The sequence below is a fragment of the Drosophila persimilis genome, unplaced genomic scaffold, assembly GCF_003286085.1.
Source record: "Drosophila persimilis strain 14011-0111.01,24,50 unplaced genomic scaffold, DperRS2 tig00000000-arrow-pilon, whole genome shotgun sequence".
NCBI classification, from domain to species: Eukaryota; Metazoa; Arthropoda; class Insecta; order Diptera; family Drosophilidae; genus Drosophila; species Drosophila persimilis.
The window spans coordinates 8,615,242-8,676,189 of NW_020825288.1; the positions used below are offsets into that span (position 1 = coordinate 8,615,242).

Sequence of the window (60,948 nt, forward strand, 5' to 3'; positions counted from 1 at the left end):
GAGTATACATTGGCAATAAGAGTGTGTACGGGGGGGGCGGGGGTTTCAATGTTTTGGGTGAGGTTGAAACATTTTTGTGTCTGCTTATGTGGGGCGGCTGCTTTATTTTACATACATATCTCTCATGAAGCTTGTTGAAAAAAAGGCAAAACTTAAATCATTATCAAATTAAATTCAAATTTCAAACAAATTAAACGCTTAGCTGCTGTAGCTGCTGAAGCCTTATGAAGGGTAAACAACAAAAAAATTATATAGAGAGAGAGAGAGATACAAGTTTGTTTCTGGATTTTTGTGGCTGGACTGTCCTGGATTGGGTGGTTGCGTTTGGATTGCGTTTGGATTTCGTTTTCCTATTCCTCTCTAATGCCTTCTTCATATTTCATAGTTAGTCAGATACTTTCAGCTGCGAGTGCTTGTGTGTGTGCGTCTTTTGTGTCTGTGTGCGTGTGTAGACCTTATAGGAACCTGTCTTTCAATTGCTGATCAATCACAAATCAAAGTGCGATAGTTCTATAGGAAAATGGTAGCCGGACATGACAAGGATTGGCCAATTCGATTGCGATTGGCATACTAGTACGAACAAGTACATATACGAGTATTGGCAGTTGTCTCTAAGCGTGTGTGTGTGTGTGTGTGTGTGGGCTGCTGCAGTGCTGCGTTTAGTAAAATATTCACCTCATCTATCATAGTTATAGGCACTAGTGCTATGTGTGTCTTTGTTTTTGTGTGTGTCTGTATGCTGCTGCTAGGCTAAAACCAAACTGGGTTCAAAAGTAGGCAAAATACTCGTACAATATGGTCTGGTCTGGGGTTTGTCACGGTTTCGAAAGGGGTTTAAGAAACTGAGGTGGGATGACGGTCTGGCTGGCAGGATTTTTGTTTGCCCACTTACACACACACCCACACACGCAGCCACACACAAATAAATATTTACATGCGGCAGTGTGTGCGTGTGTGTGCGCGTAATTAATTTTAACGCATTTTTAATTATGTTTATTTTAATTTAATGTCGCGCTGCCCTGCCTGATTTGTATGTGTGTGGATATTTGTTTTAGTGTGCGCCAGACGCATTGAGTGTGTGTGTATGTGTGATTTAGGCACAGAATACAACCACACGCTCAGTTTATGCTTTCCGTCAAACCGATCCATTTTATTTACGAGTATGTGCGACATTTTTGCATGTAATTCTTCTTGCTTTGTCCCTCAATTAATTATTGTTGTTTTTTATACGCGGCATGCTCCAACACATTTACATAAAGCATTAAATTATGTTTGCATAATGTCATGGGGTGTATCTGTGTGTGTATGTGTGTTCGAGTGGAAGCAACTAGGGTTAAAAATATTTTCGATTTTCTTTGCTTTTTGCATATACATATGTAATAATTGTTTGCCTTGGCTGCCCGTTTTACAGATATTTGTATGCTCTATTTTTGATGTATATATGTATATATATATATATTTATAGGTATATGTATAATTATTATGTATGTATGTTTGGGTGTGTGTTTGTGTGTTGCATTTAGCTTTAGCATAGATTTTTCTGGGGCGGGGTGCAGCTGTCTAAGATCGCCATCAATGGGTTTCGCAATTTTTGGGTTCTGCGCTTCGCATTTTATTTACAGCTCAGTTTGGTTTTGGTTTTGGTTTTGTTTCTGTTTCAGAATAGCAGCTGTACTAGAAAAATTTGGTATGGTATTTTTTGGCTTTTAACTGGCTTATTCGTGTTTTGGTTTTGCGCTTACTGTGCCTGCAAGAGTAAAGGATAAACCTTAAAAAATAATATGGGTGTTAGTCAAAATTGGAAAAAAGTAGTAGTCGGAAAAAAATTAATTGTAATGCAGGAAAAAAACACGGTGTATGCAGAATTCGATTACAGAAACAAACAATACGACATTTGATATGCAATAATAAATTGTGTTCACACTGTTTGCTTTCCAGAGAGAACGCTTTCGAATTATGCTAGAGCACGGGATTAGCAAATAAACGCACAAACAGACTGGCAAATGAGTGTTACGTATACGTATCTGGCGATACCGAGCACTTTAAGGATTATTCGAGTATGAGTATGCATATGGAAATCGAAATCGAAAGCAGATCCATATGCAGTTCATGCGGATTTACCCACAACGAAAAAAGCCAACACAAATGGGCTGAATTATATTCATTTACTACATTTTAAAATACAACTTAAAACCCAATGAACCCGAACCTTTTCAGAATATTGCGTAAATACCTTTTATATTAGAGTAAGTTGTATTCGAAACACATTCATTGATTCGATAGCATGCATTTACAACATTTCAATCTACATTCGATACCCAAATGCGGAACAATAATATAAGCGAAAATACCTAAATAATTTGAATATTTTGATTGTAACTGAAAAATTAATAAATAATTCAAAGAATAAAAAGTCGAACAATGCATTCAAAAGTTTCAACAAACGTACGAGAAATGTACCAGAAATGTACGAAAAATGTTTCAATGTTCTCGGGCAGCGTTCATGTACGAGTGTATGGTGTGTACGGAGTATCTGAGTGTTGGCTGGTACATACCTGTGGGCTCACTTGGAACTGCTGTATCGGGTAGGCGACCACACCGGCGGCCTGCGGTATGGCAGTCCCGGCCACGCCCGTTGCCATTTGCTGTGCAGGAGAGATCTGGGCCTGGGTGACGCCTTGCCAGGTGGCCGGTATCTGCACTCCCATGCTGCAACGACAAAGAGAACGAAACACACACACACATAAGCCCAGAGTTGAGTTGGTGGAACGGAAATGGGGGCGGTAGCGGGAGCGGGAATGGGAAAGCACATTTACTGATCTGCCTGTACAAAAATGTTGGTCCCTGGAGCGCGTGGTGTGCGCCACAATTATCACAGCCAGACGACAGATGACAAGGAATGGAAATGCGAATGGGTATGGGAATGGGAATGAGAGCAGGGAAAACAAATTTACGCGACTGCGATGCAAATAGCACGTTATGTTGACAGCCCGACACACACGGAAATGCATTTCATACGGCCGCAGACCGACGCGTCGCGATGGTGCAAATGAAAAAGTTTCGCAATTAGCAAATGAATTCAGTCATCCGTCATGCTGTCGTTCCCCTTGTCGCGGCTGCCCTTGCAGTCGATCCCCGGTGGCGGTTCAATTACTTCACAAAGAACAGACCAAAGTGGGTGGATGGGGATTCCTACACACCACACATCATTCGGACGGGATATTATGGACACTCGGAACGGAACATTCGGGACGCACAGGCAAATCAGCTAATAAAATTATTGCGCCCAGATCCAATGACAATGACAATGACAATATCTGACGAGCCTGTTGAGAGTCGAGTCTCTTACCCCATATATCCCTGCTGATAGCCGCCGTACTGGCCAAAGTGGTAGCCCTGGATGCCCTGCAGGAATTGGTTCTGCACAGCAGCGGCACTGGCCGCCGCCGGGGTCACAGCTGTGGCCGTGGCCGAGGAGGCCTGGTATGTGGGTGTGGGTGAGTACCAGCAGCCGGTGGCCGCCAGCTGCTGGCCGTAAGCGGCGGCAGCAGTGGCCCCTAAGCCGTATGGGAACCCGGCGGCGGCAGCGGCGGCGCTATTGAGTGCCTGGGTGGCGATGGTCTGGGCATTGTTCGGATCGCCGCTCTCCTTGCCCCACGAGCACTTGACGGGCTGTGCGTTGAGTTCTGTGTTGTGTACCCCGACGATGGCATGGGTGGCGGCCTCCTTGGTGGAGAAGCTGCAAAGAAAACAGTTGTACAGGATAAGTAAATCAGACGTAGGGTAATGAAGGATCCATAGCTCTACTTACCGCACGAAGGCATAGCCCTTGTCCTTGAAGACCCGAATCTCTTGTATCGCTCCATAGGGCGCGAATGTCTTCTGGAGCACCTCCTCGCTGAGGGCGGTGAGGGCGCTGTTAACGCCACCCACATAAACGGTGCAATTGGAGGGACTGCTCTGATTGTAGACCTCGTCGAAGGTCAACGGCTTGATGTTCTCTGCGAGAAAAAAAAAACAGAAAAAACAGACGAAAATGGGTGAGACCAAGTGTTACGCAGTGGTGGATTTTAATGTGTCCATCTCAAAAAGATATTTATGGGCAGAACTTTTTTGTGACTGTACAGTGTACAGTGTACTCCATCCACACCCTACACTGTTTTTTGTACAGCAACTGCATGATTAATATGCAAATTAATTAACGGATTTACCCGCAATGGCGACGGCAACGAGAGCTACATAAATGTGCCTCCGCCTCGGCAGCTCTGCTGGCAACGTTTTGGTAATTAAAATAACCGCATGCACTTAGTCAATATGCTCGAGTGTGAGTATGCATCTGTGCCTGTGTGTGTGTGTGTGTGTGTGGTTGGTTCCTCTGCGCGTGTGTGTGTGTCAGAGAGTGGGTGGTGCTGGTGGTGGTGGCACGATACCATGTACCTCTCTCCGCCATTGTTGTTGCATATTTAAAATTGTTGCGGTTGTTATTGCATTTTTTATTATACGTATTTTGCGGATATATACATATTTCGTATGCCGTTTTATTGTCGGGGTATACTGGGCTGCCGTGCTGTGCTTTTTGCACTCACTGTACGAGAACGAGAACGAGACCCTGATTGCTGTTGATGTTGGCTCCTGCTCGGATCGTACGAGTATACGAGTATTTGGTATGTATGCACGTATTTGTATGCAAAAGTTACACTAATTACTTCCTTTGAGGTTAAAACTAAATTTGCACTTTTAAAAATAATGTCAGCTTTGCGTGTTTATGTCTTTGTTTAGCTCTGAAACATTTCTGCGGCCCATTGTGAGGCGACTCCACGCTCACCTACCACGGTGCACGATTCCCATTGTATCCCTCACTAATGACTCAGATTGTGGTGGATCGATTAGGTGAACGTGTGAAGGGAAGTGCCAGGATGTGCATCCGTACTTAACAGATTCCAATAGTAACTTCAATTCAAAAGCTCACTAGTTTTTGGTGACCCCGATGTACGATTCGATTAGATCAATTTGAAATGGAAGTACAGAGATGAATCTTCAGATTAGTTCTAAGATCTTGCGTCAGCCTATCTCTACCTTTTGCGGAACTGATTCAACATGGCGTCAACAGCCTACTTAACATGGCCTTCTCTTGCAGCCCTACTTCCCACTTATCCTGCTCCACCCCATCCCCTGGAGCAAGCCCATCAAAATGCCATTGCAGAGCTGCCTGCCTGCCGCTGGTTGCCGGGATTGGTTTTGTTTTGGGCTGTGCAGCGAACATGCCAAACAAAACACAAAAATATGGCCCAATGACATGCAACAGGATTGCTGTAGACCGCTGTTGCACACTCACACTGACACCGAGGTAAAATCACTCACACACACGCACTGGGGTACATAACCAGAGGCAGGCTTCCTGGCGAGGGTGCACCGAAAAACTAACAAGCTCGCAAATACTTTTGAAAGCTTTCGCCACAAATGTATGCGCTTTGGCCACGCACACACAGACACACTCACACTCACCACGCTCTCTCCCATTTATACACTTTGCCACACGCAAACGGCATTGCATAGTTTTGAGCGCCATGTTTCACTAATTTGCACTTTGCTTTGTGTTTGTGTTGCCCTCGCTTTATTCTGAAATACCCTTTCTGAAGGTATTACTATTCTCCCTAAATGCTACAAGTGAAGACTAATGATCCTGATATGTAGTTCTTAATCAATATCAATCGATAGAGAGAAGTCGATAGAGTGTCAATAAGTGGTTCTGTGTATGTCAGATCATCAATAGTGCCGATAAATCGGTAAGGGTATCTTTCTTATCGGCCACACGCAAGATGGCCTTTCCCTTTTTTTATATTTTCTGTTCTCTAATTTCTTTTTTACGCTTTTGAATACGTGTAATTAAATTTGGAAACTGCAGTCAGCAAGCAGCAAGCGGCCCTCCCCCCTTCACATATTCCTGTACGTGCTCAGCCTTGAGGCGTCCATTTACAGAGTGAGTGCTTGCTGGTGGACAGTCCCTAGCCCCAGATCTTATCCCGAACCCCATCCCGTGTCCCGTACCTGCTCGCTTCGTTTCATTTCATGTCCGCCGCAAATTAAAACACTCGGCCCCCCATTTAAGTGTGGGAGCGTGGCCATAATTATCGCATATTTTTGTCTACGACAAACTACAGCGAGTGCATTCCACTCCATTCTCTGCCGTTTCTGTTTCTGGCCTGGACTGACACAGCCGAACCCACAAATAATTTGAGTCCACCAGCCAGGAGCCAGGAGCCATTACATTACCAAATACGAGTACCTGTAAGGCCGACCAGTAGGCCAGTAGGGGAGGGGACAGCTGCTTTGAGTGCTCCCTTTTCCTAACGATTTGAAATTTTAATGAGCAATTATAGGCATGTAAAACTAAATCATGAAATAATCACCAAATCATTAACATAAATAATTCACATTTTTACACGGAGTCGCAAAAACAACAACGCCTAGGGGCGGACGGGAACTGGGCCGGGGCCGGCACTTGAGAAAATTCAAAAGTAATTAATATGCAAGGAATGTTCGCTCTCTCGGTGACTGGGGGGGTCCGGGGTCTGGTTTTTAGGAGGGCGTCTCGCATGGGCGTTGCTATGTGCTAATTTTGACGCGTGTTGGCAACCAAAATATATAGAAATACTCCCAAGTCACATAGAATTTATTGTTTAGCAGGAGAAGAATATTGAAACGCAGACATATTTGTTTCACAAAATGATTGCGACTGAAACTATAAAAGGAAAATAGATCTCAGATCTAAATTAAAACAGACCCAATCAAAGCAAAAGATCTTCAAGCTCCCAGGACGTTATCATCTCTCATATCCTTTTCTGCTCAGCCTCAGTTATTTTTCTCGTTTTCCGTGCTCACTCATTGACTCTTTCTGCTACTCGTAGTTTACTATAGCCGCCCCCCGCCAGGCCGGAATGCATTCAGGCTTATAAACTTGTACTTAATTGTGCTCGACTCTGCATAAAATTTTGATTTATTGCTTCGGCTGGTGACTACCAGGTAACGAGGCCACATAGCTTCAGTCTCACTCCGCCCAAAAATGATTCAACCAAATTGCCCCCACGAACACACACACATACAGAGCACACCTCCGGCTCCACCTCCTTCTCCTGATGAAGCATTCTGCAGTCAAAAGTCAAATAGTTTTGGCAAAGAAATTTGTCATACAACATTCGCCGTCTTTGTTGTCTTTGTTCGCCGCTGTCGTCGGCATATTGTTTCTGGTTAATTAAGTTATTACCATAATGAGCTTGTTGGTATTTTTGGCCCTTATTTATGGCCATGCATTGCCGTGGAGAGTGGAGATGGAGGCTAGAATCTCAGGTAATCGGTTAACAAAGGTAAAACTTTTTAAAAACTTTCGCCACGGGCTCTCAGCCTTTGAAATGCGTTCGTTATAAGACCCGAAAATAGAAAAGAAGAAGGGAAAAACTTTTAGCCAGGCACGAAATTGCAAAGCGACGCCAAAATTGTCACAACTGTAAAATGCGCAATTGCGTCGGATCGTAAATCTCTTTCAACAAAGGGGCAGCACACACACACACACACACACATACAGAGAGGGAGAGAGGGGTGGCACATGAGTGGCTCACTAAACGCGAACGAAGGGCGAAGGATGGCAGACGGTGGACTGATTGCCGGGAGCATAAAATGTGCAGCCTGCTTAAAACATAAAAATGCCAGTCCAACTCCAGCTCCAACTCGGTGCTGGATTGCCAAAGAATCGAGCAAAGTGGCTGCGTAAAACATGAAGTAATGCGAATGCCGGAATGCCAAATGCGAAATGAGTTGAGTGCTACAAATCGTAAAGTTCGCCAGCAGCCAGCATCCAACAATCCCCCCTTCACATCAGCAGCAGCAACAACTAGGCAGGCCATAAAACCAAAATCCCTATCCCATATAGGGATACATATGTATCGTATGTACCGTACATATGCGAGCGGGCACATAAAAACCCTTCACCGAATGGGACATAACCACATCTTCGATTTTGGGCCGCTGCCGACTCAGCAGCACTTGAGGCGATCAAAAAATCAAAATTATTTCGCTGTCAAATTGCTAATAATAACTTGTATTACAGGATCCAGAACTACCGCCCACCCGGAATCCGATCCTGCTCCACTCTCTAGCCAATCCTCGACGAAAAATGGAACGGAACCGAGCAGACAAAACCGTGACATAGTCCAATAAACAATGAGACCAATAAAAATACGCTTAAGCTTTCATAGGCGTTTTTTATGACAACAATATAAATGCAAAGGGGAAAATATTATGCGAGTACACTACGGTCTCCTGTCCTGGCAGGGGTTCTTCTCTAGCCCCGAAATGCGAACCCTTCAACAATTTCAGGCCTTTGCACGATAAATTCCACCTTGGCTCCAACTATAGTTTCTGTGTATGTGTGTGTGTGTGTGCCTTTGAGGGTGTATCCTTGTGTATCTTTGTGTGAATATTTGTATCTGTGTGTGTGTAGCTTAAAGAATGCCGAATGTTTGTTGTATAACCATGAAATTTTCCCCTATGTGTATGTGCCTTTTATGATAATAGTTTCGTGTTGGCAAAATTTATTTATCTGATTTACCCTCTCTCCCAAAGCCACCCACTTAGGGGTGTGTGTGTGTGTGTGTCTAACAAATAAAAATTATGTTAAAACATGCAAATATGCGTTAAGTTTTGATTTATGAAAGACTAACGACAGGACAGAACAGAACAGACGAACGAACGGTGGCGGCTTCACGGGTTCCGTTCCTCCATTCCTCCGTTCGTCGAGCATGTTTGTACGCTGTTAATAATGATTACGCCGGGTTACAGTTGGGTGGATATATATGCGGTTGACAACGTGCCCGTCATAAATTGGGGGGCGTGTGCCGCTGGGACGAAAAAATAAATGAAAATTGATTCGCTGGGATCCCTAATTGAATGCCGCTCTAGTCGCCTCTTTCTATGTATTTTTGGGTCTCGTCCCGTGTCCCTGACTCGCAGCGACTAATTGAAAAAGTTTAAACCAAATTGGGTACAGCCCATTACGGAAATTAAGCGCGTGCGGTTTTTCATTTTTACAGGGAGCGAAAGGACAAATATTAAGAAAACATAATCTGGCAGAAAATTGTGTGCGGCGTTTATAAATAGCAAACGGTTGTCGGTTCCTGGCTACCGGCTCCCGGCTTCGGGGTCCTTCAATGACGCCCCGAATCCTCCCCGAAATACACACGAGCTCTGCCCTGTCCTGGCCTTCCCCTGTCGGGCTACCTTTGGCATTCATTGCCATAATTTCCTGTAATAAGAACGACGCGTCGACTCCCAGCAAAAGCAACAGCAACAGCAACAATGCCGCTTGATATGTCTGGCCGTGGCCGTGAGTCCGGGCTGTACGCACACCGGAAGCTTCCTCGGCCTGAGGGCGAGGGAGGGAGACACACTGGGGGCAGGTGACACTCATGATTTCCTTACCTTTACTCGCCGGCGGTTTCCGTGTGGCCCAATTCGTGCGAATTGAACGGGAGCCAAGCCACTGGCCATTCATGGCCGTAATGGCGCTTTCAGCTTCCTGTGGGGCGATAATGAAGACAGAGAGACACAGTCAGAATCCGAATCAGAATCAGAGCAAGATTTCGGGGCAAAGAAATGCCACAAAGGGAACGAGGAAAGTGACTGCATAAATATGCACTTAAATATGCTAATGCAGCTGATAGTACTTACCGATTTCTTGATGAAGGACACGAAGCCGTAGCCCTTCGACTTCAAGGTTTGTGGATCGCGCACCACACGACAGTCGCTGAAAAGAGAACAAGATAGAATGAGGACATTAAAGACATTCTTTAATATTTTTCCACCCTCTGCGGAAACAAAGAAAAAACTTGACAAAACTTTAAAATTTATGCAAATTCCTAATAAAGACATCTCCCCAGGCTCTGCGTCGGTGGGCGTGGGTCTGGCCGACGTGTTCAAATATTTCCGTTCGAGTACAAAATACAAATATATTTTGTGTGCACTCTGGTCTGGTCTGGTCTGGTCGGATCTCTGGTTTCTCTGCTCTATCCCCCGCCCCCTGTTGTCTGTGTTTGCGGAGTGGGCGTGGCCTCGTGGTCTCTTGTAATTCGGAAATTAGAAATCTGACCTCATGCTGAAAACTTTTTATTTATCTTACGGTTTGCTTGGCCGCACGAGAGAACGAAAGCGGCTGATGAAGATTTCAGATGCCAAGAAGGCACGCGTCCTGAACAAGTCATCGGAGCTTTAAGGATGAAGAGCATGGCATTTTGGGCAGTGTGATTCATGAGATTGAAGTTTTTTGCTTTCATTTAAATAATTTCGGTCGTAAACCTTCTCGTCCAACGCAAATCGAACTACAATCATAACTATAAAAGATTCCGCTCATTTTGGTCACTTACGGCCGGCCACTCCGCGCAATTGCCAGACTTCCGACTCCCAAATTGATTTCCCACAGCAATTCTACGACATCTCATTTCGGCAATGGGTGCCCCGACACTAGGGTCGCGGCCCAGAACCAGAACTAAGCCAGGAGCTGCCAGGAAACTTTGGCAATTACCCCCAGTCCTGCAGTTTACTTTTCATTTATGAAACATAAACCACAGCGGCGGCGGCAGAGATGGCGACGACGCTGGCCGGCTACTTTTTTTTTGTTCTTTCTTTTTATGATTATTATAAGTAAAATGCCGAGGGATCCCGGGCCTGGCCTGGCCTTTGGGGTGGTGTGGGATTTGGGTGGTGTGTTGGGGGGTGAAGGGAGGGCAAAAGCCGGGCGACTTATTAAATATTCACACGCGCCGCGCATTTAACAAAACGAAACAAAAATGCGCCCTGGCCCCAAACATAATGCCAAAACCAGGCAACAACAACAGGCCTCTATGGGGAAAAAGGGCAAACAACGCGCAGCGCACGCATAAAAGTTTTTGACAAGAAAGTCGGACGACGGGTCCTGATCCCTGGGAGCCGCACGACCGAGTCCGGGCCTCCTTCGACTTTTGTGCGTTAAGCGTTTTGACATGTCGGCAACCAGATCGACTCACGCAAAAGAAAAACCAAAGAAAAATAAAGTTCTTTAAGCCAGCAACAACTGGCGGAGTCTCTCTGCCTCCGCCTGTCCCTGTGTTCCCTCCCGAGTCTGTCTCTGTCTCTGAGATAATCAGGACGCAACGTGGCTCTTGGAGTCGTTTCCCCAGGCATGGGCCTGTTTCGATGTGCGACATGTACTAGTATCGGTGATAATGATGTCAGCGATATGTATCAGAAAGGTGCCAATCGATTGCTCAATAATGCTGAAATGCGTAGCCATCGATACGGCTGTCAATTGGGAATGGAATGCCTTCATATTGGCAGAGACAAGGATGGGACAGGGACAGCCCCTCTGCTCATTAGGAGATCTGAATGAGCACAAGACCAAAAATCCTTTAACCGAATCAGGGTCATAATCATTAGAATGATTTTCAAATTATTAAAATTTAAATTCAGCCTCGGCTCCCTCTAGAGAGAGGGGTTACAGCAGTTTGGATGAGCAGATTGCCTGATTGACTGGCTGACTGAATCTCGAAGCGAATCCAAACAAGCGAGAAATCCAAAAATCAAATACTTTAGCGTAATTTTTGATAAGCCGCCTCCGGGCTGGAAGCAGTCCCAAGAGGCAGACTAACATTTTGACTCGAAACTTTGCGATTAAACAGAAGTTAATTAAGCCAAGTTTTTGATGCTGCTGCCATTGCCGGTTGCCTGCCTCTGCTACGGGCTATGGTACGGCTATGGTGGTTCTGTTTCTGATGGTGGACCCAGTCTTTTCATGCCGAAAATAGCAACTTAAATATTTGAATGACCAGCCTGCGCCTGGACCTGGGCCTGCGACGGGACTGGGTCCGGACGGTCTATCTTTTTTCTGGTGGCAGCCCGCAAAACCGAGACGAGGCCGCTTCGTTTCGAGGCGACAATTTCTGTGTACTTTCGAGCGCACAGTGGCAGCGAAAAGAGTTCGCCAAAAGTGAAATTTGCATAAATTCATTTTTCCCCCGCTCGGTTATGAATTTTTTATGCTCCCCGGCAAGCGGCTTACGGAACAGCCTCCTTCTCACGCGCCTGCCAATAATCAGGGAATGTGTGACAGGAAAATTGTCAAAAAAAAGGAGAAGAAAAATAGCAGAAAAGAATGACAAAATGAAAGTGGTACTGGAAAGGGAAAAGGAAAAGGAAAAGGGGAGTAGTACGACTGTGTATAAAGGCAATTCCAAGTTAACTGGCAAATGGAAAATTTGCATTTTAATACTTACGAGATTTCGCCGAATGGTGTGAATGCCTCGCGCAATTGCTGAGTTTCAATTTCTGAGCTCAAGTCACCGACAAAGATGTGGAATTGTTCTGCAAAAAAATAAAGAGAGAGAATGGGAAATCAGAGAAAGTATCAAAGTGCTGTTTTCTGTGTGCTGTGTGGAAAGAGTTGACGTTGCCGTTGCCGTTGCCCCTGGCGGCACATCGTGAGTCTCCAAAAATATGCGCCTGATAAAAACTCAAATCAGAAAGGAATCTCAAGTCATGCGCTTTTATATCGCAATTTATTGCCCCTCCGCTCTCTTACGCTTCTTCTGCTTTAATGCATATTTTCACAAAAAAAAAAAAAAAGAAGGGGAAAGAAAAGTTTTTCATATATATAATTTTATGCTGCATAAGCAGAGATAAGTTAATTGAAATCACAAAGAAGCCTCGCAGGATTGATGAGACTTGGCTGATGACGGGCTCAAAAAACTTGACAAGAGCCTGGCTGGCCCCGTGGATGGTTTAGTTTTCGCAAGAAGCGAATGGAAAATGAGAGAGCTTTGCCCAACTCATTCATGTCATCATATCATATCATGTCACATCTTCCGAATGCGGCCTGTCCTTTGTGTTGGTTCACTTTCCTTCTGAAGAACCTGCCATTAATACTAATTAACCCATTCATCTAAGTAAACTTTTGCACGCTCGAATCTCTGGCTTCGTCGAGCCAAACATCGTGTGTATATTGTGTATCCATTCTGTACGTGTATATGTATATACACGAGTATATGCCACATGCGGCGAGTGCACAAACTCAAAGCCTCTCGCTGTCATGCAGGCTGCACAAACACAAGTGCAGCGGGTGAGGGTTGTCTCTCACATGCAAAGCAAACAGACACATACATACACAGGGACACACGGACATACACACACACTTACACAAATTGCAATCATTTATTATTATTTTTGTGTGCTTTGTCTCTTTGGCACAGAAAAAGTCGCGACTGTCGTCGTCGTCGTCGTCATCGTCGTCCTCGTCGCTGTCGGTTGCCATTGTCCTTCGTGCGCTCTTGTGTCAGTTTTGCTCAGCTCTGAGGCTCCAAAGCTAAGACACAAAGCAGAGGCATAGCCAGCCCACAGCGACGCACATGGGGTGGTAATGGGTTAAGGGCCAATGCAGTGGAACATTTTTTGGGGGTCACCCCAACCACCACACTCACTCACTCACTCTCACTCGCACACACACACTGAGAGAATTCTTACCCTAAATAATTAGCACTATTCAGTAGGGGCTGGGGCTAAGGGTGGGACTGGGGCTAGGGCGAGGGACTTGCTCTGACGACTACGACGCTGGCGGTTCGACTTCGACCCGGCGACCGACTTGCCTGCCCCACTGCTGCATGTCCTTCGGCCTGGCCTGCTGCACGTGCAGAAATTAACATTTCCGGTAATTTTGCGAAAATGAAAAGCAAAGCGAAAAATTAACGGCAGCGTCGCCGTTGCCGTTGCCGTTGCTGTCGTTGGCGTTGGCGATGGCGTCGCCGCAGCGCTGGGCAAAAGCGAAATGCGGAAAGCTTTTGTGTTAAATAAATATTAAAAGGAATTTCCCCGCAGCCAGGGCGGAACTGATGGAGACGGACCTGTGGGCTGGGGGCTGGTCGCTGGTTGGCAGCGACACCACCGTCATCAGGCATCGTTCTCTGACTGCGATGTTGGTCTTTTAAACACACATACTTTTACGCACACACCAGCCATAACGAGTAAATCTGTGCGTGTTCACGTATGTTACCTCATACAAATATACATATATATGTATTTACAGATGTATGTGTGCGCTCGCACACTTTTTATTTAATTGGAAATTGCGTATACGCCACCGTTAATGAGCCCATTGTGAAGGCAGTCGAAAGGTCGAAAGGGGTCCGCGAGCGGCTTAGTGGGTTTCCTCGGCTGTCGAGTCTGCTGGTGCATGGGCTCGCCTCTGCCCTGCTCTGCTCGTTTCGAGTAGTTACCATTACTGTAAATCAATCGTCAGTCGCGCAGGTTGGCTCCCTCCGGCTGCCTGGCTGCCTGGCTGACGCTCGTTGCTGTAACTGTGCTCAGGTTATTGCTTTCGCCCTTTTGCACAACGTCAACTCAAAGGCAAGGGCCGCCGATTGAGGCATGCACGCAACATGCGAATGACTGGAGGACTACTGGCAGGCTCGTGGAAGTTCGCAGGAAGTTCGCCTATACGCAATGCACGTATGAGGTCCTTCGTCTACCCCTCGTCTTGATTATATATGTCTGTCTGCGTCTGTGAGAGACAGACAAACGAGTCGGCCACTAATTGCAGTCAAAGGCTGCTTTAAATTTGCACCGCGAAAGCCCTCGATTGGCAGCGCCCAAGCCTCGCACATTGCCTTCGGTGTCAGCATGTCAAGCGGTTGCCGCAGACCCGTAGAGCAGCAGACCCACGTGTACGTCGAGGCTGCTGCCTTTCATTTCATTTCATTTCTTTTCCTTGTCTCCGTTTCCGTTTTTCCCTGTCGGCTCGTTTGCTGATTAAAACGGTGCGTATGTGTAATGAGTTAATTAAGTTTTTACCATCATTTCATTCGGCTCGTTTTCGTTGACGTTGTCGTTGTCGTTGTCTTACCTTTACATACATACTCGTCCATGCATACAGCGCATACACACTCATGAGCACATAAATTAATCATAAATCCTTTCTAGGCGTACGGCAAGTTACAAGTGTTTTGTATATTTGCCGAGGACGCACCTGTCCGTGCCCTGTCCTGTCCCGTACCTTTGCTGTTCTGTGCTGCCTGGAAAGCGTTAACAACTTCGTCGCAAGGATAGTCGAGAGTGGAGTCGGCTCAAGTCGGTTGGACTAAGTGTGTCAGCAGTGTTGCCAGCCAGGCAGCAAGCCAGCCAGGCAGCAACACGCCCCCTTGTACCATTTGATTAAAGACGGAAGCTACTCAGTGTGCGACTGTATGCGTTTCCTACTATGTGTGTGTGTGTGTAGTATGGCTATCCACTTTTATGCCTTCCTTGGCCTTCCCTCTGCCCCTGCTTTTGCCTCTGTTCTTGTTGGTCTTAGTTGTTGTAAATTTTATGTTATCCGCTTCCATTGTTTGTGTATGCGTTTATTTATGTTCCCCACTGTACGTACGAGAGAGTTTACTGATTTCCCCCTGTTGTTATTTATGCGTTTGTGCTAAACCTTATTTCCTGTTTGTCTTACATAAGCTGCAACGTTTAATTACACGCACAGGCCGCTCGAGGACACTTTCGCAGCAAACTTTTCAACAAAAGAATCACTACTTTATTATTTATATATTTTATTCATATATTATTGATAATACGCACTGCAATCGCATTTATCGAATGCGTTTGTCCGATTTTCGCTGGGGGTCGACTACCTGCCTGACTGCCTGCCATATAGAAGACCGCATGGCGTATGGGCTAATGGCAATTATGAACTGTTTTGGGGCCAAGCTGGAAACTGGACTGCATTAGAGCTAAAAGCGTTTAGTTGGCGGGTGGCAAACCACCAGCTAACCGACTGCTGGGACTGCCCGCTGTCATGTGAGAGCCCCAAAACAAGCAAAACAATTTGACGCCAGCAACCGCAAAACGTGCGGGCCGCAGAGACAGTCCCGTGGCCGGGACCCGCAGCAAAGACCCGCCCACAACTTAACCCAAAAATTGATGAATATGTAAGCAAATACAGAAGACTAACACGTAGCAGGGAGCGGGGGGCTGGGATTGGCAAATATACATATACTACACTCATACACATATAAAAAAAGGATCAAAGTCCTGAGGCGCGTTAATTTTCCCAGTCGTCAGCAGGAAAAAGTTGGGTTCTCATCCGACATCCACACCAACCGGACCCTCCTCCTACGAATATGAATGCCGCACACACACACAAACACAAATTATATTGAAATGTTAATAATCCAGTTGCTTAGACGTGCTGTGATGGCCGTCCTGCAGAGACCACGGAGCCAATGCCTGGACTGTCCCTAAAAGGGACAACTCAACTGTAAAAGGATATTTACATGGAGATTTGTATGCCGCCGACTTATGACTTTGATCAATGCCGCATACCCCCAGACCACACATACCCATTCCATACCAATCAGTGGGCTCCATCCATCCATCCGTCCGTCAGTCCATGAGGAGGTCCCTGCCACATTTATGTGCTTTTGAGAGTCACTTATGCCCACAATTTGGCACTGCGGTTATCTGGGGGATATGCTTTGATATATGACACGCCATTGGACTTGGTCTGGCACTGGGACTGGGACTCTTAAGGGCGGGGAGCTTTAGCTGGAGCTGGAGCTGAAGCTGTGGGGCAGCATCTTGGCTTGGCTCAGCAAATCTTTAAATTAAATTTGCTTAGCTCAAATCATCTCGCATTATACAGTATAATGTGCTTTTAATTTCATTCATTTGCATCCAGCATGAGGGTCTAGATGGACGTCGACTGCTGCTGCTTCTGCTGCCAAATGAAAACTAAAAAATCTAATTAGCGTTTGCCCAGTGTAAGAGCCGAGGCGAGGCGAACTTAAAGCAAACTTTCCGCTTTAATTTCAACTTAATTACGCTCCCCAACTAAATGCTGGAGCACTCCGAATGCAGCAGCAGAGCAGGAGAAGAGCAGCCATCTGGTGCTGGTACTGGTGCTGTTCTGTTTGTGGAACATTCTGCAAAGCCAATCAACTTGAGTCGCTAATGAAACTGCAGTCACTTTAAGGAATTTCAACTTTCAACTTTGCCCCATCCTTATGCTGGTCTCCTGCCTCTTGTCTCCTGTCGCTGTCATTGTCACCATTAGACGCCGCCTGGGCTGATGATAATGCTGATTTTTAATGTTGATTACCGCAAGCTGCAAAGCCGCAATCCTTTTACCACATTTTTTCCTTTGAGAATAGCATTGGCACTGGCTGCCAGGTCGAGTCGTACCGGAGAGTGTCTTGGTTATCTGAGGAGGAACCAGGAGTAGAGTCAGCATCATTTCCGCAAGTGTGCGTGGCATTTAAGTTGCCACTTAAATGAGGCAGTCACTCGTTTCGTCGTCTGTATTGTGTAGCTGCCACAACGATGCTGCTGCTGGTGGTGGCAACCACCTCTTCCTATTTCGTTTGTGGCAATGGCTGATGCTATGTTGGTCTGTGGCCCCGACGGTTGTGGAAGGGGGCGGGGTGCTGGCTGCCGGAGACAGGACGCAGCCTCATCAAGTCGTCGCGTAGCGCAGATCAAATGAAAATTTCATTGTGTTGTGCCGCGCGTTGCGATTTTCCCCGTGTCAGTTGTAGGTATTTGTGTGTGTGTGTGAGTTTGTGGGTGGGGCAGGCAACCACGTTTCCACCTTTTTGTGCCTCTGACTCGAAAACTTTTGGGTTATTGTACGACTCCGAGTTGTGCACTATTTCGCAAGTCCCTGTGTGTCCCCCTGTTGTTGCTTCTGTTGCCACCGGCGTCAGAGTCGTCGTCGTCGTCGTCTTCGTCCTTCGTCCTCCGTCGCGACCCAACGTCTAACGTGTAAAACAATGACTCATTAAGACTCATCTAAATTCTAATGAGATTCAGTAACTATTAAAAACAAAACATGACAAAGGCAAAGAGGCAACAGAGGCAACAGCAACAGCAACAGCAAACGCAAATGTGGCAAAGGGTTGCTGCCCCCGGGGCAACTTCCCCAATCAGTCCCCGCCCCGGGTTCTCTCCCTCGTCCGTCCGGCTCTTATCAACCAGTCAGCCAGGCAGCCGGGCAAAGGGCTTGGGTCGTATTTAGTGCTGATTTTGCTTCTTCGAAACTTTAAGTCCTGGCCAAAATTTAAGTCATTTGTATGCAAGTCGCCTGCGTTGCCTTTAAACAAATGTCAATAATTTGATTTAAATGTGGCACAGAAGGACCCTCAGAGGAGGGAGGATTGATGGGGTCTTGGGGCTTGGGGCTTGGTTCCCTGCTTATAATACAATCAGGCCCTCACACGTTGTCCTGGCATCGTAGGCGTAGGCCCATTCCGCTTGCTGATCGCGTGCAAATTTCGCATTTAAATGCCAGTAGGCGCTTGTTTTCCAATTTTGCAGCTCTCAATGCTGGGTTGCCATTTGCATTTACTGTGTTGACAATTGTGTGAAAAGACAATGCAGCAGCACAACAGAATAGAATGAACAGAACCGTAACGACAAAAGCGGTGCCGGCACCAGAACCGGCGACGGAGACAAGGAATTTGCGTATCAAGAATCGAAAAAAGGCAGGCCAGAGTTGCCCAAGGAATGCATTAGGGTTCGCTCGGTTCGTCTCTCCCGCTCTCTCTCTCTCTCTCGAGGCGAACAAACGAACATGTGGCCTTATACATTAGAAAGTACACACACAACACACACACACATGGAAAATGAAATGGAAATTGCGTATGTTGCCCCGGTCAACATTTCTACGGACAGAACAAGCGAAAGCGCCCGCCCGTCCAAACAAAACAGAGTCGAAAGTCGGAAAAGGGGATACAAAGAATCTATATTGCTCTACAGCCCTGACTCGGACCGTCCTCATGTGTTTGCATTGGTTTTTGGTTAGTTATATCTGGCCCAGGCACACACGCACCCACTCGGTGGAGCAGCCACATATATATAGCCTCTCGAAACAGTCAACCCCCAGAATGAACCCCATTTAACGCTGTTGTAAGCGTTTGCAGACAAACAAACCCGCCGATCACCCCCTTCGAAAATGTATCTGCTTCTGTGGCACATGTTGAAAGTAAACGCGACGCAGGTATGCTCGTAAACCCACCCCCCAGCACCCCACAGCACCACCCGCTCAAACGCTCAACCGACCATCTATTCCATTCTGCATATTTGTCGGGGCGCCACGAAATGTAAAGCAAGTAAAAACCTGGTTCAAATTGCGGTTACCGTTTTTATTTTCCGTTGCAACTTGCTCTCTCTTTCTGACCCGGCAAATCCATTACACTTATTGTCTCTGTCTGGTTTTCGGCGAGAATGTGTGTCTGTTAGTCTGTGTGTAGGTGTTGATACATCCACACTTATGGAGGTGCCTGCTCCATTTCTGTCCCACTGCCTGTGTCCCGTTAGGCGCCCGAAACACTGCTATAGTTTTCCCTTTTTTCCCGGACATGACCTGTACACATGCGTCTAACCGGGGAGACAGTGCGAGGGCGGGGGCTTGGCTAGGGATCGGGATCGGATTCAGGTTCGGCTCGAGTTCATGGAGCTGGGCGTTGGACTGTTAATTGTAAAGCGTTTTGCCACTTGGGTTGGGTTTCTCTGGGTTTTATTTTATTTTTTTCTGCGAACTGGTTTGTCCCTCTCTCACAGCTAGCCAGTGACTTCATTTGGTTTGGCACGTTTACAGTTAATTAATTTGGTTGACAGCAGACCGAGAGAGATAAAGTGTTGAGCCAACAATGTTGAGGTCATTGTCAAGGATGGGAATACGTTCTGGAGGCCCATGTTGAAGAGATCCAACCTTTGGAACTATGCTAATTTCCTTTCGAAATCGATCTATATATCTATCAAGGCTAAATGTGATCCAGTTTTGAGCATCAGCTTCTACAAGATACACATATAATCTTCTTATTGAACATTTTTCAAGTAGAAATCTTGGATCATAGCTCGTTGAGCTTTTTCTCGGTAAAGACCCCCCAATTTAAATTTCAATTAAAGACTTACAGCTCTAAAACATTTCATGGATCAAAGCCAAGGTCTCTGGGGGGTTTCCCTGCCCCCAGTTTCGAGTGAGCAGCAACAGCAACAATAACCCAATTGAGGGAAAACGAACAGCAAAAAAAGAACGCGAACAAATCAAATTCAAAACTCGTCGTCGCTGAATGAAATGTTGAAATTGCGTCTAGTAGCACCCTTCTCTGCCCCTTGCCGCTCACTCACATGGAAGCCGGCCGCTTCTCTGACCGTCCCCATCCTCCCTACCACTCCAATCCTCTACCTAAACCATTCTAGCCGTACCTTTTTTTGGCCAGCTGCGCAGCTGCTGCACTTTATTTCAGTCACTTGCTGGGCATTTTTTTCTGTTTTTTGTTTTTTGTTTTTGGAACGAGTGGCTTGTTTTTGCCATGTTCCCAGCTGCCTCTCGCCGTGAGGGTGTGTCTGCATCTGGATCTGTGTGTGTGTCTATCCCTATGTGGACGACTGTGTGTGCGTGTGTAGCCCGCTTTTGTGTGCAAGTGCGGTCATTTAATTTCGATTTGTGTTTTAGATTGTTTTGCGTTGCATTTGTTGATTTTTGCCATTTAAATAGAAATTTTTATTTTCTACACGTTCCTGGCTATGGCCTCGTCCCCATCACGGCACTCCACGGCACTCTACGGCACGGCCGGAGACCGAAACCAGGCAGCCGTCGCCAGTTTTTTGTTCATCCGTGCAGTTCCCCCATGGTTTTTGTACTTTCTCTTTTTTTTATTTTTTATTAACGCATGTCCATGGGGCATTTGCCAGCGCGGGGCCCGGCAAATTGGATTTCTTTTTTCGGACATTTGAAACTGACGAACGCCAGCCTGGGACCGGGCAGGACCGATGCTGGAGTCAGCGGGGAGCGGCGTATACAAAACCTAGCTCAAAATATATGCAACTGTTGTAGGAGTTGTTGCTGCTGTCACAGCACACCCCTCCTGCCCCTGCCCCCTGCCCCCTTGTACACAGAACCGCACAAGAACCGCCATCGTTTCTATTAGCCACGCGCATTCATAAGAGCGGAAATTTAATCTATGCCACAGGCCCGTTCATTTCATTTCTCCCATCGCTCACTCGCTCCCTCTCTCTGGTTAACTCTCTTTTGTCAATTTAAAGCTGCCGGCAAATGCTATCAATTCGAAATGTTCGTTAAATATTTAAATTGGCGCAGAACTAATGAAATAAAACCAATGCGAATGCAGAGCAGACCCACAGCCAGAGCCAAAGCCAACTCCAAAGCGATATTCCCAAGTGATTTCAGTTGGTTAAATTCGTGCTGGCTGCCTGGTTCGTTGGCTTGGAATGGGAAGAGGGGCCGATAGATACGGACTTCATCGATGTCTCCTGGGTTTTGTCGCGTTCTTAAAAACATTTGAACAACTGCTCCTCCCCAGATCCATAAGTCAGTTACAGTCAGCGGAAACGTTTTGCGAGTATTGCGAGCGAGCACCGCAGAGATACTAAATATTCTTTACCGCATTCAATCTGAGCTGAATTTGTATGAAATATTAGGGTCTAATACAACATGACAAGCTCCTAATACATTTATAAAATTCATCCGTTTGAGACGACTTCTTGGCGTTTCCAATTTCCCTGGAACTTCTCCGAGTGTACGAGAGGTACGTATATCTTGGCATGCGGCTCACGTAGCATCTTGCTTTAAATGCTTAAATAGAAGCCAACAAACGGGAGCTTCAATCCGGTGGTAGGCACTCACACAGACTCCAACACAGACACAAAGAGAGGGAGACGTTCAAGCCAAAAATTGGCATAAATAAGTAAAAGCGGCTACAGAGCGCCAAAGTCAACGTCAACGTCAACAGCGGTCTGGGGTCCCAGTACGCCATATTGCGCATATAGCTTTCTCTTTGAGATTGTGTGTGTGTGGGTATGGGTGTATATCTGTGTAGCTGTGCGTGCGTGTGTGTACGTCTGTGTAGTGTGTTTGTGTATTTACTCAACTGCTGTACCCAAAGCGCACTTGAGTGTGTATCATCATCAACATCAGCTGCTCTTGAGCCCCAAACCAGAACCAGGACCAGGACCAGGTCCAGAACCAGAAGCAGTAGCAGTGGTTGAACCCGCACCACGACCAACTTCAAGTTTCCCTACTGCTCCGACTTTCCGTTTGGCCCCCAACATTTCGCCAACCGCCGCCAGCACTAAAGATACAAAGCTGCAGATATAACCAGAGGAGCTCAGCGAGTGTGTGTGCTGCCAGCCTTCTGCCTCCTTCTTGTACTCGTACTCGTACTCGCACTCGTACTCGCACTCGTACAGTCCTCCCTATCGTTCCCATTCTGTGGCCACTACAGCGACAGTATCTTTGAATGCTTAACAACATTACAAGCTGACTTATGAAAGAGCCGAGCCGGGCCGGGCCGGGCCGGTGGCTGCCCCGCCTGCAATTTGACTTGACTTTTACGTATCGTCAAGTACTTTTCTGGTTTTAGCCTCTCTGGGGGGACATTTGTCAGTCGAGAGACAAATTTAATTTCTGCTATTTTTGCGAGCCAGGCGACGTCTGCGCTTAGATATGAATTGCAATGAAAGTCACAGTCGTCATGTATGACGAGACGGTCTATGGCCGGACACGGGTGTGGGTCATAGCCAGAGCCAGTACCAGTACCAGTACCAGGGTCCGTGTCCATGTCCATGTCCGTGTCCGTCCCCGACTGTCTGAGTGGGTTTTTGTGAGTGCAGGCACCCCAACTGTGGGCCCTGGCAAACTCGTTTTTAATATGCAGCCAGAAGTCGGCGCACGCAGCGTATGCGTAATTTTATTACAACTGCCAAAGCTGCTCGATTCAGCAGCCTCGCAGCACCCCTCTGCATCAGTGGCAGCAGCTACAAATGAAATGAATGGGAACTATTTTTGGCCTTCCCAACTTCGACCCTTTATCTATCTTCCTCCCTCTCTCTCTCTCTCTATTTGTGTGTGTGTGTGTGGGGCCACACGCAATGCACAGAATTCATTTCGCATTTAAATTGCTGTTCAGAGAGCAATTAGCTGAAATTATTGTTGCTACGTGTGCATCGTCACTTGAGCCGAGGCATTGGCATTGGCGCTGGCACCCCAAATCAGGCGGTAGCCCGGAATTGGGGATTTTGTGGGTGGATGAGAAACTGCGGCGAATGCTTAATGTGTGCCGGGGAGGCCATTATTCAGTTTCCCCACTTGGCAAAAAAATGCTGATTTGCGGTTTGCCAATGCCAACCACACACACACACACACACCCAAGCCCAGCCCCGGCCCAGCCGATATAAAACCCACACACAGAATTCACAATTATTTACTAAAGCTTTCCCAAGGAACACACACAAAAAAAAAATGGAAGAAAAGCGAAAAAAATCGAGACTCGTCTCGAGGCAAAATTATGCCAAAACAAATCAAGCAAATGAAAATATCACAGCCACAAAATCAAGGCAAGACACACGCAGCGCTGCACAGCGGTGGCTCCAGCTCCGCATTGGCCTAAATGGGTGGGGCCCCAGCGGGAAGGGTGCAGAGGGGAGAGCGGTACAAACTTGTGGGTGCCACAAATGCTGTGCTTAATAGGCATCAGCTGGGTATTAAGTTGTTGGGTTTTTTCTTTTTTTGTCATCGTCTTGCCCGCGTCTCTTGGCAGCATGACAACGTTTTTTGTGTGCCTGTTTATCTGTGCGTGTATGTGTTGTATCTGTGAATGTGGGAGGAATCCAAGACCGGCCAGCTTCTTGGGGCATTTCCCCCTCCTAAGCTCTCATTCGAGGGAGCCTTCTGTTCAACAAACAATTTGGGGAATGCCATTAGGTGACGCCTATTGCCGAAATTATCTCTGGCTTCAAGTTCTCTTTTTTGTTGTGGGGGGAATTCAATCACATCATCTTTTGTTAAACTCGTGGCACAGCCAACGACAGCGGAAGCCCGAGCAAATAGGTAATAACATCCAGGAGGAGGCACAAAGGAATCGAAATAAAGACGCCAAAAAAGTGTTGCCTACTTTCCAGGGCACGAAACGTTAATGGTTCTCGTTGGTGGTGGTGGTGGTGGTGGAAAGGTGCGATGGGGTTGGGTCTAAGCCACAATGGTATTGGCATACAAAGGGGCATCCAATCTGCCATTAAACAGCAATCGTATCGCTCAGAAATTGCTGATGGCTTTCGTTTATTTGGCTTATAAATTCATCAATTTCCAATGGGCCTTCTTCGTTTAATAGAATATAAATTGCTTACGAATCACCCACTGTTTGCTTTAGCTAACACCCCGCCAAATTGCATTATAAACTTTTGCCTTTATCCCCCATCATAGTTGTCCGCGTATGTCTGCCGCAAACTGTGGTACATGGCACGCGGTAGGGCTGGGAGAGGGGGCGGAGAGTACAAAAAATTAAAAATTAATAGCAACTGGCGAGTGCCGATGAAAACCACAATGCAGCAAGAACAACAACCACTGCGAAAAAAACGAAACGAAACAAAACAAAAACTAACCGACTAACAAAGTGTAAAAAACTATTGAGTGCTGGCGTCCCAACACTTCACTGTGTTTGCCCCTCCTCTGCCTCGACAGAACCCGCCACTAACAAAAATTTCTAATTTAAAAGTTTTGCACCCAACCGCCGACGAGCAACGAACGAGGCAAAAACCAAAAACTGGGGGCAGTGCGGAAGAAAATGAAAGCAGCCGAAGCTGGAAAATGGAAAATAGCAACAAAGACAGACGGCAAATAAAAACGCAACACACACACACTCACACACATACAGACAGACAAACAGGCATACACACCCGAGCAGATAATGCAATTCCCTCCCAGAAAGAAAGTGGAGAAAGCAACTTGGCCAGCTGCAATTTTGTTGCTGGCATCCTCGTCGGCGGCGTCGTCGTTCTCATCGTCATCGTAGTCCTCCTCGTCCAGGCCGTCGTCGTTGTGTAGGCGTTGTTTTTGCCCACATCGTTAGCAATGCTCATCGGCAACATTTCGTCAGCTTCCGCCAGCCAGCCAGCCAGCCAGCTAGCCAGCCATCCAGCTAGCCAGTCAGCCAGTGAGGGAACCAGCCAGGCGGCGGTGGCGGTTGGAGGAGCGCCGCGTCATGCGCGTTGGCACTGCGTGGCCTGCAGTCGCCACCTAGCACCTAGTCCTCCTCCTGCAAGTGGGTGGGGGCTGTAACCGGGCAGGGACCTCGAGCTAGAGCTAGAGCTGGAGCTTGGGGCTTGGGGGTCACCAGTCGCTCCTCCTAGCCGGCAATCGTTGGCTGAAACTATTTTTATATGCTGGCCCAGTCTTTGTGTCTATGGGGTGTGTGTGTGTGGGAGCCAGATGGGGGCTTGGCCGTATTTGGGGAAGCGTTTGTCATTGTGCATTACTTTTAGCATGCATCGCGGCGCGTTCTATGATGCAACAATGTGGCATAGCCACCCTTGCCATCCCCCAGAAGCGATCCGCTGCTGTAATTTGCTTGTTGTTGCCCGGTTCGTTGGCTTTGCCGGGTTTAAGGGCGCATCATCCTACAAGGTTTTTTTCCTCAGAAAATTTTACGATGATTTTCATTTTCATATTCGAATCGTGTGCGCTCTGTGTTGCTGTGGGTTTTGAAGGGGGTCCCTTTTTGTGTGTGTGCGGGTAGCTTGCAAATCGAATTATATTTGCTGCCACACAATGTCGACAACAGGCAAGGGCACAGCATTACAATGCCTGCAGCTGCAGCTGCAGCATCTTGTCATGCCTCTTGCCTCTTGCCTCTTGCATCTTGCATCTCATTCACTTTTTGTGGCTTTTGCCCTTTGGCTTCCTGCACTTTGACCAACACTCTGTTGTTGGCTGTGAGGAAATTACCTTACTCTGGAAATTGTCTACCAAAAAGCAGGCAGCGTACTTTTTACGACCTTCTTCTTTGTGGTGTGAGTGGTGTGTATCTTTTGGAGTGTGTTTTTTTGCTCATCTTAATGCCGAGCATCATATTTCTTTCTTTCTTTATATATATATATATACTTTTTAATATGTATTTTGTCGTGCATAATGTTGACATTTTGACGCACTAATAAACATAATTTGCTCATAAAATACGTTTTATTGCCAGGGCGTCTCAGCATCACTGGGAAATTTTCGGTTTCGTGGGAGTGCTTGTTCATCTCCAGTATATGAGGCACATTAAATTGAAGGCAGATATGCCGAGTTCATTTGGAGACAGACGGGGCAGGTATAAATCTTGAATTAGGTGTCGATATCGGGAGACAAAAGCGCTTTAATTCCCTCCCCTGGTAGACCGTCAACGAGTTCAATGAACCCTCCTCCCGCCTTGACCAGCTCAGCCCCCTAGCCCACAGTCCCTGTCTCACATTGCATAATTAATTGCTGCTTCACACTGAGCCCTGGAGCTCTGTATCTCTGGATCTTCCCACAATCTGAGCGCTTTAAATCACATTTTCTCATTTTACCCCGAAATACATATTGCAGCATACAGATAACGTAGATAAGGCAGAAAGGAAGACACGAAAAACATTTTTAAATATTTATTAGCAACAGCTTACAAGCTTCATCCTATTTTCTTTCGGCTTTCATCGGTGGCTGCCTCTCTTCGGCGTTAAGTAATTTCGTTATTTGCCAAAACATGGGACCGCCCGGGCTACGCCTTTTGCTGTTCCGCCACCGCCATTTGTCTGCCTCGTCCGGGGCTGAGGCTGGTGCTGGGCTGCTCGTTGATGCCATTATCTTATTCAGCATCCTTGTCATCTCATAAAGGATGCCTATTATAAATTAATTTTTGCCAGCCGTGGTCGCCCGCCTTCCCCTGTGATTCTCCTGCACCCAGCCACTTTTCCAGCTCTTCTCTCCTATCGCTTTTATCACTTGGGGAGGAGCCAGTACCCGCACCAAAATATCAAACATGTTGCTCCTGTTATGGCCGTCATGTGTGTGTGACTGAGTATGGGTATTCGTGTGTGTGTGTGGGAGTGGGAGGGCGCGAGTGTTCCTGACTATATGACTATATAATTTTTTGATTTAACGCTGCTGCTGCTACTCCTGCTGTCGCAATTTTTCAAAAAAACACCCTCATGCTTTTATATTTTTGTTGCGCCTCGTGCGCCGTAAAAGTTGAAAGTTGCTGGTGCCACAACAAACTCTGCCCCAGACTCTCTCTCTCTCTCCCTCCCCCACTTCTACACATATGTGACATTGATGCCTCCTCTCGCTGTTTGAGCTGTTTTATTGTTATCATTAAACGGCAACACCTCCACGTCGCCTTCGCCGCCGCTGTCGCCGCCGCCTGTTCGACATGTTGTCCTGTCTTTGTGTTTTCTTCTGCTCCTGCCGATGCGGGCTCCTCGAGGAGGCCTCAACAAGTTTGACAAGGCCCTGGGCCCACTCGTTTGGGTATGGGCCTGAGATTGGCTCTGTGGTGGGGGGAGTGCGAGGGAGGGGCGGTGCCCGGTCCTGATCCCATTATGATTAAAAATTGTTTTGCGACTCTTATCTTTTGCGGCTGGCTGCGATCATTAATGAAGCAGAAAGTGATTGGGATGAAAGCCCTGGCACCCATTCCCATCCTGGCCCCGAGTCATGATTAATTGGAGCGCACAAAGCCGAATTGCGCACAAGCTGGCGCCACGGAGAGAGAGAGAGAGAGAGAGAAATAGTGAAAGAGACAAATCAGAAGAAGCTGTGGCAGCAACAGAAGCGTCAACGCTTTTCGGGTGTTAACTGCATTTCATTCATCAACGCTTGCTAGCCGCAACGAGCTGCCAGCAACCAACAAGCTACGGTTTTGGATTGGGGCAGGGGCAGGAGCAGCTGGGGTTAGTGGCAGTGAAGAAGAAAAGGAGTTAGATATAGAGTTAGCTGTTGAGCAGGAGCACCTCCTGGTGGCTGGTGGCTGGTGACTGCTGGTCGGTGGCAGTTGCATAGGAAATTCAAATAAAATTTACCACAGTTTCTCGTAACTTTGTCAACGATGCGCAACATGAGGCAGGAGATGGAGATACCATCGCTGATGTCTGGCAGACATCTTGAGTGGGTGAGAGGATGACGAAGACCAGTGGCAGAGAGACGTGGCAGGGACGTGCCAACGAGTCGTGGCAACGAATTGCAATTTGCAATTTTATGGCAGAGCAGCAGCTAGAAACAGAAACATGGGGCATGGGGCATGGGGCATGGGGCATGGAGAGCATACACACAGAAGCCGCCACAGTACAAAACAAACCAATTTAAATTTTCAACGGTGCGGAGACGGCGGTTAGGGGGCTCTGGATATGCTCCTGGTGCTGGGATACAAAGCGGAGCAGAGCAGAGCAGGGCTGGCGAAAAGCGCAACAAAGCGTAGCTGACAAAATCAAACCAACAGCAGCACAAAAAACACACCCAAAGAAGAAGCAAAACAAAAACGGAAACAAAAAACTGAGAGAGAGAGATGGAACAGAAAATGAAGAGAAATATTCGCAATGACAATTGAAAGTCGGAATCGGAACCAGGGGACACTGAGGTGGCTGTGGACTGGCCAAGCACTCAATCAATAAATTATGCTGCCACGGAATATACAAATCAGCGAACGGGCAACAGTCCGGGGGTGCCACAAAAGAGGCAGAGGCAGAGGGGAGGCCGTGGCGGTGGCGGTGGCGGTGGCTACAGGAGCTGCACGATCTGCGGGCTGCTTGTTTGGCCTGGTCACGCGGCAGCTGCGGAACAAAAGGCCATGCTCCATGGCCCCAGCCCCAGCCCCAGCCCCAGCCCCAGCTCCAGCCCCCGCCCGGGAGACCCCAACGAGACCAAAGCGGGGCACAGACGGATGTGGCTTTGTGGGTTTTTGTGTGCGGTCGCCGCCCCATCTGCTGTTAGTCATTTGAGCAGCGGCGACACAACCGAGAGCGAGCGAGGATGCTGTTGACGATGGTCAGGGCCAGAGTATGGCGAAGATAACGACGGACCAGCCAGCAGCCAGCAGCCAGAAGCCAGAAGCGTAGTTGGGTGCAGCAGAAGAAAGGGCGTTCCATGTCTACTGCCGGAATACCCACTCTTTGATGTGAATGCCCGATCCCGGCATGCCTGCCAGGACTACGCCCCTGCCAGCTGGAATGACACTGTCAAATGCGTTGACTGCATTGTGCCACTGTGGCTGGTAGTCCCAGGCGCCAGCCAGAGACAAAGACAAAGGCGAAAGGCGGCGCTCAGTGCAACCAAAATTGCAAAATGGCTGCCAGGCTCGACTCGCCTCGCCTCGCCTCGCCTCGCCTCGCTACGGCTCTGCTCTGCTCTACTCTGCTCTGGCCTGACCCCAAGCTGACCTCAAGGGAAAGCGGTCTTTAAAGCCGCCGCTGCTGCCAACATCGATTTTTCACACAGGAAGACCGCCAGACAGGCAGACAGAAACAGGAACAGCAGGACATATCGTGCATTTGCATGTTTCTCTGTCTGACATATAAAATGTTGTATATAAAATATTGATTATGATTGACGATTGCAAAGGATACAGTGCCCGCAGGATAACAGACAAAATGACAGGCTCAAAATGATGGCACCCAAACGAATCCTGCAGCAGGCTTTAAAGAGCGAAAACTGATACTCCAGGTGTGTGTCCTTCGGCCCAGGCATGTGCAACTTGATCGATTTCTCTAATCTGCCTTTTCATTGGCACCCCAGCACGCACATTGACGCACCTGGCGGGGGACCACATGACGATACGACCATAGACCCAGCAGCCGAAACCACACCACACCGCACCGCACACAAGAACCCACTCGCAGAGCCCCACAACTGCCTGGCATTGTCCAGTCAAGCGCCTCATTGTCCCCACAGTGACTGTCATGAAGTCCAACTAAGCGGAAGCTGTAGGAATTTACCAACGTTTAAACTTTAATGCTTGGTACAACAGTTTTTATTCCTTGCTCTCTCTCTCTCTCTCTCTCTCTCTCCCCCACTGAGCCTCTTTTCTGTTTTCCCTGAAAGTGTGTGTGTGTGTGCTTGAGATTTTTTTCCCTGTTTCCCGACTGCCGGCCGGGTCTGCTGTGTGGCCAGAGCCCGCTCCACTTCCACCTCCACCCCGCTCCAATTGAACCTAATCCGGCTGCTAAAGTATTAGCTACGTAGTTGTATGCTCATCCCGGCTGTCCAAACTGCCTTATGCTGCTTTTGTTGTTTGCTGGCATTTAACAAAAAACAAAAGAGCCAAGGAATAAAAAGTGCACCAGAGAATTAGAGAAAGAGAGAAAGAGGGAAAGACTGAAGCAGAAGCAGAAGGATGGCTAGACCAACAACGGAACCCGAACGAATCGGAGAAGTGACGTTTGTTAAAAGTTTTGCTGGCCGTCCCTCCAAGTCCGACCGTGTATGGATGTGCCGTGCCACTGGCGTTTGCCAGTGAAGGTGGATGTGGTGGAGGTGGGGTGAAACTGCAGCGTCCACTTAATAACAAGGCATCAGCCGCTGGACGTTGTGCCATACAGCCGACGGGCATACTAATCTCCTAGTCCACTTGGACATGGCCTCCCTCTAAATTAAGTGACCGGTTTAGAGCTCTTGCCGGTTACCCCCCGCCAATCAGCCGCGTTGTGGGACTTCTCTGAACTCTGGAATATCGCCATATACTCGTATGTAAGACTGATGTGCTTTGTGTATTCTTCACACTCCTGTGCTGCTTTCAAGTCCTGCACCCAAGTCGGGTCCAAAGTGGACAGCGAATAGACAGGAGGGCAAAGACATTAATGACATCCAACATCAATGAGTGTCAGTCGTTGTTCTTGTTTGTGAAAAATGAATACAAGAAGACAGGCACAGGGACGGGCAGAGGGACAGGGAGACGCCTGGCAGGTGACGCTCTTGGACTTGGCTTGACTCGGCGTCAGCATGGCGTATGATTGATTTTCCAGTCGTAAACTATGGCTGAGCTGGGCTGAAGTCGGGGCCCAGATAAATGCGGCAAGTATTAAACGGCAAATAAGCTTCAATAATAATAAAAGTTATAAATCTTTTGCATTGCCTGTCGACGACGGCCAGAAGCGAAAAGGACAAGCTATGGCAGCGACAGCGACAGAAGCGAAGCCGGAGCTGGTGGACACGGCTTGTCCTCCAAAAGGACGACGACATGCTGCAACGTAGCGATAATAACAATTTATTGCACACGCACGCATACACACACACACACACTCAAACACTCACACACATGACTAGACATACTCATACTTGTGCAGAGTCGTGTGCAGAGTTGCCAAGTGGCGGAAAATGCCGCGAGACGGGATTGCAACAGAAACAGCAACAGCGGCAGACAAAGCGCAAAAGGCGGGGCATAAAAACCGCAAAATAATAAAAATGAACAATGACAGGTTAATAGCAAATAAATGAAAGCCCATAAGAAAGGCGGCGCAACAACAACAGCAACAACCATAGGAGAGAAGATGTAACAGATGGAAGCAGGCGCCGCAGCTGAAACTGGAGAAGCCCAGAGGACCAGGGCCAGAGCCAGAGCCAGAGCCAGACAACAAAAGCAAGAGGAGGCACATGGAGGAGGCGACAATGGCCAAGTGCCGGCGACTGGTGCCCCAGTCCAGACTGTCGGCGGACAAACTATGCTATGCTCTTCGCCTAGGCAATTGATATATAGTTTTCAATTTTAAAAACCATTGAGCAGAGCAGCATGCAACGAGTGCTGTGGAACTGCGAGGGAAATGCCAGGAGTAGCCATCGAGGACGCTGTTGGCATATTTAAAGCATAACTGCGCAGACACGACCAGCGACAAGACCCCTCGATAATGGCTGCAAACGTACTTAACGGCCACAATAATGACGGTAATGGGCGATGAGTTAGCAGGCGGCATGACAGTCTGCGGGCTGGGGCATGGGCTATGGGGGGGCTATGGGCAGGTTGACAAAATGCATTCGGCATGCAATGCGACGCCTGCCAATAATAATCGTCGCCCCATCATCATCATCATCATCATCATCATCATCATCATCATTACCATTACCATTAGTGAGCAGTGAGTGGGATGATTGAATGGCAGGACACTCACTCGCACACGATTCTGATTCCGATTCAGGCATTGTGTCTGCTCGGGTAAGCGGAAAATACATTAACTCAAAAGCAGCTCCTGAACTGAATTTATTTTCAGAATTTAAAGTAGACAATTGGTACATAATTGGTAATTACTCCGCTCTTGATTGCAAATGCCCTCTTCAGGGTAAATCTCGTAGATACTCGCATATAGTTTTTCTTCGAAACAACTCTCAAGTGGTATGCAATTTTAATAATTATTACTTATTTAATCCGTCGATGCTTTCCATCTAAAAATTCTTTCACATCTGTGTGCTTTATTTCTTTGGTTTTAAATAAACATTTAATATGCTTATTTATTCAATAGGAGGAAAAAAGTATTGAATGCCTTAAATTTGAATGAATATGCAAATCGATGGAGTGACAAAAAACGCAAAAATAAATTGAAATAATGTCGGCTAGGAGGAGCTTCAAAATAGGCTCATAAACAGCCGTAATGTGTGAGCCGTTTATTCTATTTTATTTTATTTTATAATTTAAATATGCCATATTTAATTTGTGAAACAAACACAGAAGGAGAGGTGTCGCAAGCCGCCTGCAAGCGGATTAAATTCGTCTGGCCTCGGATCACATCACATCGTATTTTATTAAATTTTATTTGAAAAGTTTTTAGCCAAAGTGACAAAGAGAAAAATCGATCACCTGTTTAAAGTTCCCATCCGCCCACGTCCATCCCACGTCCACAAGGGGACAGACCCGGAGAGCAGAGGGCTACTTGGCAGCTGTGCCAACGCCTGGCGAACGCATCAGTCAACGTCCTTACGGTCTAACAAAGGACGACATTCGGCGGGTGGGACTCAGAGACGGACTCCTCGTCGGGGACCACTTTATAAGCCAAATTCAACGCTCGCTCTCTCTCCGTTGCGGCTGGCAGCAGTGCTGGAAACGCTTTTTCGTTGTTGCTGCCAATGCGCCAGCCTTTGTCTGTTGTTTGCCTTCGCAATGACGACAACTTTTTACATTCTTTTTAGCTCTCTCCCTCTTTGTGGCCCCCCTTTCTTCTTTTGGCAATTTGTTTCTGCATCTTACAACGAATTCAATTGAAAATTTCAACAGACACTCGACATTGGGCGACTCGGACTGCAAATTTAAAAACAAATTTGCCGCAAAGCAACAGCAGCAAACTTTGCAAACAAAACTTTTGCCACCCCGCCACCCGACGAAACTCCGCTTCGATTTTCAATTTTCGCAGCTCTGTGCCTTTCAACGGGTCAAGTGTGGACGTGCGTCTAAATGTTACGTATACGCCACGACGTCCGTCCGTCCGCTGCACTTCAACTTGGCACAATTGGCAGTCTGTGGCTGTATCCTGTGTCTGTGTGCCGCCGTCTTCCTCAACGTCTTTGGCCACCGTTTGCTGTTCGCCGAGTGCACTTTGCCCTGTACGAAACAACAGACAAACGCCCCAGCCCACTGCCCCTGCCTGTGGCAAGAAGAAAGCACGTTGTTGTGGATGCCTCTCTGGTATTTACTTTTCCTCCCACGCTGTCTCTGTCTCTGTCTATAGGTTTTTTCTGTTTGTTCTATGTGTGCGGCAGTGTGTTTGCCCTTCGTTTAGTCAGAATGCCAGCTATGACAAAATCAGAGAATCAGAGCCAGAGCCGGAATCGGAATCAGAATCGAATCGAAGCGAAGGCATTGCTTGAGCCAATGCCAATGTGGAAATTGTCAATAATTTCAAATTGATTTCTATTTGATTTAGCACAGCCACAAAGACAGACACCTTACGCCGCTGCATGCTCTATAATTGTGATAGCCACGGACACAGATACGTCTATGGCTATGGCTACGGATACGTGGTCTTCAGTTTCCAAGGGTTTTGAGGCACAAGAGCATAAGTAAAAACGTAAACTTTGACAAACACGCGGCCCTCGTTTTGAGGCCAAATAACATTAGATGGCTATTAGAGGCTTGGCCGGCGTTTTACGACGAAACCATAAAAAGCATTACTTGAACTGCTGCTCGAGCTCCTCGTAAAACTCGTGAAATTTGTAAGGACTCCTTCGTCTGAGCCGAGGCCTAGTCCTAGCCCCTTCCGGCCCCAGCCGGCAATAAAACGCAATCGATAAGTGCCTCAAAGTGTTGGAATGCCTCGTAAACAAATGGGGCGAGCCTGCACCTTAAAGCCTTCCTCCATCCATTACCCCAAAGGAGGTGGCTCACGCCTGGAGGAAGTTTATTACCGCCACCATCATTATATCGGCCATGACAATTAGATACACGTATACTATATATGCTCATATCTGTATCGTTTGGTGGTGGGGTGTTTGGCTTACCCTGCTTGGGCGAGATGCTGAGCACCTGCTGCTGGGGCGACTGCTGCTGCGAGTGGATCTGGTACTGCTGCTGCTGGACGACCACCGCCTGCTGCTGGGCGGCACAGACGGCGGCGGCCACCGCCTGCTGCTGCTGATGGTGGGCGGCGGCAGCGGCGGCTGCTGCGGCCACGGCCTGCTGTTGCGAGTGCTGCTGCTGCGAGTGCTGCTGCTGCAGGTGTGGCGACTGCGACTGGGGATGCTGCTGCTGCTGCTGCTGCTGCTGTTGCTGCTGCTGTTGTTGCTGCTGAGTGGTGACGATGGTCATCTGCTGGGCCTGCTGCTTGCCGTTCTGCTGGTGCTGCTGCTGCTGCTGGGAGGGCGCCTGTTGCTGCTGCTGCTGTTGCAAGTGCGTCTGGTGGATGGCCAATAGCTTGGTCTCGTACGGCTTGGCGCCCACCGACAGGGGCTGACTGCTGAGCGTCATCTGTGCAGTGGCTGGCATCATCAGAGTGGGCATGGCCAACATGGTATTACCGTTTTCGTTTCCGTTTCCTGTTTCAGCTGCACTTTCCGTGGGTGTTGCTTTTGTTGCTGCTGTTTCTGCTGTTGCTGCTGTTGCTGTTGCTGTTACTGCTGGTATTGCGGTGTGGAATTCGCACGTTCTGCGGTTAAACACAGCCTGCTTTGATGTTTAATGAAGTGCCTGCCTGCCGCCTTGCAGTTGATGATGCAAATAAATTGTGTTATAATTTGGCTAAATAATTTTTATAGCTGCCTTTTTGTGTGAAACCGCACTGTTGTTGTTGCTGCTGCTGCTGCTGCCGATGCTGTCGAGTTTTATGCGCAAATCATTTGAGGCATTAAATAATTTCTACAATTTTACTAATTTGAATTGCTGCCTTTCTGCGGTTTTCCTTTCCGTTTGCTGTTTTGTTTGTTCCGCTTCGTGTTGTTTGTGGTTGCTTTTTAATTTTGCATAAAAAATTCGCTCTTTTTGCTTGACCTTCACTTATCACAGACCAATGAAATTTGTGTTGAAAAAGTTCATTTGGTTTTTCGAATTCAAAATCAGAATCTCTCAGGCACAAAATGCCGGAAATTCCGTTGATTTTTCTATAATTTCAATCGATTGTTAAAAACTTGCCAAAATATAATTAAATATGCAATGGAACATCGGTATTCCCATATATCTAAGAATATTCTGTCAAGTAGAAACATAAACAAAAAAAAACGGATAATGCTAAACAAACAAAAGTATAATTAACTTTCTCCCTGATGCTCGAGCAAGTGCTGTTTTCCCTCCATTCCCCCCAAAAAAAAAAAAACATATATAAAACTGAAGTCTTGCCTTTTTTATGTGCCTCTTGGAGGGATGTGCATGGGCCTGGGCTGTGGCACAACCATTATCATATATCAGGACTAAGCCATTCACACATCATTTGAAAAATTAAATTTAATATTTTACGATTTGTGTGCTCCGCTCCGCATACAAAGCGGAACATGAGCCAACAAAAAATAAAAAGTTATGCGAGAAAGTCCTCTAGAGGCGTGGATGGGTGGGTGGGGGAGGGTAGACATCGAAAGTGCGCGTAACGCAATGTCTAAGTGGCAAAAGCAGAAACAGACAGCTCAGCCAGCGAAAAAATTATAACAATAATCATAAAAGGAGCAGAGAGTACGAGAGTACAAGTGCCAAAAAAGTACGAGTACGAACAAGAAACGGAGATGGGTTTTACGACAGACGCACCCTGAAAGACAGAGAAAGCGGCAGTGGCAGCGGCAGCGGCAGCGGCAGTATCAGCATCAGAAACCCCAGACCCTGTCACCCTGTACGCCCCAAGTGTTGGCAAGTGTCAGAATCAGGCGCAGCCTCGACGTCAGTCTAACGCTTCCGGTTTTTATAGCGCCATGCTCACAAAGGGATAAGGGGATGGAAGACCGGAGGGACGCAGGGAGGCAGGGAGGCAGGGCGGCAGGGACGGCGGGACAGACAAATGCTATGTATAAATATAAACTTATATTTTTATTTGGAAAAGCCAGGACAGGACACATACAGTCAGGAAGCACTCGCGGCCAGAAGACACACAAAAAAGCACGACCAGGACGAGGACGAGGACGAGTGCATGAAACACACCAAAAATACAAAACCAACACAACAATCTGTGTGTGTGTGTGTAAGTATGAATCACACACACTCAGACAGACGCACACAACTGCAATGGCCCTTTTTTATATAGGAAGGAGCCCCAGTGCGATGTCGGCGGCAGTCGGCGTTGGCTGGCGGCAGCATTTATTGGCTGCTCGTTGTCGGTTTATGTGCCACATAAGCCGAAGTGGCAGGCTCCTATGGTTGTTGCCGCTGTTGTGCCAGTGTTCCTTTATGCTGCTGCTGCTGTTGTTGTACATAATGTGGCCAAAAAACACAGCGGGAGCAACAAAACACACATGCACGCAGAACGCAGAGACGGTTGTGGCAGTCTATGTAAATAGCGACTAAAATCGATGCTAGCAAAAGCGACAACGAGACCAAGAAACCCGAAAACGAGTTGAATATTTCCAAAATACTACGATGCTCAAATCGATTTTCTTCGAAATATCAGAATATCTTAGATCAATCTTCGAAAAGTATTCAATATAAAACTGAACAACTGTCAAAACTTTAAGCAAGTTTGGTTCAAAGAAAGTCTTTTGGCAGCTAGAAGAAAATATATATTCTCGATCTCACTGAATTCGGAACACCTAAGAACACCCATAATCTAAACACGAAAGAAATTATAGCAAAAAACACATATTCAACACCAAAGGAAACTATAACAACACTCAAAAATCACAAAAACTAAGAACTCATACAGAAAATATTTATTTTAACTGTTTTGAAAATGAGTTTTGTTTTTTTTTTTTAATTTGTGTATTTATATTTTTTTGATAAGATTATTTTTCAGCTTCAGTTCGCATTTTATTTTAATTTTTTTATTTTATTTATGAGTCGCACACATCGTTGATTCCTTGATTTTTGGTTTGAGTTTCTCTTACGTTTTTGGGGGCTTTTTATATTTTGAATTCTCTTTATCGAGCAGTTGTTGGCTTTTGGTTTGTCGGTTGGTTTGTTGGTTTGAGAAATTATAATAACAACTTAACAACAATGTAACGAATATCCTTTCTTAACGAGGACACAATTCAAACTGAAAGCGAAGCGCATTCGTCTGCCTCACAAATAGTCAACATATCGGCTCGCTTACCACTATTCTGCCGGCGTCGCCGTCGCGTCAAAATCCTTTTTGGCATAGCCGAGCAGTGTCCTCGCTCGGCCCTCCACCCGACGACCAAAAGAACGAGCGAGCAATCCCCGAACATTGTCATCCAAAATCCTCTCCCCGTCATGCGCATTTCGCTTCTTCGAATTGGTTGTGGTCCGCGCTAAGCCATTTTCGAATTCGCTTCGAAGAGGTAATTTCCCTGCTTTTATCGTCGCAGCAATTATGGTTACCCTTTGGTGTTATACGCGTCGTCACTCTGTGGGATGTTCGACTTTGGGGCTCTGTTGTGCATCTCTGGCTGTGGGTATCCTTAACAGCGTTTAGATTAGACGCATTACAGCCACCGCCTCACAGACATCACTCTTCATTACGCGAAAACCTCTAAGTCGTGGGGCGAGAGTGGTTCGAGCCGCCGCTTGAGCTCCGCTTGAGCCGCTTGAGACGCGAGAATGGGGGCAGGCCACACCAATAGACAAGCAAACAAAGGCTCAGACACACACTCATACTGAGAGCAGCACATGCTATTGTTTATGTGCTCTTGAGAGCCAATAATCCACTTTTGTCTTGTTATCATTCGAGCGCCCTTTCTCACCAAACAACCAGGGAACTACCACGACCACCACCAACCCCCCAGAAGGCGAAGGAGCAGCAACCACAACGAGCAGCAGCTAGGCCCTGCCTTTGCCTGTGCCTGTGCCTTTGCCTTGGCATTTGGCTCTGGCTCTTGCTCTTACCCGCCACCACTTAATTTCTACTTGATTTGTCGTTTAAGAAAACTAATTGTCTGCCTTTTGTTGAGCGTGAAAACAATAGAAAACATTTTAGCAACTGTTACATTGGCCAAAAGCGTATTAGACGCGGGAAAAGGCAACGGAAAGGCGAAGGCAAAGGACAAGACGAAGACGAAGATGAGGACGAAAGTCTGAGGAACATTTTGTGGCAATGTGGAAAGTGGCTGGCGACTGAGTCGCAAATGGCCCTGGTTTTGGTCACGCAAATGAGGAAGGGGGCTGTGCGGGGCTATGTGAGAGTCTCTTCAAGGTCACTGCAAAAGATGAGTGAGTGCCGCGAATGGCGACATTTTACTTTGCCCCGAAGCGGTCTCTGATCGATTTACCCCAAAAAGGATTGGTATGCTGGCCCCCCCGACGCGTCGTGCTGCATAGCGTTGCATATTCATGGGCCAAAACACAAGCACAAACACTCGATGCACCGTTGGCTGTGTAACAGATATCGGGTTTTGTGGCATGCAAGCCTTCAAGAAGGGTTGAAAGGAAAAACTTGTGGCACGCATATCGTAAATCTATATATAGAAATAAACAGTAACGAAAAAAGAGTTTCTGCTAAGGAAAGACCTCACTTACCAGTAACAGTGATCCACTCCTGCTGGCTATATTGAGTATTTATGCTACGAATTGATCTTAAATACATAGACAGATACACAGATTTCCCCCATGGGCTCTTTCCATTGAATATTTGAGCAGCTTTGAACTATTAAAGGGACATACTCCCGCTAGTGGCTGGCTGCCGGATCTCTCAGCAAGTGCATTATGCAAATGCAGAAGTTCGTGGAGCTGCGCAACCGTGACGACAATGACGATGGCCACCGTAACAGTCTGAACTGAAAGTAAAACACCAACGACGACGACGACGACGACGACGATGGCAGCATGGTGACACATTATCCGCTCGGCGACTAAATATGTAAAAAATACAAACACCAGCAACTGCGAAAGGCACACACACACACACTCGAACAAAACACACACTCTCAAGCACACACACGGAGTAGGTAGGGCTCACGTGAGCGATTAAAATCTGAAGGAAAGTATTTCTGTTTTACTTTTTTAGTTTTTTACTACCGTTGCTGGCACTGGCACTGCCTCTGTTGCTGCTGCAATGTTGAGGGTTGTTGCTTGAGGTGTAAATGAGTCGAGTTGGAAGGGTTGCTGGTGGCAGCGACGCAGGCAGCGTGGCAGGCACCGGCACCGGCACCGGCAGTGGCAGCGTCAGCGGCGTGTAATTGGAGGCGAGTGTCGTGTAAAATGTAAAACTTGTGCCGTAAATAAATCAAAACTTTCTGACTGAACAAACATTCAGGTGAGCGAAAAAATGCAACAGCAACAGCAGCAGCAGCAGCACCCGCCAGCGGCAGCGACAGGCACAAGTGGCAGCGGGGTAGAGGTATGGTGCCACATTTTCATATTGACAAGTGTGCCAAAGGGGAAAGCTTGTCCAGGGAGGAGGGGCCTGCAGCTGGGAAAACTCAAGCATTGGGTGATGCCCGGACAAAAACAAGGCTGATGCTGCTTCTGCTGCCGGGGTTATTTACACTAAAAATTGGAACAGCTGCAAAGCGAAGCACTTACAGCAGCTGCCTGAGGGGCTGGGGGACTGGGGGACTGGGGCACGAGGCTGAGCCGCGGGTCCATTATATGCCTGCCACCTGGTGGATGAGGCAGATTCATCTGGTATTCCTCATTGGTATTTTACGAATAAACAGAATTCCCTTTAACATATATACTGGAGAAATCTACTTTTCCAGTTCCTCATTTTTTCATTAATCAAGACTTTTCCTGGAAAGTATGAGCTACAATTCTCGTGAAGGCTAGAAAATCTCTGCAACAATCTATTTTATTATATTGTTTCTGTAGCATTCATTGGAATTGTTAGTAATCCCCGTTAGCAAGTATTTTCTGAAAATAGTTCATTAAAATTCCACTAAAAAAAATACCATTTTAAACTCTCTCTCTCTCTCTAAGAGTTTTTATCAGTATTTTTCGAAGTCCCTCCTTTCTTAAAAGGAAATATTTCTATACGTTTCATTCGAGTAGAAAAATACTTTTTTCCCAGAATAGTTCATTCAAAATGTTTCTTTTTTAGCCAGAATTCATTGCTGTGAGCGATCTTCTCTTATTGATTACATAACTGGCTAAACAATGGACAGATGAAAAACCGTGTGCGTTGAGGCGAGGCTCGGAAAACTCTCATTTGATTTATATATTCATTATTCAATTATATTTATAGGCGAAATGTAAATGGCCCACCGGCAGTGCCCTGAATACGGTTACCTAACAACTAACTAAAGTGAATTTAAGTTGTGGCCGAGAAAGTTTTTGCGCTATGCACACTAGAGGTGGATACACGGCTTGTCCTCCACATTTGTAGTCATAATAAAATGATAAAAATATTAATATAAATAAACAGGGAAGTAAAAGAGATCTGGAGAACATTTGCCGGCATTCAGCTGCGTTTCCAGACCAGAAGTTTTTGATACCATCTTTAGCCAAAGACAGCGACAATAGAACTGAGCGGAGGACTGAGAATGGGACAGGGACTGGGACAGGCACTGGGACTTTCGCATAAGTTGACAATTTTTTGTCGCTTAAGGTTGGGCTTGGCTTTGCCTTTGCCTTCGGCTTTGACTTGTATGTTTTTCGTGTCCCTTCCTGCGGCATCTTCAGGATGCTGCTGCCGGCATAAATATATTTATTTTGGGCTGAAAAGTTTTTCCCATTGCCAGGCAGCGGCAGCGGCAGCGGCACCCAGCTGCCAGCACCGCTTAGAGGCAGCTCGTCCCGTAATTGATGGTCAGCGTTTAACTTAATTGTATGTGGAGAATCTGAGCAGTACGTGCATGTCAGTGGCATGGGGCATGGGGCATAGGGCATGCTGATTGTGTCAAGATTTCATTTCAATTTGCGCCGCGATAAGGCTGTGAGACATAAAAGTAAATTGAAACGGCTGACACTGACGCTGGACGCTGGACGCTGACACTAGAATCAACTGGCCACCTGACCATCGCTGGGTCCTCGTCAGAAGCTCGTCACGCACGTGCAGGTGGAGCAGTTTCAAAAATTTTTAATTGAATTTGCCACTGTCGTTGTGTGTGTGTGTACTCACTGTGCAGCGGTGGCATGTACTCCATTTCCGAGTCACTGTCCGCCATGTCCTTCAGTTGTTCATCTCTCGGTGTGCCGGCAGTTGCAGCATTTGGCGTGGCAAAGGAGTTGGTACGCAGGGCCATTTCCATGGCACGCAGGGCGGGCAGGTTCCTGGGCAATTTGCCATTCTGCAATGGAGCCAAGTGATGGACCATTAAAATTACACATAAATAGATAAGGATAAAAATAAGGACACGTGCCAAGCCATTCTAATTTAGAGCACTCGCTGCGGGAGACATTTCCTAATTGAAGCATTCAACTTGATTACGACTCCGACTCCGAGAGAATGGGAGAAAGAGAGAGAGAAAGTGTAGCGTTACGACGATCCTGAGACTAATGCCAAGGACACACCGTGCGACAAGTGTCCGTTCATGAAAAAGGATTACACGTAGTAAAGCTTCGGAATAGAAACAAATGCCCTAACCTGCTCCTGCAATCCTGTATCCTGTTGTGGAAGCTCTGTCTCTTTTTCCCTTATTTTCTCCCCTTTTTTTTTTTGTTTTGCTGTAGGTCCAACTAAAAAGCAACGACGTGACGACAACAATAACTACTACTGGGGGAAACAGCAGCCAGAAATCCAATTTCAGCAAGTAGCACGACATAAATTTGTTTTCTCCAACACACACACAAGCACATACACTGGCGTAGATATGGTATGGGGTATGGCCCATGTCCTGCAAATGAATTCTGTTAATGCAGACATTACTCGAGCATATTAAAAGTCCGAGTGTCCATTTCGTCCGGAATTTTATAGCACACCAAAGGGGGCGGCAGACACCAGGGCTACAAATAGGCACATTTGTTCCCCCAGCACCGCAACCAACCCCCATGTGCTCCCCTCCCCGGCATCAGGCAGGCCACGACTGCAGCCAATGGCCAATGTAGTTAGCAGACCAGCCATATACGCATATTTGTTTACCTTGCCACGACAATTGCGGTGGCCAGGAGAACACCCAAACACCCGAACCCCAACCCGCAAACGAACCCTAACCGAGAGCCAGAGCAAGCCTCTGGCGAGCCCCTGTCGTCCGGCCGGACATTTACTTTATTTGATGTGGCGAAATGAAAATTGTGACATAAAAGGGACTAAGAACATAATTAAGTAGTGTCCGAATGTGCGAATCCAAAGGAATAAAAAGTGAGCAAACAAACAACAGAACAACGAAAAAAAAACAGAGGGCAGAATACGGTAAACTATTTGTCGGACTATCCGAATGCTGGGGCCACCGAATGACACTTAAAGGATTTGCCCGGACGGGACTCTAAATATGCTCAGCGTTATGGGATGCTGGCCCCCCAACCTCCCCTTCCCATTCCCATTCCGGCCATCGACGGGCCCACAGAGCGTACATTATTTGCTGTCCCCCGTTTCCAGGCCACGTGTCGGCCACAAAGGGTCATGATTAGTTTGTTCAATAAAGAAGATACACACGCCTGGGAAAAAAAAGAACACACACACACACACCAATGAAGATGAAAAAGAGAGGAGCGGAAAAAAACTTAAATATAGAGAGCATTTATGCCCCGCTAAATGGCACTGAAGTTATTTGAAATTTATGAATAGTAATATTTACGATTGAGAAAAGGGGAAAAAGCCCGGGATAATATTCGAAATTAATGATTTCAAGAGGCGCTGTACCATTGGTGGACCATTGCCAAAAAAACAAGGGCACGAAGACAAATGATCCTACAACATTTATAGAGCATCCACTTTCGAATTTATACGCAGACTGTGGCCCCAATTGATTCAGAATATGGATTATGTGGGATTCGTGTTCCAGTTATCCGCCAAATTAAATAACCGTCAAACCGTCAAAGGAAATCTGCACAGAAATTATATAACTTCTCTGCTTTCTCTCCCTTCCCCTCCACTCCGCCGTATATTTTGTCCAATTTTCTTTTTGTTCCTCTTGAAAGACGCATATCTCTCTCTCTCTCTCTCTCTCTCGTTCAGGGCCGGCTTTCTGTGTTTTGCTGTTGTGTCGCTGTTGCTGTCTTGGTTTTTGCTTTATTTGTTCATTTTTGAGTATTTGATTTCATTTCTTTCATTTTTTTTTTTTTTTTTTTGCATTTGCATCTCTTTGTGTATGGGTGTGTGTGTGTGCGTGCGTATAGCATAGTGTACAGTTTTTAATAAAACAAATTCAGCGGGCGACGGCCTGCGGCGAACATGGCAGGCAAAATTAAATTATTTCGTTCTTCTGTCCCGATCCGGAGATGAAAGCAGGAGAAAGCAGGCGGTCTGGCTCTGGCCGGACGCAGAACATTTTATTATTTGTTGTTGCCACTGACAGGAAGACGGGTGGTGGGATGGAGATGGTGATGGGTGTGTGTGTGTGTGTGTGTGTGAGGGGGGAGAACGGGTGCTGGGGGAATTTGACAGGCCTGTCTGCCAAGTCAAAAGGAACATGACTTGGTCCCCACTCCCCACTCCTATTGCTTGCCCGAAATTGGAGACGTCAAAGTCGGTGTATTGCTTGTAATTTAATGACCAGCAGACCCATCAAATATGCAAAGAGAGTGTGGGGCTTACTGTTCATTATAAGAGGCTCCAAGGCCTCCCCTCTTTTCTATCCTTTCACGTGACGTGATCCCTTTGGCGATGCGTGTCGCTCTCTCTACATGTGCCACACTTCCGTTTCCTGCTGCATTTCTTTTGCATAATGGACGTTGATTGATGACGCGCCTAGCGACAGGTGAAAGTATATGCTGTAATACATATTTATGAGGCTGGACCGGCGATGGGGGACCGAGGGGCTCGGTCGCATAATTAGTGGCGCGCCGGAGTATGCAATGCAATTTATACGACCACAATGCAGCGCCTCATCGCCGGCGGCGGCGGCTGTTTCGAGGGCAATCGGCAATCTAATGTCATGCAATTTGCCTGGCTGCAGTTGCCATTCCCTCATGCATCCCTCTGCATCTGCCGTTGCAGTTGCATTTGCCCTTTCCTGGTGCCTTTGCCTTTGCCACTGCTGTTGCTGTTGCTGTTGCAGTGGGCATTCCTGCCTGCTGCAATGGCTGGGTCGGCCTGCTTTGACAGAGAGATGCGGAGATTGCGGAGATGGGGTGCGGATGGATGTTGGTTTAGGTATGGGTTCGGGAGTAAGGATGAAGATGAGGATGAAGCCAAACACAAAAGCATGCCAAAGGCATCAATCGGCAAAAGTGCAGTGCAGTAGATAGCATGCAGCTCACACACACACACACATGCTGCTGCTGCGGAAATGGGATGGCAGCCAGTGCCGGAAAGACACGCAACATTGCATATTGAGACCACACGTCGTATGAGCAATGCCAAATGTTGCCAGCATATAGGAGACGAGGCTCAGGCAGAGCCAGCGAGAGGGCCTAAGATTGCGTCCAAGAGGCAGCAAAACTGGCTGCGACATCGCTCATAATTCCAGTTCCAGCTCCCATCTGCCAGCCCATGGACAGCCCGAACAAACAAACAAAAGCCCATCCTTCCCTCCTGAATCCCAGGTCCGGGCTTATGGCCTGCTGGCTTATTGCAATATCGGAGGCTCGTGGTTTCAGCTGTGTTTTGCTCTGCTGTTTTATATGCTCATAAAACTTTCAAATTCCATTTCTTATATCAGTTCGGAATGAATTTATTAGCCGCAGCAGGTACGGCACGGCAGAGGAGCCGAGTGCATACATAGTTATGTGCACATTTATCTTCTTATCACTTGCCAGGGCCAAGAGTGCAGCAGCGCAGTCCCAGGACCGGACCCAGGACCAGGACCAGGCCCAGCAAGCTGCACTCCGAAGCTGTAAATGTTGTGTGTTGGCCGCTTGAGTGGCCATTGGGGATGCTGGGGATGCATGCACCTGGCTATCGTTTCAGCCAGAGTCTCAGCCACCGAGCAGGTATAAATCAAACTGCTCGGAACCAAAGCAATTGGCCAATTATCACGGAAAGTTCTCCATTCTGCCCGGCTTGTCAGGCATTAATTTTCAGCCACAAATATTTGCAGTCCCCCCTGTCGATGGCCAGAGACGGCGCTGGGGCCGGGGCCTGGGCCGGTACTTGGGTCGGGGCGGGATGGCGGGCCATTGGAAATGAACCCAGAACGGCTTAAGCGACGACAGCCACTACAGGCAACAACGGCTGCCATTTAATCGAAGCCAACTAATTGCCCCGTAATTGACAGTTTGACTGTTTGGTAATTTGTTTTTGCATGTTGCGCTGTCAAAAAGTTGTTCATTTTTTGCCATACCCACCCACCGTTGCCGTTGTTGCCGCTTTTGCCGCTATTTCGCCCTCTCGATCTATGTATTTTTCCGGCTGGGCGAGCGCCAAAGCGAATGAGTACGAGACTGCGGCTGATGTGCCCGGGAGACGGACTTTGTTTCGCTCAAAAACAGGAGCTTGGCCATCATCTAACTGGCAGGAAGGCAGCCCAGCCAGGAGTTGGCTTCAGATACTTTGTGGCTCATATTTGGCAATGCTGTCCATTGCCCAGCATGTTTCTGATTAATTAATTAGTGGTTTTCTTTATGAACTGAAAATGTATCTGATCTTTAATGCTTAAAGAGAGTGATATCAGAGACACTCACACCATCACAGAGCACTGCTCAATGGAGGCACTCAATTTTGGCCATGAAACCAAATATTCAGCGCCTAATTTATGTAAAAGGCAAATAAATCAATTAATGTCAAACAACCTGTGAACCAGAGCCCAATGAACGATGGAGAAAAGATATGCGGACCTGGGCCCCACCCTCCGAGCATCGCTGGAAGGGCGGGCCGAGGGGCTCCCCCTTGCTGGAATAATAATAATTAGAGACCGACTGACATTTTTAGGCAGGCAGGCAGGCTGGCAGGCAAATATAATTAATTACGTACCACAGAATACTCGTACAAGCCAACACAATACAAATTTATAGAGCCGTGCCACGAGTCGCTCCATTCAGTAGTTTAGCAAAGGAAAACTTTGCCCCTTGTGCTGGCTGCTGGCTGATGGTGTGTCGTTTGGTATTTTCAAATGTTGTGCTACACAAACATACGCCCAAAATAATGAGTTGGAAGGGAGCGGACGGAGATCCAATACCAAGAAACCGGCAACAACAACTCCAATCAATTATACGGCCAATTAAATGCCGAAAAAGCAACGGAAATACCCAGAAATATAATGGACTGGAATCCAGACCGGCCCCAGCCCCAGCCTCAGCCTCAGTCCTGCAGAGTCGGCTGGGGGGGAGGGTGGTGTAGCCCCAAGCGTGACCCACCTCCAGAACCCAGAGACTCGTGGCTGCAATTTATTTTACGTTGTACTGAAGACATTTTTATTTGTTATTGAAAATAAAGATGCTCGTGCACGTTGCCAAAGTTAAACAAAACGAAACAAGCCGGAACACAGCCCCTCAAGGAATGACAACGTAACGAGTCTGCCAGTCCGGGTTGAGCTTCAATTGGGCAGAGGAAGGAGAGTGGCAACTGTTGGGCAGGGAGTTACCAGGTGAGTGACAGACAGCCGCTTTGTCAAAGCTACCACAAAACACTAATTTAATGAAGCAATGAAATGACCATCTGCGAGACTCCTGGCGTTTCGGTGAGTTTCTCGTTAGTTACGGCCATCCGAACGACATGCAAATTAATTGACCAACAAAATGCAACGAAATGAAACAAACAACTCACATGGTTCGGCCAGTCATTAGGAGCAGCTCAGGATGAAACTTGAGTCTCTTTTTCCCCCATCTCTGCCCCCCACCACCCACCACCCACTCTCCATAACGCCACTCGGTGCAACTTTCGAGCTGCTGTGTTGCAGTGGTCCCAGCATACTAATATCCCACTCATCGGAATCGCTTTCGTTGCAGCTCCTCCTCGATGGCAGCACTGTGGCACAGGTAATGTTTTCCTTGATATTTGCCATTGAATAAATTTCAAAATAAGCCTTGCAGGAATATTTGGAAAATATTTTACAGTCACAAAAGAGAACCGAAAACAGAAAAGGCGAAAGTCCAAGAACAAAATCTGCAGAATATATATATATCCAGAGCTATAATCTATAAGGAAAACAAAAAAATACACCCTCTAAACATAAGTTTGACATCATGAATCGACCCTATATTCGTTGTCTGGGTAAGCAAAACAGGAATATCTCTCAGGAATTCTCTCAGTGCACAGTTCATGCAGACATTGATAGTTATTTCGGACAGTCCACTTCACATATGCAACATTCAAGCTATCCATAACAGCACACACAACTTGTGGCAACTCCAAACCCCACCTGACACACGGCAGCTTCTTGTTACGGGCCATTATTGTTTTTCGATGCAATGCAACTAAATTACAATTCAAGACGAATGCTTGCCATATGCCAAGTGCCAAGGCTCGAAGCTGCCAAGCTTTTATTTAAACAATGCGAAGGCATTTCAATTACGCCGAAGACAAGTGGGCCGGCACTAGAGGGACGGCATTTATCATTTATCATTGATCATCTGGCCGAGGTGGTGCCTGGGTCTGGGCCCCAATATGAATCAACGCCTTTTGCGCAAATTGCTCAGTTAACCAGAATGATTGATTCAATAAACACTAAATCTGTGCGGCAGTGATTTTCTCACTAGATATGCAGATTATGCACACTCGAAATATTTAACATAATTCACTCGATGATTCTAAGCAGACCTCTGCACACAAGTTAAATTCTATAAATTCTATAATATAATTGCCGCAATGAAGTATGCAGCAGTGCTGGGCAGATAAATCGGTTTTATTAATTGATTGAACACTCGAACAGAACAGAGTTAAACCTTTGAGGGCACAATTTTTGGATTACATAGTACACATCTTTCATTCTTTTGGCTGGATTTTTGCTAACAAAGTTGCCTCCAGAGTGCCTCCTGCTGCTGCTCCTGAATGCCTCTAATTTGACAGCCGTGTGGTGGCCTGGCCTGGCCCCGGCATTGTTGTTGTTTCGCTTACGTGGTGTCTGTCTATCTTTGCCAGTGACACGGCAGAACACAACAAAACACGACACGAAATGCCACGCCCCCCTTGGACAGCGGGCCGCACGAGCGATTTCCTTCTGCTCCAGATTTTGGTAAAACATTTTCTTTGTGTCAGTTGAGGTTGGATTTTATTGTGTTACAACAGAGTTTGGATCAGAGCCGCTCTTCCCACGCTCCCTATATCTGCTCAATCCTTGCACTTTTTTCCCCACAGCCACAGGCGGCCCTGCCCGGCCCGGCGTCCCTGTGCGGTATTTGGGGATTTGCCCTGACAGCCAGTTTGAAATTGCAACTGTCAATTGCATTTAATTCGCGCTGTTCCTGGCGGTTTGACCTTAGCAAGAAACCACACAGGCAACACAACAGCAAAAAAAAATAGAAGAAAAAAGAAAGTGTAGAACAGAGCGGAGACAGAGACTGGGAATAGCAGAACAAGTTAACGCTAAATTAAATTAGGACTGAAAAGAGTTTAAAAAGGATGGCTGTATGGCCGTGGAAAATTCACGGCATTTATCCAGTGGCCGTAGTATCAAGTGTACGTACGCCTCGCGGGCCGCCCATTGAAAGTGAAGCGGCTGACAGCGTTTACACTTTCAAAGGATCTGCCCCCGCCGCCGCCGCCGCCGCCCCGCCCACGTCCACGTGCACGTCCGTGCCGGTGCCTGTCGAGTGTCGCGCAAAATAAACCGTTGGAATGGAAACGCAAAAAAGAGCTTTTGCACGGCTGCTTTTGAAATTTGGCGCCCTCGCATACAGAGCCACATCGTCACTGAGAAACAAAGAAGCACTTGACGGGGCTCACACGCAAACACACACACACAGACACACACCACTCGCACACAGATACTCGGTATGGCATTGTGGTAAAAGCTTTCAAGTGGCAACAGCAAAGGCAAGAAGAGAGAGGCTGCTGGGGCAGCTGATGCTGCTGCTGGGCTCCTTTGTATCTGCAGGACGATGATTGAGAGAGCTCAGTGCGTGGCACACTCGCACTTTAGCACACACACACACACACACGGACAGAGATACGGACACGGCCACGGCCACGGACAGTCGGATGCGGTGAAATTCGAGCCATTCTTCAACAGCAATAACGCCACCTCGCGGCCAGTCCGCAGATTAAATTAACAGCGCTGTGGCTGTGGCTGTGGCCCCAAGATGCTGTTTGGTGAGATCAGCAGCTATGGATGTTGGGGATTGCCCTTGGGAGCAGTAAAGCATTTACAGGCTAGAGCTCTGTGAAAGGCGAGAAAGTCACCACAGTAGCGGAGCTGTGTGACTGTTAAGGCCATGAGTGTGCCACAATGGGGGGCAGGCAGCTTTCTGCAGCACTCAGTGAAGCTACCCCCCAAGCACCAAGCAGCAAGCGCAGTTCTGATTTGGATTGCGCTTTTGGCATCGGTTTTTCTGCGTCTTCAAATGCCTTTTGCTTTTGCCTTTTTTGTCTTTGCCGCTGCCAGGCTGCCATGCTGCTGTCCAATTTACCAGTTTGACTGTCAACGGTTTCCTTCGACTCTTTTCGCCTGTCGCTGGCTGGCCACAAGGCAGTCCTTTGATATTGCATCCTTTGGTGCGGCTATCAAATTTCTTCTGTTTCTGAAGAAACAGAAACAGCAACGATGTTGCAGCCTTGCTGCCTCCTGAACAAGGACATGCCCATGCCCGGCTTTCATTTCATCTCGTTTCCCATTTCTTTAAGAAAAATAATGACAGCATCAGCATCGGTTGCAGATACTTTTTACAGATACTTCCCAATGGCTTCCCAATGAAGTCAACGCATTTTGTATGGACCTCCCCCCGCCCAGAAGAGTCACATCTTTCCGGCCCGCGGAATATGCTGTTCCCTTTGTGTGTCGTGGCTGCTTTTTGTTGGCGCGTTAACGCGGTATATGAAATATGAATTCACTTACGCTTCACTCCTGGCTCCTGACTCCTGACTACTGGCTCCTGCCCCACCCCAACCCAGGTCCATTAAGCCACGATTCCCCACACCCAACCGATGGATTCTCTAGGACCTCTGGCCTCTCCCTTTCTTTACTGGCAACAGTGTCTCCTTTTTTTTGCCTCCTTTCAACAGACCATCCAAATTGGTGATGTTGTACGGGGGTCGACTCGTTCTCCATTTTGCCTTTTTCTGATTCTGGGAATGCTTTTTGGCAGCCCCTTGCCCACGATCGGGCACAAAAAAAAAACAAACAAAAAAGTGTCGAATGAGTGCGAAGTGCCCGAACTGTTTTTATCGCGCAGCCAAATGTACTTTCTGCTGGCAAAAACCAAAAAGGAAGTGGCAAGACACGCCAAAGAGCACCCAGAAGCACCCAGAATCGCGTTATTGGCAAATGATGAGAAATTGCAAATCAGAAACTACTTCTGTGTGTGAGAAAAGTAAATATTGGAGATTGAATGAAACCAAAGGCTTTACAGTCGTTGAGAAAACGCTTTTTGTCGAAATTATATTATTTTCTTGGCTGTGTGATGGAGTATAATGTTGAAAGAGGTTTTGTGCATAGTCAGGTGACTTTGACCATTTTTAAACCCGTTTCTATATATCTGGAATTAATTTAGACGTCAATGGAGGCTCTCTGAGGTTCTCTAGGTTCTCTGAGACCTCAGTTAGAATAACTATACATTGCGACAATTATTATACGCGATACTCAAAATGATTATAGCGGTATATTAGATTTGTGCTGAAAATGGATGTGTGTAACGTCCAGAAGGAATCGTTTCCGACCCCGCAAAGGACGAAAATCTGTGGCAACAACATTGCAGATACGAGAATCTATCAAATTTTGTACTTTGCACGATAAAAAAATTACGTTGCCGGCCCGGATGAGTAGATCACTTCCTCATACTTGTAATTTGCAATACACCCCCAAAAAGTTTAAAAAATCTCTATAATTTTTAAAGTTTTTTTTCCCCAAACTTTTCCTTTTTCTGCTTTGTTTTTTCAGCCACTTTGACTGCCACAGTTACTTTGTCCCCGTTACTATATCATAAGTAAAGCCTTTCGTTTCCAAGAAGTGGGATTATCAAAGAGATTTTGACAGTACACCTCAAAGAGAACCAGCTCAAAGCTTAGGCAGCTTTAAACCCCCATCTACACCACATGAGAAACATTAAAAAAAACATTCGAAAGCATCAACAGACAGAGACAGAGAGAGCGACTCGAACTCTAACACCGAAATCCGCTTTGAAATACTCCGTAAGTGCACATGGAATATGAGCAGAACAATTATTAGATGGCAACCAACTGTTTTTCCAGTATAATGCTTTGGGGCGGGTCAAGTGGGAGAGAGGAGAAGCACCGAAGCCTCAAGTGATTTGAAATGCAGCAGCAGCCAGAAGCAACAGTCGGGTAAACTTTCCAATGCAGGCCCGGGGGCAGGCATCAAAATCATTGTGGATTTACCCGGACATACACACACACACACACACAAACACACAGAGAGACGGAGAAACGGAGAGAAGATAGGACACATAGCTACCACTCATGTGTGGGGGAGTACATTATAACAATGGGCTAGTACAAACATTAAAGAGAGTACATAAAATGCTTTCTTTGTGCATGATAGGGCGCTCGGTTTTCCGGAAACACACGGAGGAACAAATGAAAGCGAATGCCGAGGCGAGGCAAAGTATTGTTAAGGTCTAGAAAGACCGCAACACACGGATACAAACACTCGAAAGTATGCCAAAAACAGAGCATCTTTGGGATGTATTAGATATGGACAGACAGGACGGACTGTCGAAAAAAAAAAAGAAGAAATTTATTTCATGAAAGATTTAACATACAAATGTGCAGGATAAAGACGAGTCCTGCCCATGAGAGCGCTTTGCACAACGAGTTGGGCGAGTCTCTTCTCGTAAATAAAACTACTTAAGCACATGTGAATGAACAGAATTAAGGATGCGAGAGACTGTGATGTGCATTTTGCTTACGTTTATTTCAAATGTAAAACATATTTCACTTCAGCAGCAGGAGACTCGCAAAGAGGGACAGAATGGAGGATGGCAGTGGTCTTGTCATCAGAAATATGAAACGAAAATTGCTGGTAGCAAACTTATGAATTTTTATATTGTAATCTGGCACGGCAGCCCCTCTCCACATAAAGAAAGACATTGAGAGTGACCACTCGGCAGCAGGAAGCTCTACGCTCTCCCACAAACATGGACAGGAAACGGATGTCGAAGCGTTGACGTCGCGCATTTGTGTGTGTTTGTGTCTGTGCGCAATTGTTGGTGTTGCAGATTCTTAATCAGAACCAACTTATCTGGTATGCACAAGCAGAGCAGCAGAGCAGCAGAAGGCTATCAAATGAACGAATCGCTGGACACGGCCAAGAAAAGCAAACCGACGGCAGACACTGCTATCTGCTTGTCCTTGCACCGGACTCGGTGAGCCTTTACCTGAAACCTGAAATCTGAAATCTGCAGGACAGCAACGTAATTTAAACAGCACGTTCTGCATGTCGCTGGCCAGCAGTGGAGAGAGAGCGAGCCAAAGCCCCAATCCAATCCTCAAGTCCAGCTCACTTTTTAGCCTGTTCTTTGCTGCTCCCTGTCGCTCCTTGTCATGCCTCTATACTTTCTTGTTGTGTCCTGCGCTTCTTTACTCATATTAAATGCAAAAGTCATTGAGCGCAGGACAACACTGGAGAGAGTGAAGGGAGGAAGAGCTTGTGGCAGGGCCAGTGGCAGAGCCAGTGGCAGAGGTAGAGATGGAGGCGCCACGACTACAAAAAGAACAAGTTTATTTCCACATCCTTGGACATGAGTTTGCTGTAAAATTTCGTGTTGATGATCTTACTAGGTTATGCATTAGTTTTTCCGTGCTTGGCCGAATCTCGCCGTGCTCCATCAGCTCCACCCCTCCCTCTCTGCAGTTCTTAAGCCCCTACCTCCTGTGCTTTCACTTCCGCTTGTACTTTTCGGATTTGCCCCTCGCCAGTAGCTTTGATTTTTTGTGTCCTGTCGCTGCGCTAAATCTCACCGACATGCATGCAGATGCTCCGTGAAGAGTGCCCCTGCAGTTGATGTTGCTTGTCTTTTATGTTTATGTAAATTGGAGTTTGGCAGTGCTGCCAGAGCACCAGAGCACGCCCATAAATATTTAGTATACGTGGTATTGTCCGTGCCTCTGTTGCGACAAACAAATTGCATCATTTTACAGGCCCCGAGCGGATCAGAGCAGAGCTATTGACTAAGTGCTGCTTAGGACTCACCCTCTGGTATGCGTCGATAGCCTTTGCAGCGACGGACTTCAAGGTCTGGACACTCCGAGGCAGCGGCGGTAGCGGCGGCAGTGGCGGTGTCGACATTGGAGTACGGATTGGCTTCTGACAGGGAAGGATGTGCGTCTGATACGGAGGCAGCGGGGGCTGTCCAATCAACTGCTGGTAGTTTCTGATCGGAGGCGGTGGCTGTGGTGGTGGCGGAGCTGGTTTCACCTGGATCAGGGGCTTGAAATCTTCTGGAGCTGCACAGGGAGGCGGATACGGCATATACGACTGTTGCATGGGCATCATGAAGGGAAGAAAGATCATTGGTTGGGCCGGCTGTGCAGGGTGAGAGCTATTGCTGCATTGTTGCAGCTTGCAGGTCTCATTTCCCCCGCAATTCGTGTGGCAGTGCCGCACTGCTTGCACCGGCTGCACTGCATCCGGCAGGGGATTGCTCACGTATGTGTTGGAGGTTGTTGTCGTTGTAGTTTCGGGCACATGCGGAACCAGGCAATTTCCATACCCGTAGCCTGCAGCAGGCGTGGCAGGAAGCTGCTGCATTTGCTGGGTGGTTGTCGTCTGCTGCAAGGTCGTGATGCAGCTAACTTGTTGCTGCTGCTGCTGCCGCTGCTGCTGTTGATTCGAGTAGAGTGGTGGCGGCGGCGGCTGTTGGTGATGCTGGAAGAGCGGAGGCGGCGGCTGCTGGTGCTGCAGCCGTGGCTCGGGCAAGTGCTCATAGCTCTGCTTGCAGCAGCGGCAGTCCTGGCAGCAACCAGACGCAGGCGGCGGCTGGCTACTCCCGTTTCCGCAGCAATTCTTGCTGCTCGAGGAGGAGGGCATGGCATAGGGCTGGCTGCCTGTTCTCGAGGCAGCGGCGTAGTTTAGTAGCTTCGGCGCCTTGCCCGTCGACGGAGGGGCCTGCCACTGGAGGGCGCACGGCAGGATCCCCACAAAGCCAAGTCCCGCAGCGGGACTGGCTGAATTTCCGTTGGACAGGTTGGCTATCTTTCCCGCCACAAGACCCTCAAGTTAACTGAAAAGAAAGAACACTCTTATAATAACATCGACATCTGTTGCTACATTGATATTGAAAAAGCCAAGAAAATTTGTGGGGCGCCTCTCTGTCTTCGCCTACCCTCGACTTTTTATATAATTTATGATTTGTGAGAGCAGAGGGAGAGGGAGCTGCTGTCAGTACGCTTGATTACAATTTTCGCCTTATTAAAACAATTTTACAAAAACAATGTCGAGCCTTCGTTTTTCCGATTTTACCCTCTCTCCCTCGCGCCCCCTGCACGCCCTTCAGCAAATTAAAACATCTTTACATATCGCTGTTTTTGCTGTTGTTGTTTTTAGCTGGTTTTCCGTTTTCCATTCTCCATTCTCCGTTCTCCGTTTTCCCTTTTCCGGCTGCTGCTTGTTGCTTACTTTCCAAGTCGCCCATCGCCCACGCTGCTCCCGCCCTGAGACAAGGGGAGGGGCTGACACTCGTTAGAGGCTTTCAGAAATCACTCAAAGTTTGTCAAGAACGAGAAAACCAATTTTTCAGCTGAGTGCATTTTAATTTCGTATACGCCCCGTGTGCGCCTGTTGAGTTCTCTGTGCAGTTCCATGGCCCATGGGCGGGGCGCTAGGACCGACAGCGACAGGCAGGGTTGTACGAGTGTGCCCCGAGCCCCGGCCATGCTGTGCGTAGAAAAAGTTTACTTTTCATTGCAACACGCTTGAAATGGCAACTTGGACAAACAGCACCGACAGTAGCAACAATAACACCACCACCGCCACCACCACCAGCAGCAGAGCCCGAAAAAGTTTCCAGTTCTGTTCCCCATTCAGGCAGGCAGGCTCCCTTTGAAGACCCCTGCAAATGCAAGAAAAATTGGCTACGCCTTGGTCTCTCTACCTCTACCCCTTGGCTTCTATGACCAATTTGCATGCCTCTGTCCACACTCCATTGTTGACTTCTGCGTCCGTCCATCCATCCTTCCGTCTGGCCTACGTGCACGCATTTTGGCCAGAAACGAATCTTTCCAGCAGAGCAAACAATAGAATTTTAAATGTGACAAAACAGGTACACAGGGTGCAGGAACAATACACCTGTCCAGCCATGGTTCCCATTACCTCGAGGCGCATTTCTCCAGATAGAATATTGCATCAGAGGTCGCCTGCAGAGGACTGATGCCAGTGGGCCATGGCTAATTGTCAAAATGCCCAGCTGAACCATGCGGCACAGGAGCAGGAACCTCATCTTCCAAATAGATTCAGCCCGGATCAGGAATCAATCACATACTTGACTGCAATTTTCAACATGGAAATTTGAAGAGGGTTTTCCATTAGCAGCGATTTTCAGCTATGGGTATAGGAAATTTATACAACAATATCTATTGTCTATTATTCCCATAATTCAATAAAGGTATTCGGATGGACGTGTGTCGATTATGTCTGGGCTGTCAGGGCATTCCAGTGGGTCGAAAATAGTCTAGAGCTCATTAAACTTTCATAAATTCCAAAAATCAGATTATAATAACAACAAAAATATAATCTGCAAAAAATTTTCTTAAGAATTCCAAAAAAAAACTGTTCAACCCCTCGATTCAGGTGATCCAAAATTAAAATGCTTCTCAATTTCCCCTTTTTTGGCAGTCAAGCAAGAGAACTATTTTCCATATAAAATTACCATAATTCCATAAATACTTTGTCCGCATAATGAAAAATATTTGCACAACTCAAGATCAAAAGTTTGGTGGCAGTGCCACAGAATAGTTTAGTTTCCGAAGACGACAAAGAAACACGGAATAAGTTCGTGACTCCTTCGGAAGATTAAGATGCCAGAAAGACACAAACTTTTGCTCTTTGGCAACAATTTGTTGCAGCAATCGTGTTCAATTTAAATCTTTGGGAATTGTATCTTATACATAAGTACTACGACGACGAGGAGTTACGAATTTTGTGGCCTTGGAGCTTAATTACAAAACCGAATTGGGGTTTAGTCCCAAAAACGTAATCCCCTGGCAAGGACATTCACAAACAGTTGAAGTCCTTTGAAAGTATTTATCATTGTTGTTTCTGCTGCTGCTGTTTTTGAGATACAGTCGGTTGGGCGTAAGGCCGAAAGTACAAAGAAACTTGTAAAAAGAATTTGGTAGCATCAAAGCAAAAATTTTTAATGAATTTCTTTGCCGGCCAGCGGCCGTAAGCCTCAAAAAACGCACTACACGCAAATGCAAAAAGGCGCAAAAAGGACCAACGCCCCGACCCCCAGAGTGGGGAGGGTGGTTGGGTGCGGATGCAGGGTCAAAGGTCCAGCTGCTGTTGATGGTGGTAGAGGCACTGCTACTGCTACTGCTACTGATGCTCTAGCTCTGGCTCTGGCTCTGGCTCTGGCTCTGGGTCCACTTCATCTTCCCTTTGGCAGTGGCTCGGAAATCGTGCTGCTGCTCGTTGGTGGCCTTAATTAAATTTAAATATTTTATCACCGAAAAATTGCCAGGCGGCAGCCAGCAACTGCGCAACAACAACAACAACAACAACACCAGAAACAGCAACAGCAGCAGCAGCAACGGCAGCAACAGCAAAACCAAGGGGCACATGAAAAGGGTGCCAAAGTGTTGGTCCTTTATGGGAGTATGTGTTTGTGTGTGTGTGTGTCCCTGTGTATTTGTGTGGGTGTGTGCGAGTACAGACAGCCAAAAAATACTGATGTGGGTGTATTTTTCATTATTTGCCAAGCGCTGCAACTTTTTGCCCCATGTCCCTGGCCAAGCCCCAGCCTCATCCTGTCCCTCGTCCTCGTCCTTTGCCATTGCCACACTTCATATTCAATTGTGTTGAATAATTGCCATACGGTTTTTTGACCAACGGTTTTTGACACTTTCCTAAAAGGACACACGCGCTCCGCTCTCAAGTGCCCCAGCCAGCAGTACCGCCATCGCCATCGTCATCGCCACCGCCACCACCATGACTCGACTCCACTCACCAGACCGCCCTCATTCCACATTTGAAGTTCGTTTTCCCTTTTTTTTGGTTTTTTTTTTTTGACTAGGGGTTCCACTGCCGGGCAAAAAGTGAGCAAAACACTTCAGCAGCATTGGGGAGGGACTCGAGAACTCGGGACCTCTGGACAACAACAATTATAAGGACTGCAAAAAACAGGAAAACAGAAAACAAAACATGCCAAAAGCGTTTTTTGAAATATCTTTGTAAATATTTAAAATGCTCTGTACATGCGGGCGCTTCAATCAAACTGAATTGCCAATGGGTGGTGGTGGAGATGGAGGTGGAGGTGGAGGTGAAAAAGGGACCGTTGATAGTGGGGGCTTTGGCGGGCTGGATGGCTGGGTGCTTGGGTGGGACCAGAGACCAAGGCCATTGTGTTTAAGCGCTCACTCTTCTGGTTGTGGAGTGTGGGTGTGAGTGGACACAAGTTTTAAATAGTTTTTGTTGGCAAATGTCAAAATGCAATTTGATATTCATAAATTAATGAACCGCCCTGCAACAAAAAATCTCTCCTGGATTATAAAGTTTTTACATAAATTATGGGGACGAGCTTTGGGATCGGAAGGAGTGTGGTGTGCCACCCGAAGGGTTGTGATTTAAATCTGGTATTTAAATATGTAATCCCGAAACTTATTATAAATGCATTAGCAATGAGCTTGAAATTAGAAATTCCTTTCGAATTCCATTCGAACATATACATATGTATTGTACAATAAAACATGTGATTTCATTCAGGACAACGCAGGACACTCAATTTGAAGTTTAATTATTTTTTGTTTTTTATTTCGAGTAAGAACTTTTATCCATCAATGTCTTGAAATACATGAACTATGTATATTACATACATATGTTTATAATAGATGTATGTAAACAAGATCTTTTTATCCCACAAAAAAATTACACTTTGTAGGCCTAAATGATAATCCTCACATCCTCTTATTTAGAGTTCGCAATATACTCCAAAAATCGATTTATACCGGATACCCAAAGAGTACAGGGGTATATTAGATTTAAGTCCCAGAAGAAAGCGTCTCCCACTATATAAAGTATATATATATTGTTGATCAGCATCAATAGCTCAGCAATCTATCCGTCTGTAGATTTATCCGACGCAAAATCATAAAAAATATCTACCAGATCTGATCATTATTATGGCCAGAAGGAAAAAATTAAAGTTCACACGCTTTCCACGCGCTAATTCTTTTTCTCTCTCTCTCCTTCTCTCATACGCTCTTCCTCGTGCAGTGTGCGCACTTTGGCGAAGAGGAGCCAGATAGCCACACACATACTGACTGAGTTGGCTTTCTTTTTCAGAATTTTTCCATCCAAGTGCATTCACAGCTTTGGTAGTATGTATGAGTCAATAGCTCCCAATTACTATGCCATTCAAAAGTTTAAAAATGGATTTTACATTCTATAAATCATGAATTTAATTAGAGTTCAGCTGATGGTGATGTGTGTTCTGTAAAAAATTGTCCAATTGCTTGTCTAAAAAGAGGCCTGAAAAGTTTCTCTACTTATCGTTCTTGTACTCTTTCCCACTGCGGCTGATATTCCCTACCATTTCTATTGTGGAAATCTCCTATAAATCATTTAAAACCTGTCTCTCTGTTATAAAAAAATTAGAGCCTGGTTAATGAAAAAAAAAATATATTGACTTGATTACAATCGAATCAGTCAGAGTTAATACATATTGCTAGTTTTAATCTTAATAATTTGCATACAAATCTGGTTACAAATTCGTAAATCATGTGTAGTTTTTTCTCATAATGGCATTCTCTTTATATAGAGGATCTTTCTGTGCCGAAACTATCTACACATGCGCTCTACCTCTAGTACTCTGGCCCTGAGATGGCGGATGGCGTGGTTGTGGCTGTAGCAGCTGTGGCAAAACCTAAACAAGGTCAACAACAGAAGCACAACACAACACAGCGCTGAGAGAGAGAGGGAGAGCCAATGCATGGCATGCAGATGGGGCTGGCGGGCTACTACTCACACTCTCTGGAATGCAGCGCTGCTTCTGGGCCGTGGCCGAAGCTCCTCTGAGTCTCAGCCGACACCAATACAGAGAGACACGCAAACACACTGTGTGGCACAGGCACAAGGCCGGCTCTCGGCAGCCGGCTGTGGGGTTGCCGTTGCCCCACTTTGGGTTGTATCGAATTTTATGCTTCCGCCTTGGCGAGGCACACAACAAAACTCGCGGCTCGGAGAGGCAACCAAACAAACGAAACAGAGAAAAAACACCGAGAGGAGGGCCGGACAGGCACGTGACACACGAAGAGTTACGCACAAGAATCACTGACGTTCGAGGACAATTGCTTGAGATGTCAAACGATGACTTGTTAGCTGAAAGCAGCGCCTCGTGTCGACGAATTAACACTGAAGAGCCAAGTCGGCGGCAATCGGCGTCCACCGGCAGCAGTGGAAGCAGCAGCAGCAGAAGTGGCAGTGGCAGTGGCAGTAGCAGAGCTGCACCACCACCGAAAAAAACGGAGACCCATCGTACATACACACACACACACACACAGGCACTCATAGTACGTCCAATGCAGGACACGCAAGGCGAGCCAACCCAAGCAACCGGGTCAGTCGGAGGAAGGGTGCTTCAAAGGCTTGCTCTGTGGTTGACATTATCGCATGCAACTAAATCACAGATACTCGCATACACACACACACACATGGATGCAGGTTCCTTACCACGTCAATGCTTTGAATCGTTCTCATACCCCGCAACCAGCGTCGCGCCGCCCTTCGTGCGCTCATTCGCTCGTGCAACGCGGCGTATGAGTAACAATGGAATATAAACGCACACACAGAGAGAAGGTCACCCATACACTCACATCTGAGAGTGTCACGCCCTGCGCCGCACTCGTCCTCCCCATAAACGCCATTTATGGCATTTGATATGCTAATTTACACATATTCATGGAAAGACAGACGGACCGACAGACAGGCAGCCAGCCGAGAGAGAGAGCTAGAACATAGAGCAGGGAAAGCAACCACCAGAACACGACGAGCAGCCCAAGGTATCAACATCTGTGCTCGTCTTCGTCCTGGCTGCCAGTACGAGTATCTCTCAGGTCGGACTTCCAGAGCTATGTGCTCTCTGTTTTGATGGCTCTTCGGCAGGCTGTGGAGTGGCACTAGTTTAGTCGGTGGATGAGCTACACTCGGCTCTGAGATTATTGAATGCACTCTGCGATCTATCTATCTGTCGTCCATAAATCGCCACTTATTTCTTAATAATCATATTACCAATTGTAAACCTAATACCATTTCAAATCACTTTAGAAATATATTTTCTCAGAAATGAT

General features: G+C 46.9%; 2 protein-coding genes across 2 annotated transcripts; both read right to left on the reverse strand.

Annotated features, from left to right (window-relative positions):
* Positions 1 to 1,470: 1,470 nt before the first annotated feature.
* LOC6588478 (nucleolysin TIA-1) lies at positions 1,471 to 37,370 on the reverse strand. The gene is made up of 9 exons (XM_026984244.1): positions 37,292 to 37,370; positions 34,277 to 35,371; positions 12,300 to 12,387; positions 9,724 to 9,799; positions 9,475 to 9,571; positions 3,812 to 4,001; positions 3,350 to 3,739; positions 2,556 to 2,709; positions 1,471 to 1,768 (listed from the first exon to the last, which is right to left on the reverse strand). Exons 2-9 carry the CDS (start codon positions 34,782 to 34,784, stop codon positions 1,739 to 1,741), a joined length of 1,533 nt encoding a protein of 510 aa, XP_026840045.1. The 5' UTR covers positions 34,785 to 35,371; positions 37,292 to 37,370; the 3' UTR covers positions 1,471 to 1,738.
* A 2,003-nt stretch (positions 37,371 to 39,373) lies between these two features.
* On the reverse strand, positions 39,374 to 54,475 carry LOC6588458 (formin-like protein 14). The gene is made up of 4 exons (XM_026984402.1): positions 53,639 to 54,475; positions 41,419 to 41,587; positions 39,885 to 39,961; positions 39,374 to 39,430 (listed from the first exon to the last, which is right to left on the reverse strand). The coding sequence occupies exons 1-4, from the start codon at positions 54,473 to 54,475 to the stop codon at positions 39,374 to 39,376; spliced, it is 1,140 nt and encodes a 379-aa protein (XP_026840203.1).
* Between the last annotated feature and the right edge of the window lie 6,473 nt (positions 54,476 to 60,948).

Excerpts from the sequence above, each read along its gene's own strand:
- LOC6588478 (XM_026984244.1), bottom strand. The coding sequence starts at position 34,784 with ATGTTGGCCATGCCCACTCTGATGATGCCAGCCACTGCACAGATGACG. Across the intron at positions 9,800-12,299 it reads ACACCATTCGGCGAAATCTC|CGACTGTCGTGTGGTGCGCG; the intron begins GTAAGTATTAAA and ends TTCTCTTTTCAG. Across the intron at positions 2,710-3,349 it reads TATCAGCAGGGATATATGGG|CATGGGAGTGCAGATACCGG; the intron begins GTAAGAGACTCG and ends TTGTCGTTGCAG.
- LOC6588458 (XM_026984402.1), bottom strand. The coding sequence starts at position 54,475 with ATGCCCTCCTCCTCGAGCAGCAAGAATTGCTGCGGAAACGGGAGTAGC. Across the intron at positions 41,588-53,638 it reads CTATCGACGCATACCAGAGG|AATGGCAAATTGCCCAGGAA; the intron begins GTGAGTCCTAAG and ends GCTCCATTGCAG. Across the intron at positions 39,431-39,884 it reads CAGCCCCTCAGGCAGCTGCT|CAACAACCCTCAACATTGCA; the intron begins GTAAGTGCTTCG and ends TTACACCTCAAG.